The 53,929-nt window shown below is 31.6% G+C and overlaps 6 protein-coding genes across 16 annotated transcripts; 3 read left to right on the forward strand and 3 right to left on the reverse strand.

Annotated features, from left to right (window-relative positions):
* Positions 1-15,195: 15,195 nt before the first annotated feature.
* Positions 15,196-15,854, forward strand: LOC107175780 (protein GRIM REAPER). The gene has a single exon (XM_015527515.3). It carries the CDS (start codon positions 15,297-15,299, stop codon positions 15,762-15,764), a length of 468 nt encoding a protein of 155 aa, XP_015383001.2. The 5' UTR covers positions 15,196-15,296; the 3' UTR covers positions 15,765-15,854.
* Positions 15,855-18,343: 2,489 nt separating this feature from the next.
* LOC102629495 (uncharacterized) lies at positions 18,344-23,357 on the reverse strand. Of its 7 annotated transcripts, none has more exons than XM_025092296.2 (10): positions 23,089-23,357; positions 22,725-22,828; positions 22,489-22,620; positions 22,256-22,329; positions 22,048-22,153; positions 21,087-21,155; positions 19,874-19,938; positions 19,686-19,784; positions 18,915-19,014; positions 18,344-18,810 (listed from the first exon to the last, which is right to left on the reverse strand). In XM_025092296.2, the coding sequence occupies exons 1-10, from the start codon at positions 23,237-23,239 to the stop codon at positions 18,748-18,750; spliced, it is 963 nt and encodes a 320-aa protein (XP_024948064.2). In that variant the 5' UTR covers positions 23,240-23,357; the 3' UTR covers positions 18,344-18,747. The 7 variants fall into 7 exon arrangements, 5 of the variants coding, with proteins under 5 accessions (XP_024948064.2, XP_006464765.2, XP_015387062.2 ...); XM_006464702.4 differs by having other exon boundaries at positions 22,725-22,834; positions 23,089-23,354; XM_015531576.3 differs by having other exon boundaries at positions 22,725-22,834; positions 23,054-23,202.
* A 9,189-nt stretch (positions 23,358-32,546) lies between these two features.
* LOC102629204 (non-functional NADPH-dependent codeinone reductase 2-like) lies at positions 32,547-33,872 on the forward strand. Its single transcript, XM_006464701.4, has 3 exons — positions 32,547-32,921; positions 33,006-33,264; positions 33,353-33,872. The coding sequence occupies exons 1-3, from the start codon at positions 32,599-32,601 to the stop codon at positions 33,752-33,754; spliced, it is 984 nt and encodes a 327-aa protein (XP_006464764.2). The 5' UTR covers positions 32,547-32,598; the 3' UTR covers positions 33,755-33,872.
* Positions 33,873-34,145: 273 nt separating this feature from the next.
* Positions 34,146-39,823, reverse strand: LOC102628568 (proton pump-interactor 1). Of its 2 annotated transcripts, none has more exons than XM_052433355.1 (7): positions 39,659-39,823; positions 38,633-39,021; positions 37,862-38,047; positions 37,573-37,752; positions 37,255-37,449; positions 35,433-35,531; positions 34,146-35,339 (listed from the first exon to the last, which is right to left on the reverse strand). In XM_052433355.1, the coding sequence occupies exons 2-7, from the start codon at positions 38,990-38,992 to the stop codon at positions 34,797-34,799; spliced, it is 1,563 nt and encodes a 520-aa protein (XP_052289315.1). In that variant the 5' UTR covers positions 38,993-39,021; positions 39,659-39,823; the 3' UTR covers positions 34,146-34,796. The 2 variants fall into 2 exon arrangements, with proteins under 2 accessions (XP_052289315.1, XP_052289316.1); XM_052433356.1 differs by lacking the exon at positions 39,659-39,823 and adding an exon at positions 39,502-39,652.
* On the reverse strand, positions 34,446-34,781 carry LOC127899701 (proton pump-interactor 1-like; the record flags this gene model as incomplete). Its single annotated transcript, XM_052433357.1, has 1 exon — positions 34,446-34,781. A coding segment is annotated over one exon (336 nt), but the record flags the coding sequence as incomplete, so codon positions are not given.
* An 8,862-nt stretch (positions 39,824-48,685) lies between the features above and the next one.
* Positions 48,686-52,709, forward strand: LOC102627874 (beta-glucuronosyltransferase GlcAT14A). Of its 4 annotated transcripts, none has more exons than XR_008051810.1 (5): positions 48,686-50,359; positions 50,452-50,527; positions 50,612-50,727; positions 51,561-52,319; positions 52,487-52,709. XR_008051810.1 is itself a non-coding variant. In XM_006464697.4 (5 exons), exons 2-5 carry the CDS (start codon positions 49,810-49,812, stop codon positions 52,058-52,060), a joined length of 1,242 nt encoding a protein of 413 aa, XP_006464760.1. In that variant the 5' UTR covers positions 48,686-49,284; positions 49,625-49,809; the 3' UTR covers positions 52,061-52,456. The 4 variants fall into 4 exon arrangements, 2 of the variants coding, with proteins under 2 accessions (XP_006464760.1, XP_006464758.1); XR_003064109.2 differs by having other exon boundaries at positions 51,561-52,293; XM_006464697.4 differs by lacking the exon at positions 52,487-52,709 and having other exon boundaries at positions 48,686-49,284; positions 49,625-50,359; positions 51,561-52,456.
* Positions 52,710-53,929: the final 1,220 nt, after the last annotated feature.

The following is a 53,929-nucleotide window of genomic DNA, read 5'->3' on the forward strand; positions in this document are numbered from 1 at the left end:
ATGTGGGAGAGGAATTAAGATGATTAGGACATCTTCAAAAAGAATAAAGAATATGAAAAATGGAAACCGATTCATGTTATGGAAAATTTGGACAATTTAGGGTTTCAAGTCACATGCAAACGCACGGTGATGGATCATGGATACACAGTATTAGACTATTGAGTATTAGACTTTCTTGGCTTGCGCCCGCACGGGCTTGTTTGTTTCATTGGCGAAGCCAGCATATGACTTCAAAAAAGTTTGAAGAGTAATTTTATGTAGTGTTTATTTTCTGGAGTGAGAGTAAGAAGTGTAAATTCCTTTTACTCCACTATTTACTTATAATTTTTAAGGGGGAGTGAGAATCTCACTCTGTGGGTCCCACTTAATTTTGGAGTGGGGAGTGGATCTCTTTTTAGCCTTATATTTAAAATAAAATAATTAATATTTAATAAAATAAATAATATTATATTTATTTAAATAATATTATTTTATTATTTTATAAAATAAAACTATTAAATCTATTAAAAAATAATAATAATAAACATATTTATTTTATTAAAATTAATAAAATAAAATAAATAATATTATATTTATTTAAATATTATTATATAAATTAAATTTATTAAAATAATATTATTAAACATATTTAAATATAATATTATTATATTTAATTAAATATAATAATTTACATTGATTCTAAGTTGAAATTACTTAAAAATAATATTATTATACTCATAAAGAATTCATAATCTTACTATATTATATCTTTATTTGAAAATATAATATTATTATATTTATTTAAAAATAATAGTATCATATTTATTTAATTAATAATAATAAATATTTTATTCTAAGAAAATATTAATTTTGTACTATTTATCAATAATAATATTTCATTTGTGTTGCTATTATTAATAATTTTTTATTTACATAATTCACATTAAAATTAATAAAAAATTATGATTTACATAATTAAGAATATTAATAATTATTATTAATTTTGTAATTAAAAATTATAATTCTTTAAATAAGGGTAAAATTATAATTAAAACCATTTACTCATAATCTAAAACAATGTAAACACATAAATTGAATTTTGGTTTTAATTCCATTCTCCTATTCCAGTGTAAGTAACAACCTACTCACACTCCCACTCTTCACTCCTAATCTCAGGATTCCCACTCTTCAGGATTCTCACTCCAATTCAAAATGTAAATGCTACCTAAATCAGTCTATAATTACTTTGATTTATTGAAAATGCCCTAACTTAGTATTATAATTATTAAAAATTTCTAGATAATTTTGAAGAGTTTGAAATTTAACTCTCGTTAAAAAAAATTAAAAATTTATTAGTTATTTCAATTCTATAACCATGAATTAGCCATATCTAAATGAAGACAAAAAAAATTTTGAAAAAAGGGTAATAAATAATAAACATGAAACTATAAAAACATAAGTTTCTCTATTTTTTCCTCATTTTCTTCTTCTTCTCTTCTTAGTTGTATACATGAAACTGTTGTATGTTATCGTATTTAACAACGAAATCATAGCCACTCGGCATTTGGTCGAGTGGTCAGGGCTGATGCCCTCCAAGTTGGAGGGCAGCAGTTCGAACCCCCACAATGCATTGTGGGGTATTTCCTTCCTCAATTAAATTTGAGTGAAGGCAGTCTTCTTCCTTACCCAAGAGTGAGGAGTGGATATCTCTCGAATAGTCGAATATTTGAGAGGGTTAAAATCTGGGCAGCGCTCCATTAGCATTGATGTAAGTTGGTTTCAGTCATAGTCTGATTTGTAAATATTAGTTATATTCTCATGTAATATGAGTTGTAATCTGAGCAATAGTCTCATGTAATAAAAAAAAAACAACGAAATCATCATACATCGTTTCCAAAACACAAAACCTTATAGGGACAAAAGTAATCAATAAAAACCTATCAATAAATAATAATATAATATAGTTATAGTGTCATATATATTTTTTTTTTGAATATTTTGAAATTGTAACGTATCCTTTTATTTACAAAAGAAAAAAAAAATTTGTTAGGAATGAAAAACTTCACCCGCTAAACATAAATTCTTACTCTCTATTATATATTACTACTGTATATTATTCAGACTGTGCCTAACGTCTTCACGGTCAATTAAACTGAATTCGTGGATAAGCCCCGGTTGAATCAATTTTCCGACTACGTCCCGAGGCTTCTTGTTAGACTGCCAATTGCGTACACTCAAAATTGGGTGCACATGTTAGAATGCCGGTGAGGTAGGAGCTCTCCGGGCGGCGTCAACTGCTAATCTCATAATTTTCATATTATTTATAGAATTACACTCCAACATTTAACCAAAATGATAATCTCATGATACAAAATATTCGTATACATAATATATTGTTATTTTAAAACTCTTAGAATTAATATGTTGATTTTTACTATCAAAAGTTATTTGATGAACATCAATACATCGATAACATCTTCATTTTCAAAATCTTTTTGCTTGTTATGTTGTTACGTTCAAAGCATTGTTTTTTTTTTTTTTTCTAAAATTTAACTTGCATACTTTGACGTGAAAGTAATTGATTATCAAAGATGAGTAGTTTTCTGGTAAGGGATTTTAAAGTGCGGAAAAATATGGAAAAATTTTAAAACTGTATGACTTTAAAGACTTACAGTTTTAAACTTTTTAAAATCATGCAGTTTTAAAACTTTACTGCACTTTCTCGCATTTTAAAATTTCGGACCGAAACATTTCTATATCAAAGATACGTAAATTCATAATTATTCTAGGGACCTACTCAGGAGACGCAATATTAATTTTATTTTTTTTGGGTTTAAACAAACAATGAAAGACTTGTTCATTTTTTTCTCCGTACTTGCAGGAAGTTGAGGACTCGAGGCATTGTATGAACTAAGGTCATGTTTGGGAGTTAGGATTAAGCATGAGATTGGATTAACTTTGGGATTAAATATTTTATCCCATGTTTAGTACTTTGTTTGGATTGGATTAGGGAGGACTAAATTTAAATTTAGTCCTTAAATCATGGGATTAACAATCCCAATTTATAAGTGGGTTTAGATGGGATTAGGATAAGAGAAAAAGATTTATTCATATTTCTTTCATAAATAACACTATTTTTTACTTGTAACCTAAAATTTAATTAATTAAACCTAAATTTTAATTAATTAATTAATTATTTTATTCATGATTTACTTCAATTTATTTTTTATTTTATTTTTATAGTCTAATTAAATTGGTATTTTTACTCCAATAAAATTAACTATTTAATAATTCGTTATAATAATTGATTTTATTAAATTTAATAATCACTAATGTAATATTAAAAATAATCATGAAAATTAATAATACAAGTAAATAATTGATTTTATATATACATTATTTGCTAACTTTTTGATAAAATAAAATATATCTAAAATATCTAATAAAAATTAATTAAATAGTTTTATTAATTTATATTTGTTTATTATAATTATGACTACCCAATAACTAATTTACTACATATTTAATGCTCTCACTAATTACTTTTAAATTAATTTTAATTATTACTCTTAAATATTCATAAATATTTTTTGTATTTAACTATAATTTAACATTGTCTAATCCGATATTGTACCAAACATAATACATCACATAATATAATCCAGCTTAATCCAATCCAACTTAATATAGCTCAATCCTAATAATTAGTCTAATCCAATCCAGCGTACCAAACGCAACCTAAATGAAAATGCCATAAAGAAAACCTAGAATTACGAAAAATCCAAAAATTCAAAAAAAAATTAAAAGTACTCATATAATAATTAAGAAAGCGATTGTTGAGCCAACACGCGGAATCCCGGTTGGGGGTTGGTGAAAAATTAGTGGGCAATTTTTTTTTTTTTTTTTTTTTTTGAGATTAGTGGGCAATTGAAGCAATGCATGTGTGATAAATAATATCACAAATTAATTAATTATAACTCACAAAGTCAAGTCAAACAATATGCGGTCATCAATTCGTGCGTTCTCGATGTGTTTACTAAGCGATGTGACTCCCGTAGATGCCGAAAGGAGAGGGAGAGCGACAGAGCGTTTTAGAAGTAATTTGAATTTTTTGACCGATGAAAAGTTGAAGCCGGGAAATTATGGGGCGAGCTTTCCCGGTCTCAAAACAATGGACCACGCTTTATTCCGATAACTTCTAAATTAATTAATTAGCTTGCCTCTTTTTTTTAAAAAAAATTTCTTTATAATAATAATAATATAAAATTTTAATTTAATCTAGTATTATATAATATTAATTTTATTTTTAGTTTTTTACATTATAATTTATTAGTAAATTTATAATTTAATATAATTAATAATATTATTAATTTAAATAATGATATAAAATATTATTACATATACTATAGAACTCTTACTTGGATTATTTAGCACAATTCATTTTGTTAGTGAATATATTATAACATTTGTATCACTTTATTATTTTGTTATTATCTTGTGGTATACTGGTATGTATAAATTTTGATTCTATATCCTAAGATGACTTTTGAACTAATGTTGTAGGTTTTAACTATTTATTTATGTTGTTATATTATTAGAGGTTATTTGATTAAATTATTTGCTTCGATCTTTATTTCACGGGTCATATATTTAGAAAATACTAGGGGTGTTAACTGTTCAGAATCCAATCCGATCTGCTCAATCCATCTGATCCGTAGAAATTCGATCCGTAAAAATCTTATACATGGATTGGTGGATTAGATTGAATTAAAAATTTGAAAATCTGCAGTCAGTAGATATGAATTTATTTCTGTAAATCTGTAAATACGCCAAAAAAATTTATTTAATAAAAAATTAAACTTGTAAATGACATTATTATTTACTAATAAATAAATAAGTTACAATATAGTTACATTAACATCATATTATATCTTATTCGACAATAATATAAAATAAAAATAATTAAATAAATAGATATAGCTTCCTAAGTAAGTAATTTTCATGTACTAATCTAAACAAATGATATTTTTTTCTTTTTGGTGTGTTATATTATGAAACTTTGAATGTAATTTTCTAGCTTTATTTAAACAATTAATTCATTTAAATCTTAATTAATCTTGAATTTAATTGGTACGAAAAAATTTTTTATATTAATTTTTTTATTTAGTTAATTCATGGATAGGACATAATTAAAAACTTTTAGTCTGCAAACCAATCCACAAAATGGTGGATTAGATATGGATTGGGTCAAATTCATATCTGATTTGTAAATGTATGAATTGAATTTCACCAATCCGTGGATTGGATTGGATTAAAAATTTATAATCCGTAAAATCGTGGATCAGGTATGGATTAATGTTTAATTTACAAAATTCGATCTGTGAACACCCCTAGAAAATAATGAAAAATAAATGTTATATTTTTGAAATTTTAAGGATATAAGTTTCGATCTTTATGAAGAATTATGATATTTTTTAATATTTGCACTAAAATGTTTTTGTTAAATTTCTAAAATTTAAGACTTATATATTTATTATTATTCTAAGTATGAATAAATATTATTTTCTAAATATATAATTTAAATTAATCACAAAAAAATTAATAAAATACTATGCAACATCAATTATAGTATAATTAAAAATTAATACAGTACAACATTGCACCAAACATTGTATAATACTATTATAATACAATGCTAATATAATATAGCATAAAATACAATACACCAAAATTAAAAGAATTAAATACAATATAATATAATATAATGTGTCAAACGCACCCTAAAATCACACAAGCTGTGAGATAAATAAGGTATACTTACGATATGACATAATTACAATTCTTTGAGCTTTTGATGGAGTAATGAGAAACTCCACATTCTTAGCAAAGATGTTGGAAAAAAAATTTCAAAAAAATTTTAAATTTTTAGACTTTCTCGCCTTGCTCCTGGCGTGGGCTTATTTCATCGGCGAAGACAGTACAGGACTAGCTGGGACACATGCCCAACTGACTTTGAAAAAAAATTTAAAAATAATTTTAAGTCGATTCATAATTACTTTGATTTTATGATAATGCCCTGGCTCTGTATTAAATTATTAAATTTCTTAGATAATTTTAAAGAATTCCAAATTTAACTATCGTTAAAGAAATAAATTCTCAAAATTTATTAGTTGTTTTGATTCTATAAACATGAATTAATCACACCTAAATGAAGATAAAAGAAATTTAACAAAATTAGGTAATAATTAAAAAACATGAAATTATAAAAATATAAGATTCTCAATTTTTTTTCCCTTGTTTTCTTCTTCTTCTTACCCACTAAACGTCAATCATTAGTTTCTATGATATTGATTAGTATTAAAAATTGTTTAATTACCAAGCGATAATAATGTTATTTTATACTTATGTTATATTTTAATATGTGTTTATGTAATATATTAGGAATTATTAATTATGTTTTAAATATATCTAATGTTGTGTATTTTTGCGTGTTTATTAGGTAAAATATTAATTTCACATAAATCGAGACTCCAAATAGATAAACAAAGGTCAAATTTGGATTTCGGAAGTCCGAAAACCTTAAGATGAGTCAAGATCGGCTTAAAATTAGACTTATGTAAAACGAGTTGACTTGGCCAGTTGACCGAGCACTGATTGGATGATAAAATAAGCTTACAATAGATATGAGTGCATGAGATAGTTGTTAATTTTGACTAAATCTCAACCGCTCATGATTCAATGTCCAGGATTGTGCCACGTGGCAATGGTTGGTGAAGCAGATAGTTGTCAATTTTGACTAAATCTCAACCGCTCATGATTCAATGTCCAGGATTGTGCCACGTGGCAATGGTTGGTGAAGCAAGTTGCAGGATCCGAATCTTTGTATTTGGGTCGACCCGATCCACCCATTAACTTGCCAAATCTCAACCATTCTTTGACCAAATCAGACGAGTCAAATTATGCCACGTGTGATGTTGACTTTTGAAGTTTGACCAGCTATTGGATCTTGATCTAATGGTTGTGAGGAGCACATGCATGAAGCTTATGATAGACCGTAAAACACTGGATTATGAATTTTTTTTCTATAAATAGAGCCTCAGTTTTATGTTTTTAATCATCTCTCTACATCTCTTTTCTTCTCAATTTATCTCCATCTCCATGTAATCTTGATTTTCAAGTGTGTTTTTAATATTTTGTATAATTATTTTTATAAATAAATTTAGTTTTATTTGCAATTTTAGTTGTTTTTATTACTTTTAATTATAAGTAATTTAATTTTAATAATTCTTTTTATTTCAATTATGCTTAACTAAATAATAATAGTTAGGGTAAGGTGAAATTCTTAGGAAATAAATATGATTTAATCAAATTCTATTTTTAATTTGATAAAATAAATTATTTTCTATTTAATTTTATACATATTTTATATTTTGAAATTTTGATTTATTGTAGACAAACAAGGGAGTTTGACACAATAAATTCTTAATATCTAAATATAAGGTATGATAAAATGGTATTTTGACTTATTGTAGACAAATCAAATTTTGACACAATAAATACTTAATCCATCATAAAATTAAAGGGAAAATAATAATAATTTATATAATTAATCTTTTGGGCAATAAATCTAAAAACAATGGCAAAAACAATTTATTAAATTTTATTTACTACTAAGAGTAGATCCACAACCCTAACTAGTTCAATTTTATAGTTTTATTTAAATTAAACTGCTTATATTCAAGTTTTATTTTTATTTTTAGATAAAATAAAATAAGCAAATTAAATCTTTTTCTGAGGATCGACCTCGGACTCACTGAGTTATAATATAACAAGACACTCTTATATTTGAGAGTTAAAAATTACTTTTAATTTGTGTCAAATTTTTTACGGCGTTGCTAGGGAAAAGTTTTTATTTTGCTTTATTTTTCCGATTTTGATTTTTCTTGTTTGTGTAAAGTTTCCTTTATAAGCCTTTTCCTTTTCTCAAATTTTGTTTGGGCCCTAAAACAGTGCAGAATCTTCACTTTCATCCCACATGGCTCAATTCTAAACTTCTAAAAATTACGGTGTGGCCATGCACTTATAAATAATGTTCAATAAGATCCCTAGACGAAATTTCTCAAAATAATCGGGCTTGGACTTACATCTTGGGCTTTTTTTTTTAAGATACTTACATCTTCGACCTATTTAGATTTATTTGGGCTTAATTTCCGACCAAACAAACTAACTACTAACTTTTATTTTTTATTTCAGTTATTTATTTTTCAGTATTTATTTAATTTCGTATTTATTTATTTTTCTTTATTTTATTTTGTTAATTTATTTGGTGGGTTTAACCACCAAAATTGTTATTTAATTTTCAGTTATTTTATTATTTCTCATTTTATTTATTTATTTTATTTTTTTGCTTTATTTTATATTATTCATTTATTTGGTGGGTTCAACCACCAAAATTGTTATTTAATTTCAATTTTTTTATTTTACATTTATTTTATGCTTTATTTTATATTTTTAATTTATATGGTGGGTTCAACTACCAAAATTGTTATTTAATTTTAATTTTAATTTTTGTACACTTTTATTGTTTGCATATTTAATTTTCATTTTTTGGGTGTAATTTTCATTTAGTTTTTGTGTTGCTAATTTGTTTGAATATTATCTTTGTGACATAACCATTGCATGAGACGTTGGTCTCAAACTTCAAGTGACAGGTTAATTCATAGATCTCAATCTCCACCACCAATCATGGACAAGAACCAAGATGAAAACTTTTTGGGCGAACCTAATTGTCAGATTGATCAGGAACACAATCATTCTCAACATGGACGTGATCAAAATCAACCAAGAACCTTGAGGGACTACATGAATCCAACCAGAACCGGAGCACCATCGTGTATAGTATTTCCTCCAGAAGCATCTCGATTCAACTTCAAACCAGGTATTATCCAGCTTTTACCAACATTTCATGGTTTAAAATCTGAGATCCATACTTGCATCTAAGAGATTTTGATGAAGTTTGTAATACATACATAGACCAAAATTGTCGTATGGGCATAAGAACTTGGAATAACATGTAAGAACAGATTATGAAAAAATTCTTTCCACCTCATAGAACCAATTCTTTTAAAAGATAAATCACTTCTTTCACTCAAAAAAATGGAGAAACATTATGTTCATACTATAATTTTGGTCTGTGTATGTATTACAAACTTCTTCAAAATCTCTTAGATGCAAGTATGGATTCTCATATTCTAAACCATGAAATGTTGGTAAAAGTTAGATAATACTTGGTTTAAAGTTTAATCGAGATGCTTATGGAGGAAATATTATACACGACGGTGCTCCGGTTCTAGTTGGATTTATGTAGTCCCTAAAGGTTCTTGGTTGATTTTGATCATGTCCATGTTGAGAATGATTGTCTTCCTGATCAATCTGACGATTAGGTTCGCCCAAAAAGTTTCCATCTTGGTTCTTGTTCATGATTGGTGGTGGAGATTGAAATCTACGAATTAACCTACCACTTGAAGTTTGAGACCAACGTCTCATGCAATGGTTATGTCACAAAGATAATATTCAAACAAATTAGCAACACAAAAACTAAATGAAAATTACACCCAAAAAATGAAAATTAAATATGCAAATAATAAAAGTGTACAAAAATTAAAAAATTAAAATTAAATAACAATTTTGGTGGTTGAACCCACCATATAAATTAAAAATATAAAATAAAGCATAAAATAAATGCAAAATAAAAAAAACTGAAATTCAATAACAATTTTGGTGGTTGAACCCACCAAATAAATGAACAATATAAAATAAAGCCACAAAAATGAAATAAATAAATGCAAAATAATAAAATAATTGAAAATTAAATAACAATTTTGGTGGTTGAACCCACCAAATAAATTAACAAAATAAAATAAAGCAAAAAAAATAAACATTGAAAATTAAATAATTGAAATTAAAAAAAAAAGTTAATAGTTAGGTTGCTTGGTCCAAATTAAGTCCAAATAAGTCTAAGATGTAAGTCCAAGCTTGATTATTGTGAGAAATTTCGTCTAGGAACCTTATTACAAATTATTTATAATTTTATTGCCACACCGCAATTTATAGAAGTTTAGAATTGAGCCATGTGGGATGAAAATGAAGATTCGGAAAGGTTTTGGGGCCAGCAAAAATTTTAGGAAAAGGAAAAGGAAAAGGGGTATAAAGGAAACTTTTCAGAAACAAGAAAAATAGAAAACGGAAAAATAAAGCAAAATAAAAACTTTTCCCAAGTAATGACGCCAAAAATTTGACACAACTTAAAAGTAATTTTTAAATCCTAATTGTAAGAGTGTCTTGTTATATTATAACTCGGTGAGTTCAAGATCTATTCTCAGAGAAAAGATTTAATTTGTTTCTTTTATTTTATCTAAAAATAAAAATAAAACTAAAACTTGAATATAAACAACTTAATTTAAATAAAATTATGAAATTGAACTAATTAGGATTGTGGATCCACTCTTAGTAGTAAATAAAATTTAATAAATTCTTTTTGCCATTTTTTAGATTTATTGCCCAAAGATTAATTATATAAATTATTATTATTTTTTCTTTAATTTTATGATGGATTAACTATTTATTGTGCCAAAATTTAATTTGTCTACAATAAGTTAAAATACCATTTTACCTTACCTTATATTAAGATATTAACAATTTATTGTGCCAAACTCCCTTGTTTGTCTACAATAAATCAAAATTTCAAAATATAAAATATGTATAAAATTAAATAGAAAATAATTTGATTTATAAAATTAAAAATAGAATTTAAGTAAATCATATTTATTTCCTAAGAGTTTCACCTTGCCCTAACTATTATTATTTAGTTAAGCATAATTGAAATAAAAAGAATTATTAAAATTAAATTGCTTATAATTAAAAGTAATAAAAACAATTAAAATTAAAAATAAAACTAAATTTATTTATAAAAATAATTATACAAATATTAAAAACACACTTTAAAATCAAGATTACAGGAAGATGGAGAGAAATTGAGAAGAAGAGAAATGTAGAGAGATGATTAAAAATATAAAAATGAGGCTCTATTTATAGAAAATAAATTCATAATCCAATGTTTTGGGGTCCATCATAAGCTTCATGCATGCGCTCCTCACAACCATTAGATCAAGATCCAACAGCTGGTCAAACTTCAAAAGTCAACATCACATGTAGCATAATTGGACTCGTCTGATTTGGTCAAAGAACGGTTGAGATTTGACAAGTTAATGGGTGGATCGGGTTGACCCATATACAAAGATTCGGATCATGCAACTTGCTTCACCAACCATTGTCACGTGGCACAATCATGGCCATTGAATCATGAAAGGTTGAGATTTAGTCAAAATTACCAGCTATTCCACGCACTCATATCTATTGTAAGCTCATTTTATCATCCAATCAATGTTTGATCAACAGAAAAAAGTCAATTCTTTATACACGATCCTAATTTTAAGGCAATTTCGACTCATCTTAAGGTTTTTGGATCTCCAAAATCCAAATTTGACATCCTTTTATCTATTTGGAGCCTCAAATTACATGAAATTAATAGTTTACCTAATAAACACACAAAAATACACAAAATTAGATTTATTTAAAACATAATTAATAATTAATAATTTATTACATAAATACAAATATAAAATATAACATAAACATCAGATAACATTATTATCGCTTGATAATTAAATAATTTTTAATATCAATCACATCCTCCAACTAGCTTATTGCTAGCCTTTTAGCAATTAAAGCGTTATGTTAAATTAACATTTACAAAATTCACATGCAAGTTAATAGTTGTTCATCTATCCTCTAAACTACCAAATAAATAAACTCTCCTATATTTCTTTACCTCTTTGGTGTTCACTCATTATCTATAATATTATCAAACATTCTTTTGTGCTCAAGTAATTAACACAATACTTATGGAGCTTTATTAAAAGAAAAACAATATTTTTGTTCCAAAATTTATTAGAAATTCTATCTTTAGGGAGAAGATTATTCACACATATAAATTAATAATATTAAATTTTTAACCCATGTAGCGAGCTTTAAGCCAATGACTCCCAGACCAGTTGGCCTTAGGGTACTAGATGTTGAAACACCCCTACGGACTTAATTACTCAGGTTTCTTATAAGCAAACAATATATCTATTACCCATATAGCGAGCTTTAGGCCAGTGACTCCCAGATCAATTGACCTTAGGGCACTAGGTGTTGAAACACCCCTATACACTTAATTGCTCGAGTTCTAGATATAGTAAAATTAAAAACATTCGTTTTTTTGTTTTTACAATATGCAATTTCTACTACCTTAGATATTATCCCTAATAAATCAAAAGAACTAACTATGCCAAAATTTTAACTTACAACCCACTAGTATGTGTCATAGTGTGTGTGAAGAATGATTTAACAATACATGTTAAATGAGTAAATAATTAAATGACTTAATAACCAATTGGAGAGTTCACAAATTTGAGTAATTCAAATAAAAGGGAACAAAAACAAATTACTATGAATTTCAAAATCAATATAATATAATAGGACTATTAGGATGCGTCTCAAAAGTCGTGACTCTTTACACAGTCATCCTAGACAAAAAAAAATTTGGATTTTTTAAAAGAAAAAAAAAGAAAAAAACGAATACACATATTTAAAAACACATGTCAACTATCCCCACCCCCAACCTAATCTAAACATTATCATTTTATAATTTTACCGATATGCACAAAAAATAATAAAAGAGAAAAATAATAATGATAAAAGAAGAAGAGAAGAAGATCTCACCTGAAATCGATGCAGAAGCTTAAAAACATATCACAAAGAACAAGAAAAAGTTATTTTTTTTAAAAAAAATAAAACTCTAAGATTAAGAATATGCATTTCTAAAGGTATTACACTCTTCATATCCAGCCATCTAGGACTCAAATTTAGTCCAAAGTTAGTCTTCACATAATTTTTTTTTGTAAAAACATCATCAGGACTAAGACATTCCACAATTATCAATTGTCCCCCCCCCCCCCCTCCCCAATTTTAAAGAGACTTTGTACTCGATGTTTTAAAATGAAAGAGGAAAAGTTTAGAAGACATCACATGAACATTGCAGGGAGATGGAGAGAAATTGAAAAGAAAAGAGATGTAGAGACTAGAGAGATTGAAGGTAAAAAATTCTTTTTGCCAGTTTTTTGAAGTCATAACTAAATTGTACTAAAACAATTTACATATGAGTGTCTTAGACTTGATTTAATTAGAAAATAAATTAATTTTCTTATTATGTGATGAAAATAATGAAAAAATAATGAGGAGTGCATGCATGAAGATTATGATGGACCTCAAAATACTGGATTATGAATTTATTTTTCTATTATTACTGTTCGAATGATTATTACTATTCGACTCAAATACAAAGATCGACCCCCAACCTGAAACAATTTTGATTCTCATTATTTTTGTCACCAAGATCATTATAGTTTTTATGATATATTATGTGAACTCTGCAAATCGCTTTCACAGTTAGTTAAACGGCATTATGGTCTCTATTATAAGTTGAAACAATTTTCTGGCCACGTCCTTCGGCTTTGTCATTTGTCAATTGCTAATCTGCTTTCCTCTGTTTTCTACAAATTACGGTGAGTCCGCTTTTTGTGGATTGGTGAAAATAAGAAAGCGATTGTTGAGTCAACACTCGTAATCTCGGTTGGGGATTGGTGAAAAATTAGTGGGCAATTGAAGCAATGCATGTGTGATAAATAAAATCACAAGTTAATTAATTAAAATGCACAAAGTAAAGTCAAACAATATGCGGTCATCAATTCGTGCGTTCTTGATGTGTTTATTAAGTAATAGAAAGGTAAAAACCTCGAATCATCCAATAGGATTGAGACGCGTGTCAATTCACGGCCGCCGGCCGGAATCCAGTGCGGGGACGTGTAAGTCCGCTTTTTGTGGCGGGAAAGAAGATCCCTCTCGCGTGTAGGCGATAGTCAAGCAAGCAAATGTGGGGCAAATGGGCATGGTTTTATATAATTAACATTGTTATTAATTAGTAAAAGGGCATCTCTAGGCATTTTAATCTTTAAGTTACAGTTAAGGATCGTGAGTGATGCTTAATCAACTTTGTCAATATATCAAGCTCTACTTGTCTTTTCTAATTTATCTCTTATATAACAAATTCTTATAAAAAAAATAATTTATCAATTATAAAAAAATAAGATAAAATATTTTAATGAATGTTGTTGATAATAAAAAGTGTTTAAATCGCAATTTTTGTGAATGTAGCACTTTCCGATAAAGTTATTTCTTAAAGATCACTCTCAGTATAACACTTTTTTTTATGTTGCTTTAATTAATAACCTTGAAGAGTCACTCAAACAGACGATCAACCAAATGCTCTAGACATTCATTAATTATTTTTCCTTGATTAAAACAACTATCAAGTGTGTTTGTGGAAACATTAGTAAATAATTTAAAAAGCTTGCAAAATCAGTACTTATGAATTAACCTACCTCGATTCTTTAGCCAAAAAATTAATCTACGTGACAATCGGCAATAATAATCAACATGAACCATATAAATGAAATGAAATTAATCATATATTACTAGGATGAACCATTAACTAATATTAATTGATCCGAGCTTTAACAATATCAAATATAAGTTGGTAATTAGTTATTAATAAAACAAAAAAAATAAACTTTGAATAAATCTCGTTGATATATGTACACGTACTTGTAAGTGGATATTCAAAATTTAAGTTTAGGTAAGCTCGGATTAAGAGAGGGTCATAATTTTACTTTTATGCCATTCTTCGACTATAGATACCATGATAATAATGTATACTAATTTAGTTATTAATCAAATTAATCATATTCTAGAGCTCTAAAATGCATTCATTTATGATATTTTACTATAGATACCTTAAAAATAATGCGTGCCAATTTTGTTGTTCTTTTTTTTTTTTTTTTTTTTTTGGTGACAGTATTACTTTAGCTATTCAAAGGCAATATGTCTAGTAAATTCGTCAAACTTCAATTTAATGAGCTTATTCAAAGGAATCTAGATAAAAAAAATTATTAAAAATAATAAGTACTTAAAAATAAGCACTTGCGTAGTTGCGTTGTTATAAAAGGTGGTGACACCATATCAGTTTCCTACCCCTTATATCATGGAATAATTTATCAAAACTTAGGAGTTTAAATTAGCCCTTTTCATTCTCATTCATTCTCCCTTAGCTTGCTCTCTTGAAGCCAAACCACTTTCCGTAGCTTGAGACAGAATTAATGGCTACTTCTTCTCGCAAACTCAAAGCCATTTTCTCCTCTCTGGCCGTAACTCTACTGTTCATGATTTCACACTCTCAAGTAGCCTTCTCTTTTGATTTTGAGGATGTTGATGAAGAAGAAGTCTATGTTCTCGACCGCCCGGTTCCTGATCATAGCCCGAGGAGCAGGCTCTTGCTCAGTTCGATAAGAAAAGGTGCACAGTGCAGTGCCGATCATAAAAACATTTGTAATGGTGTTTCGGCAAACAATGGCACAAGCTTGTTGCATTGTTGCAAGATGCATTGCCGCAACATTCTTGGTGACAAGAACAACTGTGGCAAATGTGGCAGCAAGTGTAAGTTTGGACAGCTTTGTTGCAATGGGACTTGCACCAATGTGTTTGACAATGAAGCTCATTGTGGCAAGTGCAACAAGAAATGCCCTCGTGGGGTTCGATGTGAGTTTGGAAATTGTGGCTATGCTTAAAGAATTTTGAAGGATTTGTTTGGTATTGAAATGTTATGATTTGAAAGTGATATTTAATGTAAAAGAAAAGTTTTATTTTTAAATAAAAGAATTAAAAATGTGTGGAAAATATAAATTTTAAATAATAATTTTTAATAAAAATAATAAAATTATTATAAATTTTTTATCATATAAATGTAAGATCAATTCAATCTTAATTTACAAACAATAATTATAAGCGTATACTAAATATTTTAGTAGCAAAATCATAATTGTTCAATCATCTAACCAAACAGATGTTAGATTCATCAACATTAACTTTAAAAAGATGATGGAAGCCATGATGAGTTTCATTGTTAAGCAATAGGAAAAATAAAAAACTCTCACACTCTAAATGCATGCATTGCTATGGAACATGTGTAATATCTTCTTGATTTTTGTTCTTTTTTTTTTTTCTTTTTTTTTTGAACTTACCATGAGTCTCCTTAAAAGTTAGAATTAAACGTTTTCACGGGTTCTACAAAAAAATTAAAAAGAAAAAGAAAAAGAAAAAACGCAGCAACAAGTGCAATTTTGGACAGCTTGCATGCAATGGAACTAGATTTCACAAATTAATGTAATCTAACAATCAATGGCAATCCTCTGAGAAAAGTGCAACAATTTAAATATATAACACATCCAGCAATTTTTTAAAATCTAATCCATTACTTTCTAAAATTTTAAATATATATAAAACACATCCGGTAATTTTTATAAATTTAATCCATTATTTTCCAACAATTTTAATAAAAAAAGTTCTAACAATTTAAATATATAAAACTCGTCCAGAAAGTAATTATATTTGAATGTAATGTGAAAGGGAAAATTACCAATTGTATGCTACAATATCATCAACGTTATTGGCATGGTCTTTGACACCAAATTTTGATCTCCGAATGCAGATCGCCGAGATAATGGCCGCTGGTTTTATTTCATTTTTTTTTCCTATTAATGCAAATGCAAATCTGAGTTCGTGTTTGGGGGATAATGGCACTTTTTATCTTTTATCATTACTTTCTTATTTTAATGTTTCCTTCTCAATTCTCATTACTTTTATGTTATCGTTTCATTATTTTAATATTTTCTTTTCATTAATTTAATTTTTTAAATGAAAAAAGAAATAAAAGTAAGACCCACAGAATTAGTAGCTCCGTTACCGTTTCTGTCGTCCTTCCTTCGTTCCTTTGTTTGTTTAGCACTATTGATAAACAAATGATGTTATCATATAAATTACCATGACGTAGATGACAAAATCAATCATGAAATGGAGTAAATATAATTAATTAAGTTCATGCCTTATATGAAAATTGAGCTTCAACTAATAGGTATACCTGAAGAAACAAAGAAATGTGCAACTGTTAAAGGCTTAACAAAGGCTTGTCATGTGACACCAGCATAAATGCAAATTTCACGCCTCTATAATCTTATCTGTAATTTGCATGCATCGAGTACTTATAATATTGTCGCACTTTGTTGGTTTATGTGATCGACCTATCACCCACATAACCTGTAGCTAACACATACAATTTTTGCCAATTTGTCTCAAACATGTGTCTTCATCCAATACTTCTTTCAGTTTTACACATTATTCGCGTCGCTGGTTTGTGTGTTTGCATTTTTTATGATCAAATTGTTATATTTTGCTCTCCTGTTAGTTTAGAGACAACCTTAATTATTAGTGGGTAAAAACAAAAGTTTTCATGAAATATTGAAGGAAACTAAATAAATTTCATCGAGCAGCAACTTATAAAAAATACTCGAGAAATAATAAAAGCCCATTTAGCTCAAAAATGAATAAGAATGTTGATAACCTCTACCACATGAATCTGCTTACACCGGAATTGACAATGGATGGGAGCTTCATCTTCAGATAGTTTCATCATGAAGATGACAAAAATCATTATCTCGAGTGAGGAAGTGGGTAGTACAATATTAGCCTGTATAATACAAAAGCTTATAGTCACAAAGATGGGAAGACAAAGGAAAAGTCAGTAAGTCTTAAAGAGGAGAAAGCTGTGTTACTTTTTTTAAGGAGGAAAGCAAAGTAATAAACTGTAATAAAACATGAGATTGATATAGATTCACGTTTAAGCAATCTAACATGCAAATTTAATTGAAAAATGGTGATTTCTAAATGAATTTTAAATTTTTAAAAATAAATATTGAATATATTGCTATATTCATTAAAAAAAAAATGTTCTCTAAATGAATCAAACTCTTAACACGATAATAATGAAAATACAGAAAAGATGGAATCATTTCTGACAAGAAAGCAATTATATTTAATCTTTGAACCAAAGGTTGATTAAATGGAGAAACGTAAAGAAAATTAACTTTAAATCCAAACCAATGTCAACCTAAAGCAAGCAAAATATATAACAAGAGGATTGAGCACTGTAGCAAGGGCAAACAATGATCAAATCTTGCCACGGAATTCAAATAGCCACCACATATATGCAATAACCTCATAAATTTAATCATGATGCTCTATCATTTTATTGTGCTTCGAAGTTATACACAAAAACAAAACAAAGTTTCACAAATTAAAATAAAAATTAGAATAAAATAAAAAAGAACACCAATATATTTCTTTCAAGAATGTCTACGAAGTTCACACTGTTGAACAAATTACTATAAGATTTAACATATAAATCAACAAATTGAAAATTGCATAAAGAGAAAAAGATATAGGCAAGAAGGGAAGTGTTATTATCAATTTGATAACAACATTATAATGGCCACAGTTTGTTTTTCCTTTCCTTCTCTCTCAAATCTCATGTCTGATAGTGGAGCTTGCGAACAACTGTCTCACCATAATGCAACTGTAATCTCAATTTTCATAAGAATTTCCACGTCTTCTGGCAAAGAAAAATCTATCTTTAGGTGTAAAAGGACCTACCATCTTTAATGGCAAACCCCTTAGCTCAATGGTCTTGAAATAATACCAAGTTGAGGCTTCTCACAGTCATAGATATTGAATCAGCTCAACTGCAAACTTTCCTTTCCTTGTAGAGTTTATTTCTCCTATCTGAAATTAAAGGATATTTGATCATCTTAAATGCTTAGCTAAATACTGTTTTAAGGGTAATTTTTGTTATATCAGGGCAGTGGTTCGTTGAAATCTAAACTTACCTTTATTCTTCCTTTGCCACTTACCGAGACGATATCACCAGTCCTAAGAGTAGTACCATTTTTTGTAACAGTAGTCCAGTTAACACGCACATCACCATTACTATCAACAAAATAGAACTTAAGGTCATGCATATGTTTAACTAACTACAGGTCACATGTCAAATTAATATTAATATGACCATATTTATAATGATTTTCTTACAATCAAATTGCCATTCCTGAAAGGGATGCACAATATGACTAAAGAAATGCATAGTCAGAAAAGATCTTTCAATAAAGCTAAAATAAGTCATTTTATAAAGGAAGAATGGTGCGATATGGAATGAAGATCCATTGTACTTAACTGCAGAAAGATGCGGACAAAGACATACGTTTGGGAGATCTGAGAGAATCGCCAAACATGGATTCAATTGGAAACTTCGGTAATTTGAATAAGACCATGTGAGTAGCTGTAGATCTCAGGTCAAAAGGCCATTAGGAGGACCTAATGGCAGATGCTTTAGCAGAGATTTGAACCAGTGAAGCTAACGAGGAGTATCTACAATGTACCCAAGTGGCCAGCCTCTATTATTGATTTATAGAGCATGCATATTTAGTGTATCAGTTTTTGACTTCATTCATGCATATTTAGTGTATTACTGGAGATTGTTTCTATGACAGATTGCCTCCATCCTAACCAGGAAATCTAGAAACATGCAGTAACTGATGAATACCCGGAATCTACTACCATAAAATCAAAAATAAATATTATGAAAGAAGAGTAGGCTGTACCTGATCAAATTAACTAATTTTGACCGTGATAACTTAAATCCTGCACTAGCTAATGCATCGACCCTTAGTGATGCTTCTATGGTTTTGAATGACTTAGTCCTGAAAAAGATCAAAGATGTCGTACGGTCATTGACAAATACCAGATGAAGATTATCACAGAAATGAATCATTAATATGATGGTTCCTACCTTGGTGGTTCGTATTCAAGAGCAAGCAATGGTATCCTTGTACAAGAGACTGAAACATTACCAACCTTCAAGAAAAAAAATGCATTAAAATGGTGCGGGCAATGCAGCACTACATTACAAATACTGATTATTTTGCATTTTCTCATCCCCCTAGGAGCCTTTCACTTTTTGCGCAAAATACTGAGCCAGGTGACACTGTATTAAAAATTACTTGTTAATGCAGTGGAACAAAGCAGAATTTAAGCTAATTACGGCAGTTCTGTTAATTACAATGACATACAAGTGGGAAAGAAAAATATTTTCTGCTTTTATGTGTAACACAAAAGATGTAGTTATTTTCAGAAGGGATATTATCATTTTCCCACCAAAGATATTCTGACATATCATGTCAGTACCACGGTTTGGTAAAACCATCAATTTACCACTAAACGTTTAAACTATTATCATTTTCCCACCATTCCGTTAAAACTCAGTTAATATGTAACGGAAAATTCATAAAAGGTCAATTTTACCCCTGGAGCGTAAAAGACTATGTAATTAACCTTTTGTGAATTTTGTAATTAAATCATCATTTACTGTTCTTCCTTCTTAAAGGGCAAAAATTGCCCTTTATGAATTTTATAAAATTGACCGTGTGGTGCTAGGCACTTTATAAATTGATTTAATTTATTTAATTTTTAAAGGACAAATTTATTTATTTAATTTTTTGTGTAAAATTATTATCATCATATCAAAGATTAAATTGCTTCTTTTGCACATTTTTTTTCCCTTTCATAAATTGATTTTTAGTAGTAGAATAAATTGTCTTTAGCTCGTCAATTTAATAAATAAATTTGCCCTTTAAAATTAAATAAATTAAATCAATTTATGAAGTACCTAACACCACACGATTAATTTTACAAAATTCATAAAGGGTAATTTTTGCCCTTTAGCAAGGAAGAATAACAAATGATGATTTAATTACAAAATTCATAAAAGGTTAATCACATGGTCTTTTACGCTCCAGGGGTAAAATTGACCTTTTATGAATTTTCTGTTACATATTAACTGAGTTTTAACTGAATGGTGGGAAAATACTAACAGTTTAAACGTTTGGTGGTAAATTGATGGTTTTACCAAACCGTGGTACTGACATGATGTGTCAGAATACCTTTGGTGGGAAAATGATAATATCCCTTTTCAAAAAAACAGTATATCAGAAAGTAAATACAACCTTTTCAAGTGATGTTATAAGATAGTCAGCAAGTTCAGGAACAACTAGGAATTGAGCCCCCTTTTCTCCCTGGACAGACATCAAAATAGGAAAAGATATTAGCTCAATCCAACTAAGTTCTCCCACTTTCTGAGCTGGCTGGAACTAAACACCGCATGATATATTATGCTTTAAAGAAGAAGCAGAAAGAATACTCTGAAAATTTTTATCTCCAACTTATGAATTCGGTTAATGCATAACCAACATAATTACATCATGCAGAGAGCTCTTAGAAGTAAAATAAAGTGCAGGCCCTGACAGTGCAATGACTTGTTGGCTCCTAAACAGGAATTCAGGGGTTCCATTCCCTTTTGTTGGACACACAAGGAGCTCTCTCCCAGTTTAGAACCATGACGTATCAAATGATTAATCCGACATTGCTGTCATGATAAGTGGTTCCATGATCTGTGACACCAAATACTAGGTAACATAACAAAGAATAGTCAATTGATGGACACAGAATAGTTTCATGTTAGCTTAGAAGGTTTCTGAAATGATATTACGGATTCTTTGGGAAACAAGAACATTAATGCAGAATTGTTATCATATTGTCATTCACAAGGATGTCATGATAGTGTAATGACATCCTTACAAACTTATTTATGTCTGAAGAAAGGTAATCCATCTTCTAATGTTTGGCCAAGTTCCAGATAAGGGTACACAGCAAGTTGGATGACTCCAAATGAACATGATAGAAGCAAGCGGCTCACACCTCACAAAGTGTATTGCAAGCATCCGGAACAGAGAAAGCCTTTATTCTAATGAATATACATGTCATTTGAACCACGTCAGTAAAGATATTGTTTTTCAGGAACGAAAACTGTCTTTTCAAGGAGAAGCTGATTTCCACTACCATACAAGCCACATTTGTCAAATACTATAGAAAACTGAAATGAATCCTCGAAATAAAATTAGATAATACCTGTAAGATAATATCTCCAATCTTTTCCCTAGCAATTCCAGTGCCAAGAATTGAGCCAAGGAAGTCACCATGAGAACACGGTTGAAATCCAAAGTTTCCTGTGATACTGGATGAAAAGGCAACCAATTATGACAACATAATTGAACGATTCAAGTAATTGATGCCCTGAGTAGAGTTTCAAAATAGTCGAGTGATAAAATGACTTTGCCTCAATGCTGCAACTATATCTGGATCACTTGTCAATAATTCAGGATGTCCAACAGAAAGCCGACATCGCTCAGCCTGGACAATCGGGAAGATATGTCATTGCATTTTCATTCATGCCAAGCACATCACGTCGGAAAAAATTCTCATGATTAATCCAAATAGAGCACATTTGTTTGGAACTAGCCATGCATTCTTTCATATGAAAATTGCTTTGAGATCAAAATTTAACTTAACCTGCGGGTATCCTCCCTGTGCAACTGCTTTGACATCAGCTAGTTTTTCTAGTGCCATCATTGATTCCTTCAACACAGGTGGGGTAAGAAAATCAGAGTGTAGAACTTCTCTTCTTGATGATGCCCGTCTAGCCTACAACAAGCAAGAATCATGCACAAATTACATACAGAAAGCACAATTCCAGTAACTCAAAAATGAATTAAGGTTCAGTTTCAATTCAATGGATGATAAATTACCATTTCAAGGATATGCTTGACTTCCTCAATAGCATTTTTGTCTCCCACACCTTTAAGTAAATCATCAAAATTCCCCTTTACAGCTTGTATCAGGTGACGTATCCCTGAAGCTTCAATGCAAAACAAATCAAAACCCTTATAAAGTAACAAACTTTAAATCAAGATTCAATAAAGAAACCTTTTTTTAATTCTTATCCATCGTTTTCTTAGCTCTTGCATATGTTTCAGCTAACACACACAATATCACATGTTCAAAAAAAAAAAAGAGCTTAATGGGTATATCAAATTACACAAAGACAAAGCAGACAAAAGAAAAAACGTAAGCATACGCATTGAAAAGGGAATGAAATTGAAAGACAGTCACCAGTGTGTCTGAGAGAAGTGGGGAAGGTAAAAGGCCTATGAGTTCCATGAAAACAAGAACCGGGGTTTAAGTGAAGCAGAGGTTGAGGGAGTGAAAATGTTCGAACTGCTCTTCTTAGAATCCAGGGTGCAGCCAAGCTGATAGCAGCCATGTCCGTGCGTACTGGAGGCTGCCCAAGACCCAAGTAGTCTTGGGAGTTGGGCCCCCTTCGGCTAATCTTTTACTTGTAAAATTTGAAGTAAGATATTATGGGGAAAAAAAGAAAAAAGGGTCATTCTACAATGCTCTTCTAAAATTACAACATTGGGATAAATATATAACCGCTTATAAAATTAGAAATTAATTATGATAATATTTTAATTTTAATTATTAAAAATTTAATTAATCATATGTCAAACCAGTTAAACTTATTTTTATTAAAATTAAATAATAAAAACCATTATATGGTCTCTTTAAACTGTATTTTTCTTTCAAAAGAATATTTAAATTTTTTCGAACAAAAATTATTATAAATCATATCAACAAAGACTGAATAGATTATATTTTAAGTAAAGTGGAAGAGAAATTTTCTGTTCTTATAAAAGAAAGAAAAAAAATTAGAACGACCTGAAAGTTTACTGTCAAATCCTTGACAATAAATGAAAATACTTAATCTGCAAGTTGTAAGCGAAAAACATAAACTATTTCACCAAAATCAATGTCATTTAATAAGTTCTCCTTATGAATATGATAGCAAGTTGCATGCTTGGGCCAAGCTTTTTTAAGCTTAAGCTGAAACTCTTTCTAAGAAAAGTGTAAGCGTCTAGATGAACTTTCACATATTTTTTTAAACTATTTTTTAAATTATTGTAAGTTTATAATGAATTAATAAGTTGTTATAATAAATAATGAATAAAGAAAATAAATATTTTAAAATAAAATAATAATAAAAAATTATATATTTAATTTTTTAGTACTGAACTCTCTAATTTAAGTATCTTATTAATTAATTAAGACCAAGGGAGAGTTTAATGTTATAATCGTAAATTTTTTGAATCATTAGTGATTCATGAATAGAGATTTATGTTTTCTTTTTTTTTCTTTTTCAATTAATTTTTGTTATTTTAATTTATATTAGTGAAAGAGAGGTTCGGCCTGACTTGGCCTTTCTTTTTCCTTAAGTTTTTTTTTTGCAAGCCCTCATGTGAAGGATCGAGTCTATGTCCGTAGGACACGTGCTTTTTTGCCAAGCTTACTTATTACCAGTCGAAACCTTCACAACAATAATCAAAAAAAAAAAAAAAACAAGTAGACAATAAAACAAAAACAAATCGCAAATGAAAATAAAACAAAAAAACAAAAAAAGGGAGAAACACAAGTCACCCACCCTTAAAAAACTTATCCTTGGGGAAGCTACACAAAGACCAAGCTATAAGGCAATTGAAACCTCTATGCACCACCAATAGTGCTGATGCAGTAACCTTTAATAAATGCGTATTCTCCCATTTTAAACATTAGAAAAATTTTGTCAAAGGAGTAGAAGAAAAAATTAAAAAAGAAACTTAAAAATTGCAATGAGAATGAAAAGATGCTAACTAGATAGGGGAACTCTCCCCCTGGCCAGAGATGGTGGTTTGATCTTAGTGGTGCCGCACCAAGAGGACGAAAAAGATAGCGATTTTACTGGTTGAAGCAGCTAGTCTATTTTAGTGCAGAAAGAATGAGGAATTAGATGATGAGAGAATGTGCGTGAGTATGCACGCAACACACATCAAAATGACTCAATCTTAATTTTTAATATATTATCATTTATGTTTGAGGGATCAAAAAGGAGTACGACTAGACGCTGCCTAGTCAATCATGAGACTTAGTCAAAGGTGTGTGAGTGCGCAATCGTGTTCTCTTCAGCTAAGGCATGAATGAATTTAATCGAGGATAATCTTTCTCATTCTCGTGAGCAAAAGATCAATTATGTGTGGCCGGTTGGGTGATGCACGGAGAAACCTGCCCAAATCAATCACGAGACTAGTGAAAGGTCAACCTACAATTTTTCTCCTAGATAGTCGGGCATGGAGCTAATCCACTAATGGTCATGTGGCTCATCCACTAACGATCGCGCATTAATTTTAGGGCAGTGGTTTTGGCTACTTATAAAAGCCCCAACCAGGAAAGTAAAAGGGCATTGTTAAACTATCTTACTCTTTTTTTTATTTCAGTAATGTCTCTCTTTTATCTCTTTTCTTCTTTTCCTAGATTAATTAGAAAGCTTTTTCACTCAAAGCAATTATAAAAAGCCACAAGATTTGTGGCATGAGTTTTTCTAAAATGCTCAGAAACTGACTAGAATGTTAAAGGGGTTACGTTGGGAAAACATCTAGTGCCCCTTCAACTGTTCTTTATGGACGCAAGTGAACCCAACTGAAAGTCACTGTAGTCATTGGAATTTACTCCAAGCAAGAATAAAGAAACAAATACTGTCTCCTATCAAAATAAATTTAAGTGTTAGCTTGGACGCTGGATGCTACAGCCATGACCAGAATTCTGCATCAATATTTTAGTACCAAAAGCAAACTTACATTTGGAAAAGAGCAAACAAACATGAATGTTGGAGACAACATCATTCAAAGATTAGGATCCAAAATAAATGATTCTGTTATCTTGCGGGAGATAGCAAATGAAGCAAGGGATAGGGCGATGCATGAGCGAATGGAGCAAACGGAAAGGCAGATGGAAACTCTCACATCGATTCTGCATGAATTGAGGAATGAGTAAAAGAGGCTTGGTGAGAAAACCCCAGGGAAAATCAAGATATCACTGTACTTGGTAACAAAACAGCTTGTGGCGAGCAAAAAATGAGGTTGAAATCCAATTCCATAGCAAGCAAAACCTTTAAACAAGAAACTATTTTTTTGGAAATTAGAATCTAGAAAACAGTAAAAATGAAGTGAATGGTGAGGAAATAGAGCTTAGACAGCACTTACAGGACATAGAATAGGAACGCGAGCACATTAATACATGAAATTCTGGTCGCGCTATGGAGCTATAAGGGGAGGTGCGAAGATTGGCTCAAATAATTGAAGAGATGCAAGGTTAGGGTATAACACCAAGCTGAAGATTATATTGGATAACGATTCCTTTTTTTCAGCAGCAATTATGAGCACTATAATCCCAAGGGTTTTTCGTTTTTCCGATCTCAAGTACACTAGGAAGAGCGACCCTTTAGTGCATATCGAGTGTTTCAATAACATGATAAAGACGCAAAGTTTTAGACAAGCCTAGAGATTCAGAGCGTTTCCATTGACTTTGGAAAGACAAGCACGAGAATGGTATCGAAAGCTACCTCGCAAAAGTATTAGAAGTTTCGAGCAAATATGTATGGAATTCGCGGAATAGTTTTATGGAGCAGTGGCCTTAGAAAATGATATAATGATGTTGATAAGGATCAAACATGGAGAAGATGAGCCACTCAGATAATTTGTAAAAAGGTATCACCGTGCAGTCCTCAATCTTGGAGCCTTTAATCATCCCTAAACTTTAAAGGAATTAAAAGAATGAGTAAATATATGGTGACTATGGTATAATATTAGAAGTCCGACCAAACATTCGTACTCTATGGCCTACGAGCAGGCAAAGAAAGATATCAAGATTAAGGAAGCAAATGTCATAAGGATCAAGAGCAAGCAATTAAAAGAGCTTAAGCGTCGGGAGAAGAATGCCTACAAAAGGCAATAGGCTAGTTAAGCGAAATGAGAGACCATCATCGAGTAAAGGAACAAATGACCAAGCAGCTCCTTATCAACGCTGCCAGAAACCAACACCATTTTATCAAAGTGGAGACCCGCTCTTTCATTACCCAAGTGGGGATCTTTAGAGGGAACATCACCACAATGCCCCAATAATGAACCCCACACATAATTTTAGACTTGACCAATCAAACCCACACCACTTGCAAAAGCTCACATAATTTCCTTAAAGATAGAACTATGCAGGTGATTGATCAAAGCCCAGATTATGGGAGGAATATACCATTGAAAGTCTTGATCGAGGAGCTGTTCCATGCAATAAAAGTTCAGGGGTCTAATGTTTCCTCCAGCACCATTTGCAAAAAGGGCTAGCAAGCGAGATCAGAGTAGATTATTTGAATTTCATGATATGCACAGACACACCACACTCCAGTGTCGTGACTTGAAAAACCAAGCAGAGGATCTCGTAAGGAATCGTTATTTTAATGAATTCATAGATGGTTCTTTTCCTATACAAATCAGCAAAACATGGTAGGGGAAAATTCTAGTAAGATCACTCACGAGCAACCTATAGTTCGAGTCATTACAGGAGGCCCAACATTAGATTGGGAATCGAACAGAGCTCTCAAAAACTGTTCAAGGTATGCGATGACCAACCGCGATGTACTCTTCAATATGTTGGCACCAAAGTGAGCAAAAAGAGTAAGTGCTGATTATGTGGACAGAGAATGATGAGGATGGAGTGTTGTACCTGCATGAGGATGCCTTGGCAATAACAGGAAACGTTGAGAGCAAATGATTAAATATGCTACTGTTGGATTCTGGAAGTTCGATTGATATTCTCTTTAAATCCACACTAAATGAGATTGGGATCACAGATTTAGGGCTGGAGCACATCAATATCTTTTTGAAAGGATTTAAAGGAGGAAGGTTAACACCTCTGAGAGTAATGAAGCTACCAATGACAATAGACTCTAAGCACTTTGAGAAAAAATTGATGTTGGACTTTGTGGTCGTCAATGAGGATAGTCCATATCAAATAATTTTAGGTAGGCCATTCATTCATAAGGATTAGTAAAACAGCAATGTCGAATCATTACCTAACTCTTAAATATTGGGTAAACAACATTATAGAAGTCGTGAAAGGTGATCAAAAAATTGCTAGAAGTTGTTACGCAATAGCAGTTAGGGAAACATATAGATAACTTCATTGGATACAGGAGAAGACTATGAGAAATGAAGGTGGGAACCAGTTGAAGAGACTGAAACCAAAAGCATGAAACAAGGTGACCTATAGAAGACAGTGAAAATTGGATTAAGGTTAAGAGAAAAATTAAAAACTTGGTGGAGTGCTTGAGAGCTCATGTTGATGTATTCACTTAGTCCCATGATGACATGCCAGGAATACACCTCAAGCTAGCTTGTCACAAGCTTACGATAAATGAAAATGCCAAACCAATAAAACAAGAGAAGAGGTGCTTCAATCAAAAGAGATATGATGCCATAAATGTCGAGGTGGAAAAACTTCTGCGAACAGGTTTTATTAGGGAAGTTAACTACTCCGTGTTGATTTCTAACGTGGTCGTGGTGAAAAAAACTAATGAAAAATGGAAAATTAGTGTGGGTTTTATATACTTCAACAAGACGTGCCCAAAAGACAGCTTCCATCTACCAAAAATTAACCAACTCATTGATTCAATTGTTGGTCACGGCCTGCTCAGTCTCATGGATGCATTTTCAGGTTACAACTAAGTACCCATGTTTGAGCATGATGAAGAGCATACAATTTGCATTACTAACTAGGGTTTATTCTATTACAGGGTGATGCCTTTTGCTTTAAAAATCTAGGTGCAACATATGAAAGGCTAGTGAATAAAATCTTCAAGCTCCTCATTAGTTGCACTATTCGGGTGTATGTTAACGATATTATTACTAAGTTTAAAATCTCTGTTGACCATACAAGACACTTAAAAGAGACTTTCGAGCTGTTAAGAAAGTACAAGATAAAACTAAATCCCGGGAAGTGCGTATTTGAAGTAAGTTCGTGAAAGTTCTTAGGGTTTATGGCAAGTTATAGAGGAATCAAGGTGAATTCAGAGAAGATTTAGGCAATTATTGAGATTAAATCTCCTCGCACACTAAAAGAGATAGAAAACCTTATGAGAAAACTGGCAAGTGCAATACCTTTTTTTAAGTCATGAGAAAATAAAAGAAAACTGAGTGTACGTAAGAGTGTAAAGAAACGCTTCAAAAATTGAAAAAGTATTTGCTCGAAGCATTGTTGTTGTTGACACTACGGGAAGGTGATACATTGTATTTATACTTGGTAGTGCCTGAATGTAAGAGTTTAGTGCTGATATAGGAGGAGGAAAGAATTCAACATTGTATACTATATTAGTAAAGCTCTACTCAATGCAGAAACCAAGTACTCAAAGATAAAGAAGTGGACACTAGCCCTGATTATAATTGCTCGCAAACTAAGGCCATATTTTCATGTCTATCCAATTATTGTGATGATAGATCAACCACCTTAGCAGACACTGCATAAACCAGAGGCTTCTGAGTGCTTAGTGAAATGGTCTGTGGAGTTGAGTGAGTTTGACATAAGTTACAAATCCCGAGCAACGATCAAAGCACAAGCGCTAGCAAATTTTATAGTAGAACTCACGAAGCCATATATGAAGGCTAGTGATGACCAAGTAGTTGCAAGGTTAGTACAGACAGAATATTGTTGATAATTATGGATGGCTCATCCAACGATCAAAGAGCAAAGGCTGCATATTCTGTTTTTAGGACAGACATGATCATTTATAGTTGAATGCCAGCCCAGAGTTATATTCATAATCAGCTTGAATCTCAACCAAACTTTGAAAGTTGGATATTTGTGACCACAAGAACTCAAGTTGTTTCTCATACGGGCAAGCTTATTTTTATGCTTTTAAGTTCATATTTCACTCTAAACAGCTCATGTTCCAACTAAATAACCATGGACTTGGCAAGAGCAAACTTCTCCTTGAGTGACAAAAATTCTCTATGGAGCTTACCAGATTGCTCTTCAGCAAGCTCTGCCATCTTTTTTAAGGCTTGGGCCTCCACTTACATCTTTCTTTCTTATTGATCAATCATAGCCTTATAATATGTAGCATTGTAGCAAGCTGTAAGGCACCAAGTTGAAAAATGTTCATCAGCTTGCCAACAGTGTGGTCTTCGAGATCCTCAATTAACTTCTTTTGCACTAGTATTGAGTATTCATTTTGGTAAGAGACCAAGAAATAAGCTCGCTCGTGTTATTGTTGTAGGAATTTTGAAATGTCTACTAGGCGAGATAAGGTCACGAGGCTCTTTCTAGTAGATTTGCCACTTGGGCTTCCATATTTTTTATAAGGAAAAGAAAGAAGGGTTTGCAAAAGCGAGAAATCTTGAGTGACCAAAAATTTTTTGGGAGAAATGAGCCAGTTGCTCAAGCTATCACCACTACAACGACACTTTCTTTCGATGGCATCAAGAATTTTTTTATCTATATTTGTTGTTGATGGTACTAAACGAGACTCAACCAAGCTGGTAAGTGAAAGAAGATTTTTGCACGAGCATGAGTTGGCAAAAGCGGTTTTAACTCCCAAAAGCAGGCTCTCTTTCATGTTGTATGTCATGCTCTAAGAAACTGAAACGTCAAAGAAATAGAATAAAACTAAGGTATAAAGTTCAATTATGAGTTTCTATGGCCAGTATATGACATAAAGTGCAAATACATAAGGAACGAGAATATTTTCATTAGGAGTAGAAGCCACTTGGCCCTAGTTTCCCCCAACAAGAAAAATTTACTTTTCCAATTGCCACCCGAAGTTAGGATATCTATTATGAGCTTTCTCTTCTTTAAGCTCGTCATAAAGTAGTACTAGGTTGCATCATTTAGATTATTCTTCAATTGGTACATATTTTTTATCTCGTCAACAAAAGGCTTATTTTGCCTGCATTTTTTCCACAAAACGTACAGGCCAGAAAGCACTCTATACGTGTTTAGGTTAAGCTGGCCAAGGGCTATGTTTATTCTACCCCTCACCTGAACAAAATAGAGTTAAATGGATAACCTAACACCCAATTTGAAGCATTCTAAGTATAAAGTTACACACCCTTTAGGGGAACGACTAAGAGTATACTTAGGATTAAGTATCCTAATATCAACATCACCAGGAATGTTATAGACCTCCCTAAGCCTATCTAGATCTTTTATTGTGGTACTACACTTCATCTCGTGGGTAAGACTCAGCATTCCCTCTGTGGCTAATTTTTACCTTTTTGGCTAGTCGGATCTCCTCAGAGGGTTCCTCTTCGCTATTACCTTTGTCATTAGTGTTTCATGCTCTACTTATACTAAGAGTTTTATTAGAACTTGATTCTCTCTCATCACTCCCTCTATTAGATTTGTTCTTTATAGACGAGGAAAAAACCTCAAGTGACATCTTTCTAGGATTATCTTTGGTTGTTTTGACCTATGTTTTCTAGAGGGATTTGGAGGTTAGAAACAGGTTCCCTGAGCATGATAGCCAAGAAGTCTAACTCATCATCGCTATCAACCTCAACCTCAATTAACTATTTTTTTGCCCTTAGACATGGTTCCAAAACAAAAACACTCAAGATCCAACAAACAACAACTAGAGAGGAGTTCAAGAAGTAATACTTGGGTTGAATCGAAATCGTCTGAGCGATGGCTACGAAAAAAATAGTGTGCACATAGATTTTTTGCTTTTTAATAGTGAAGTTGATGGAAAGTTTTAGGAAAGAGAAATGACATTAGGGATTTAAATAGTAGGACATGTGAGAGGTTGTGTCTGCAGTGGTAAAAGGTCATCCCGCCAAAGTCAATTATGAGATTTTGTCAATTGTTAAAGGTCAACCCACTATTTTTCTCTTAGATATCCGAGCACGAAGCTAATCCACTGACGATCATGTGGTTCATCCACTAACGGTCGTGCATCAATTTTGGGCCGGTGGTTTTGGCTACCTATAAAAGTCCTAACTAGGTAAGTAAAGGGGCATTGGTAAACTCTCTTACTCTCTTTATTTTAGTAGTTTCTCTTGTTTATCCTTTTCTTCTTTTTCCAAATTAATTAGAAAACCTATTTGCTCGAATCAATTATAGAAATCCATGAGATTTATAGCACAAGTCTTTTCCCGAAGGCCTAGAAATTGACTTAAGTATTAGAGAAGTCACGACAGAAAAACAATCAGCAACCCCCTAACCGTTCTTTGTGAACACATGTGAACCCAACTGAAAGTGATTGTGGTCATTGGAATCTTCTCGAAGCAAGAATGAATGAGCAAGTATTGTCTCTCATCAAAAATAAATTTAAATGTTGGCGTGGACGCCTAGTCGTTATAGCCATGACCAGAATTCTGCATCAATAATTTCTTCACTAAAAATTCTCTTAATAATTTAAGAAATTAAGATTTTATGCTTCATAGAAATGCGATTGATTAATTATGTAAACAAATAAAACCTTTTTAAAGTTTCAAAACACCAGGGAGCATTTGGAAACAAAGCGAAAATCTTAGACAAAAAATGAGGACAGAAATAAAGTAAACCGGGTCGGTTTTGTTTATCATAATTTTTGAATTATCAAGATAAATCGATTCGGTCTCGTTCTATCAAAATACGTGGCATCCGTTGAGTACTGACAAAAAAATATCATCACTTGTGGGTGTGACGTGGTGGTATTAAAGTAAAGCCTATGGACACCAATTAATAAAAGTTGGCTGCGACGTTGCAGCATCATCCTCATCAGACAGAATGGATAACTCTATACAGCCGACGTCAGCACTGAGCTCCTCTTCTGGCCACCGGAATATGCCCGTGATAGGCCTGGGCTGTGCGGTTGGCAAATCGAACTTGAACGCCTTGAAGCTGGCGGTGCTGGAGGCCATCAAGCTGGGTTACAGACATTTTGACACGGCTGCAATTTACGGAACCGAGAAGGCTCTGGGAGAAGCAATAGCCGAAGCACTCAGGCTTGGCCTCGTCACTTCCCGTGAACAACTCTTCATCACTTCCAAGCTCTGGTGCCACAACGCTCATCACGACCGCGTTATCCCGGCAATAAAGAAGTCTCTCAGGTAACAAAATTTAATAACAAAACAAGCTATCTAGCTCTCTGTCAGGGTGTCAGTAATAGATTACTTTCTGTGTCTGATGTGCAGTGCGCTTCAAATGGAATATTTAGACCTCTACCTCATTCACTGGCCCATCAGTGCTAAGCCAACATCAGAGGAGGAAGAGGTTGGAATGTCTCTGCCTAATAAAGAGGACCTTTCACCTTTGGACTACAAGGGCGTGTGGGAAGCCATGGAAGAATCTCAAAGGCTCGGCCTCACTAAGTCCATTGGTCTCAGCAACTTCTCTTGCAAGAAGATTGACACTATACTCACCTTCGCTACCATCCCTCCTTCCATCAATCAGGTGAGCTTGCCACAAACTATGTTTGTACGAACTCATATGACATAATATGATTGGTTGAATGAAAGCAACACGTATTTCTTTTTTGAAGGTGGAGATGCACCCTGTCTGGCAACAAAGGAAGCTTAGAGAATTTTGCAAGGTCAAGGGCATGAATGTCACGGCGTACTCACCTTTGGGAGCCGTAGGGACAAGATGGGGAAGCAATCAAGTCATGGAGAATGAAGCACTAAAGCAGATTGCAGAGGCTCATGGCAAGACTGTCGCTCAGGTTTCTCTTAGATGGATAGTTGAGCAAGGAGTGACAGTTGTTGTCAGGAGCCTCAATCCAGAGAGATTGAAGCAGAACCTGGGGATCTTCGATTGGGAATTAACTGATGACGACTATGACAAGATTAATCAAATCGCACAGCGTAGATTGATACCAAGTGATTTCCTTATTTCCCCTCATGGACCATTCAAGACCCCTGAGGAGCTGTGGAATGATGGCTAGTTTCAGACTTTCGAAATACAAATATTCCAAAAATTATATGAAATGTAATAATTAATTTCAAATGTAAGGTTCTATAATTTGAATTTTAATAATGATGGAAATGCAAACACTTTTGTAATTGAAAAGTGTATGCACTGCTTGCATGTTTCTTCACCAATTTTGATACCAGTTTTTATCCAGGGCACCGGCACGCACCTCTAATATGTAATCATGAATATTCTGATAAAAAATAGAGAAAATATGGACCAGTGAAGAGGGACTCAACATGCAATCATCCGAAGACTACATATATCAACTGGTTAAGCGAAAAATGAATCAACAATTCATCATCCAATAGTTTCCGCTGACACCCATCAACTAAAAATGTCTACAACTAATAGAGCATCATCAGTAACAGAAATTCAGCTTGACTATTTATAACAAGAATTTCTTTAGAGCAAAGCTTGCATATAACATCCATTAACTTGCTTTTCAAGTCAAAATTGGAAAATACATAAACCCAAATGTATTATAAGATTCACTTGGTGAATGTTTCAGATTCTGATTGAGCTACCAACAAGGTTATGAGTTTTGAGTCCATCCCTTGAACAGGATGACAAAGAACAAAATTAACTTTTTTTGAGTTTTGCTTCTTCTACAAACCTAATTTAACTCCCTCTCGTTCATGAAGCAGAAAATTGTCAACATCTCTTCACTGAAGATAGTAGTATACGAGGACCAGGATCAACAGGACTACCGCAGCTGCAGGTGCAGCCCATACCCAGTAGTTAGTAGACTTCTTCCGCTTCAGGATGGCCTTTGGAAGTGATTCTGGACCCCTTGCTCGAGACCTGTACTTGACAGTATTCTCCTTCCGGACCCTAGGTTTTGCTGGAGTTGGAGCCTCAACTGGTGCTTCAACATTTACATCAGCATTTTCTGCTTCCTCTACCTCTGCAACAGCAGATTCCTCAGTGGTAGCAGTTCCAGAGGCTCCAGGCTTATTATTATTCTTTGACCTTCCTTTCTTTTCTTCAAGCGCCTGAAATCAATCAAGAAACAATCATATTAGTTCCAAATTAATTGCCAGTAAAACAGTAATGGTAAAAAAATAAGTTCCATAAATAATTTCCTTGCGCTGCTTTTCAGCTCTTAAAGCCGCCTTTGCTACTTTCGCCTCTTCCTTCTTCCTCTTTCTTTCCATGCCTTCCCTAGCTTTTGCTCTATCCTCTTCTTTTTTCATTTCCCTCAACTTAGCTTCATCCACTTTCTTTTCTGAAGCAGGCTTTTCTACTACAGGGATCTCAAAATCTGCTGTGTCTTCAGTCTCTTTCTTAGCGGCTTCTTTCTGAACCTTCTGGGTTGGCAGGGTATCTTTCTGTGAAGCAGACTTGGAATCTCCCTTTGATTGTTTTACATTAGGCTTTGCCACAATCTCTGGTTCAGAGGGTACTGAAGTCTCTGCCACCACCAATGGCTTCTCATCAGGGTTCCTTATACGTCCATCCCTGCTCAACTGCCGCATGTCCAACGATTGCAAAAGTCTCTTTTCGTAATCATCCCTGAAAGCCTTGTTATTATTCCAGAGGGTCATATATTTCTCAACCTGATAAACAAAGAAGATTTAAGTAACGGATGAGGAGACAAAATATTTAACTTGTGCAACACAAAGTAAAAGATGAGTACAAGTCTAACAAACCTCTGAGTTTGATAATTCCTTGAGACCTTGGACATCTTTCTTGACAGACATGGCTTTGGCTTCGTTCAAGAGTGCGCGGTATTGAAAAAAGTAGGCATTCTGAAAAATAGGTTAAGATTCAGTGAGGCTAATTGTTCAATATCACACACACACACATATACCTTGGCAGACAATCAAGATGATAAAAGTTTTATATTGTCAACAACCAAAAAAGAGATTGAGCATATTTACTGACAAACTTATTCATGTAATTGCATTTTTATTTACAAAACTTAAACATATTCATTAAAAAATGCATCGTAAGGCAAGCTTCAAGAAACATTTATCAATTAAATACTTTTGTAGAAGCAAAAGAGAAGCAGATGACGAGAATTCAATGATCCTGGAAGAACAGATCTCATCACGAGTAACATGATACATGCAATATGATGTTTCATTGTTTTACATGCTCAAAAGACATCTAGAAGCCAGCAAATTTACACCATTTGCAGGAGCACGCACATACAAGCTCCTGGACGGATGCACAAGCACGCTCAGTCTATCTTCTAGATGGTGGATAAAGAGTTGATTAATGCAAACACTAAAGAAGAAGCCTCCAGAAAATGCTCATACCAAAATATATGAACATTGGCAATGCTGATATCAAATGTCATGAAATCAAACCATAAACCACAGTCCTACTGGAACCTGCTCACATTGTATAGGTATGAACCTTGGCTTTCATGGATCCAAAGCCACAAATCTACACACTCTTGTGTTATGTCAAATATATGTATATACGATAAGAAGTACGGTAATTGACATTTGAAACTTTTATATCTAGAAAAACTTGAAAAATATTTTAGTGGAAGGAAAATATGCAATCACTAAAACTATTTTAATCCATAAAAAAAAATACTCCTATATGGGTTGTAAAGTCAATAAACAAGTTCAATACTTGGAAACATAATCAAATAGACAAAGCAGCAGGAGAGGATACAAAACTGAGGGCTATAGGATTTTATAACAAGATTAGAAGTTCTGATGATTGGAATAACTAATTACAAGTTCTGATGATTGGAATAACTAATAAGAACAACCCCTGACCCAAAACATAGAGAGAGAGAGAGAGAGAATTAATACTTGATCCTAGAAGAAACCCAGAAAAGAGATAATTCAGTGGATTCTCATGCACAATTCCTATTCACATTTCTCAAAACAAGTAGCTCTTTGTAAAAGCTAAAGGAATGAACCAACAGTCTTCAATTTTTTCTGAACAGATAAATGATAAAACATGATCCTAACTAATCAGAAACCAAAAAAATGTACCTAACATGAAGCCATGCAACCACTGGATCAAGATGATACTGATACAGAAGCAGCATGACTCTCCAAGCAAAGCAACAATAAGATTATTGCAGGGCAACCATGCAAAATCTCAGTGCTAGAGTAACGTACTTAAAATAGAAGCTCCAACTTGTCAATCCTGACACATATTATCTCTCTAAATTATTACATAATATCTGGCCCAAGTATACGCGCTTATCAGAAATCTAACCTGCCTAGTCTTAATAACAGTGAAAGAACCAAAACATATAAGAACGAAAATTCCTAAAAGACTTCCCACAAGAGTAGATTAAGGCTGCATGAGCTGAGAAACCGTATAGATAGATAGGTAAAGCCTTCTCCAACAGTATACTCAAGGTGTTTCAATAGTAAGCAAGCACAAACTAAAATAATCAGTGGTCTAGACAGCATAAGAACCTGTCCGCAGCGAGAGGGGGAGAGGGAGAGAGCAATATACTCAAAATAGAATTAAAATATGGAAGGAAAACAAATTTACCCCTTCATCACGCTGTTTCCTCAGTTCCTTAATGTTTGCAAACGCTTTATCTCGTTTTTCAGCCACATCGTTCACCTCTTGCTGTAAAGCTTCAATCTCTTCATCTAACGCCTTCACTTTTCCCTCAAGGTGAGAAATTTTGGCCCAAACTGCTTGGCTCTCCTTCTTCACTCCATCTAAATCACTACCCATGAGCTACAGTGAAAAAATAACATAAACATTAGTCCCTGTTTGATAATAACAAAAACATGATTTTACTAAGGCCAAAATCAGTGAAACAATAGGCTTCGAAAGCAAAACAAAACTAAAATATCTTACTTTAACCTGGTCTTGAATATCCTCTTTTTTACCCATTGACTCCTGAATCTTTGCTCTCATAGCAGCATTAGCCATAACTTTTTCTCTTGTCCCCTCCAGTTGCTTGATTTCTCTAAGGATTTGCTTCTCCTCAGATAAAGGAATGATCTCATGTTGAATGCGGTATTGCAAACTACGGATCTGCATTCACTAATCTTAGTCAGAGATGAAGAGACAAAAGCAAGTAGTCACTGAAGCACAAATTATATTATACAAGCAAAAATTAATCAATAATTGCTATTAATCATACAAGATCATCAAGCTCTTCCTCGGATGAACATATACCACCAGAACGAGCATTGTTTGTGGTGCGCAGCTTGCCAAGAGCCTGATGCAGGGGTTCCATTTCCTTTCTTTTATCATCCATTACTGACTTATACTGCCTACCCTCAGTTTTCAGAGACCTCAGCTGAGCAGCTAAATCCCCTCTAACTCCCTGCATGAGAGAAGAAAGAAAAACTCAATAACAAAATTAATCTTTAACAGGTCCACAAACAGAGATTATTTTTTCTATATTGGGCAGAGTTTTGGAGTTTTTGCTAATAACACTGGAGCAATGAAATGTAATTAAGCAGAAAAATTATTCAACATAATAATTGGAAGAAGTTGTCCATCAGCTTCGCAATTTGAGGAAACTCTTCACTACAATTCATATTTTCACACAAAAAGAAAACCAAATCTTATCTCTTGTAATAAAAACCAAATATAAACGATCTAAAAATTACCTTAACGAAAAAATAGAGTGGCATATTCATTTATCTTTAGATTAATAAGCAATCAGATTCAAAGATCACATTTCTTATACACATGCATTTTGGTAGCTATAACTTTCAAGCTGATGCATGACTCTCATTAAATATTAATTTGGTAGCTACAACTTTCAAGCTGATGTATGACACTCATTAATATTATGGGTTCTTGAATCATTTAAATACTGATTACTTATTACAAAATCCTAAAAACAATGATATGTTGATATGATGCAATGATGGTGCATTTGATAATACATAACTCCACTCACCCTCTTTGCTCTTAGTTCGTCCATAAGTTGCATCCGAGCCTGATTCCTCCTTTGAATCTCTCTGTCAGTCAGATCAATTTTCGCTCTTATTTTTGGATCATCATACTGGCGGTGCCTGATGAAATAAAAGTTATGGATCACCCTAGGCTCAGGCCACTCCTCACCCACATCCTTTGGTAAGTTGGCATTGGATACATTGCTTTCTTTTCCATTAACAAGCTCTCCTACTCCACCATGTGAACCAAATATAATCGATTCATCCTTCACCGGACCCTTGTCAAGTTTCCCATTCTCTTGTGCCAGAGAATTATGCACTTCAGCCACACTCTCCACAGGTGATTGCGCCATTTCAGCAACCATTATTCAACAAAGAACAGGCCTCAGGTAATCTACAAATAAAACGAAACAATTACATACACATCATAAGATCATATTGCCAAAACAAAACACAAAAAATATATATGAGAACAAAGATTAGATCAAAACCTATTGATTTTGTAAGGTTACCTAATAATCAGATTAAAAGCATCAATAAGCATACAGTTCGATTAAAAATATTAAACACAAATCAAAGATCTAGACTTTTCTACACAGATCATCTAGTCTGGAATCCCATCTGCAAAATCATATTAAAAATATGGTAGCAATATTTATTTTATCACATCAAAGCCAAAAGATCAGGCCTTTACGCATCCAACATGCAAACACAAATCCAAGAACAACAAAGTCAACGTGTAACTAAGATGCAAATCACAATCTGAATTCAACCCAATTGAGAAACATCAAAAACAGATAGAAACGAATCAAACCCAGATGAGATCCATCAACAAAACCAAAATTAAAAGCACATAAAAGGCGGAATTTTTTACCAGAAGAAGAAGAAGAAGAAGAAGAAACAAGAAAGCGAAAGCGAAAGAGAAAACGAAAAGAAGACCCTTTTGACAAAGGGCCCTCGAGTGCTCAAATTGATTGCTAATGAAAAAAAAAATTGAAAATAAAAGAATGGAAAATGGGGCGAGATGAGACCTCTTCTCTGGTGGTGTGACAGGCAAAGACAAATGATAAAACTCGACAATGCCGAGGGAAGAGCAGAGAGACAATTTCGGTAATTTTATTATTTATTTGTACAAGCAGTAAAAGCCGCAAGAGCAGTTACAATTTATGGTTCTGCTTTTCTTCCATTCACTTCATTTTCCTTCAAATTTATCTCCTAGTGGCTGCCATTCTATAGATTTTTCTTTTTAAGTAATTATTATTTGTAATTTTTTTTTTTTGGTTGAGGTGAAAATTGATTTATTAATATTTATATTTGTTTTCGTTTTTTTTTTTTCAAAGAAGAGATATGACAGGAGATAGGCACTATTTAGAGTAAAATTTCTTTTAATTTCGGAGTCATGGGACTTAAAAGATAAGTTTTGAAAAGCTTTTAATTATATTATCAATTGAATTGTGATGTAATATTTGAAAAAACTTGTAGAAAAATATGGTTTATTCTCAAAAATTTAATTTTTAACGAATAAAGTTTAAAGCAATGGGCGAACAATGAGAATTAAAAATTAAGACAATTTAAAATCGAATATTTTATTATTTTACAAATAAATGGCAATGAAAATTTTTTTAAAAATATATTGCCACATTTTTTGTGTAAGAGTACTATTTGCTTTCAAACTTGAGATATAATAATAAAACGGATTTTAGATAAAATCAAAAGTTCTTACTTGAACTATATACGGAATAGTTACATTCAAGGATTAGTATCTATTTGATATGACTTATTTAATAGTCATAAGTAATTATTCAATCTTATAAGATTTTATCAAAATTTTTTTTAATAGAACTTTTAAAAATTAAATAAATTATTTTACCTCTACTGAAAAAACTCAAATTTTGAGTTTTGAGAGTAGATGTTAAATTTTTTTTTAAATGTTAAAATATATAAAGTATCATTTATTTATTTAATAATGTTATTTCATTCCTTTTATAACGTAACTTAAAAAACTTGTCTATTAAAGTAATTTTATAATTTTGAATAAAAACTCTCATTTACAGCTAAATAACTAAAATTTTTAAAGTAAAAACTTTATTTATAAAAACCCTACATAATTAAGTTTTATTTAAAAAATTATACCAAACAAAGTCTTAGAATCTTTATGTGATATGAGCTCTTCTAATTTTACTCATGACTAAAGCCCATTATAAGATGATCCTAATCCTACTTCCGGTATGTCCCCTCTTAATAAAATTATATCTCAATCATCACTTAATACATCAAATTTTATATGAAATTATCGGGGGGAATCAATTATTCAAATAATATATTAATTAAATATATTTTTTAAGAAACAAAAATAAAAGATAAATATTGATAAGTAATTTGTCCCTTTCGTTGTCCTTGTCCGTAGTTTGTCACTTTTGCATTTGGCAAAATCCATTTCTGTTCACAAAAGAACACGTGTCGCACGTTAAGCGGCTGTTTGCCGACACGTTTCGTTCTGTCGATGATTACGAGATCAGACACTTTTTTTAAGACTTTTAAGAAAATAGATGAAAGATGGAGAAGTAGTTGCAGCAGTTACATGGAGAAGACACCGCCGCTGCTCTGTTTTTAGCAAATTAATGTTGCATATCAGTCCATCTCAAAATGTTGCCGAAGGCGAATCTTAAAAGATTTTGTTTCCCATCCTAATACGGCTTTTCGATATTTTGCTTTTAAAATTTGATCAGCCCCATTTTGGTAATTTCCTTTTTCTTTTTTCTTTTTTTTTTTAAATTAAAGTAATAATATAACTATAAACTCTTATATAAATTTTGTTTGTATAAACTGATATGACATAATTTAATTGGTTAAATTAAATATTTCTTGATCTATATAATTTATTTTTATTCAACCAATGAGTTAATGTTAAATAAGTTTGTACAAAATAAATTTACACAAGAATTTATAATTATATCATTATTTTTCAAATTAATGGTACTGTTAGGGAAAAAAATCCAAATTAGATTACTTACATTATCTCCTTATCAATAATAAATAATAAAATTATGTAGAATCATGATAATTTATATATTGGGCAAGCTGATCAAGAGTAAATGAAAATAAGAAAAATAAAAAAAGGAAAAACTTTTGGTTTGAAGCCCAATTAAACCCATAAAATTAGTTTTATAGACTCGTGAATAAATAAATAACACTTTATAAAGACCACGAATAGGTGATTATTTAAGAATTTACTCTCATATTATATCCAATATGTTGGGGGGAAAAAGTCAACTCAAATAAACTATTTGATAAATGATAATTCGACTACTCAAACATTTTTTTAGATTAGATTCTCAAATAAATTTCCAAATACGCTCTAAAACCTCAACTGAATAGAAAATTACATTTAAAAATACAGAGCACACTTCCTAATTAATTAACTTTGGGATTCACAAGAATTTTGGTTGTCACAGTAGCATAATCCAAAACCCATTTTGCCAAAAGAGCCTCACCGGCTTCACTAGTGCGCAAAATGAATATTTTGCGAACTTGGGCCCCTGGCCCAATAGGAAAATGCAGAACCTGTTCTTTGGAGAATATTTCAAACTATATCAATAGTTTACAAAATATGTCAACTCGGTCCTCATGGTAACAGTGTTTCATTTTTTGACACTTGCGTCTTTGACCATGGTTGACTCTCCTAAGTCTCCTTTGGCAGCACATGAGAATCACCGTTGTCTTTTGGGCCTGGCCCGTTCCTTTACTCTTGCTTTTTTAAAAAAAAATTACTTTTCTTTGTAAGTTATTAAAAATGTTCCTCATTTTTAATCAGCTTCAAAAATTCTGATGAATGAAAAATTCTATGATGCCGTGATTTCAATATCGTAATTATTATGGGTCATTAGATTAGATCAACGATTCATAATTATTATAATATAAAAAAAAATTTTAATTAAATTATATTCAATCGGTTATAAGCCGGTTAAATACTGTTTTAAAAAATAAAAATTTTACGGGTATAAATTTAAAGAAAAAAAGGATTTACACGTTTTCTTCATCCTACAAAACAATTCCCTAAACACGTATGAAATTACTTTAAAAAATAAGAAATGATATAAAATTGGTAAATTGATGGAAAAATGGATAAATTAATGTTGGAGTTGTAATTTGCAAGATGAACTTATAAACAAAACAAAAACTTAGAAAAATGACATAGAATTTGTAAATTGACATTAAGAGTGAAATGAAACAAAAAATGTGTAAACCACACATAATACTAGTAAATTGATGGGAAAATGGGTAAATTAATGATGAAGTTGTAAATTAGAAGAAAAAAGTGTAAAAAAAATAAAAACTTAGAAAAATGACATAAAACTTGTAAATTGACATTAAGTGTGAAATGAAACAAAAAATGTGTAAATCACACATAAAACTAGTAAATTAATGGAAAAAGAAGTAAATTAATGATGAAATTGTAAATTAGAAGAAAAAACTATAAACAAAATAAAAACTTAGAAAAATGATATAAAACTTGTAAATTGACATTAATTGTGAAATGAAACAAAAGATTTGTAAACTACACATAAAACTAGTAAATTGATGGAAAAATCGGTAAATTAATGTTGGAGTTGTAAACTGTAAGAAGAACTTGTAAACACAACAAATAAAAACTTGTAATTGTTGCATAAAACTTATAAATCAACATTAACTTGTGAATGTTGTATAAAACTTGTAAATCACACATAAAATTAGTAAATGTAACTTGAAATTTGAACAAAAAAGAGTAATTACATGCTACTTAGGTAACATATTACCTATTTATTTAGAATTAGTGGTAGATATTTTTTATTCAAATCTAACGGTCCATGTCCATTACGGCATCAATGTTGTAAATTTAGTTACGGCATTATAGAATGACCCGTAAACAATATATCAACCAAATAATCTAAGGTAACACCACGTACTAATACATCTTTAGGGAAAAAATTAAAAAAATAAAATAGCCAATCGCGATAACGGCCAAAATGAAAGAAAAAGTTCAAAATATGTCTAGTAAGTACAATTCATTGTTATCTCTATCACTAACTAGATGGTGAATATGTGTGGATTTTTTTATTATTTTATTTAATGAAAATTCAATACTCTTTCTGTCTATATGAACGAAATTCAAACTCTACGCCTCTTATTTTAATACAATAAATTTTATCATTTCAATTAGATGGCACTACAAATATGTGTGCAGGATTATTATTTATTTATGATTTTGCATAAATGTAGATGAGATGTGAGGTATAAAAATTGCATCTAGAAGTGTAAGAAAATTAAGCACACTCACTCACGTTGACAAAATAAATTTGGGATTCTTTTTCCTTTTTTTTATATATACTTTTTGGGACCATAATTTAAAATCGGAATAGGGTCAAGGTCCATGAACTTCATCCTTTTTTTTTTGGCTTGTTTATAATAGGCAAATGCAACAAAATAAATATAAATGAATAAAAAGTCAACGACAGGTTTAGAATATCAAATTTCAAATGTGAAACGGTTCGCATTAAAATTGACGGTGGTTCGGCAGTTCATCTTCATCTTACAACCCAAGAGACACATTTATTTTCAGGGAACCCACAAAATTGAATATGAAGCCGACACGTCACGTTACTTTGAATTCTTTTATCTTCATTGCATATTCTTTTCCCATTTTCCTTGGTTATATAGATTTTTTATTTTTTTTAAAAAAAAGTCCCCTTAGAATTTTTGTTTAATTAGTATCGTTATTATGATGAAAAACAAACCTTGACTAAGAATAATAGCATTTTTAACGATGGCAAGTTAATAGATTGTTATTTTCATAAAGTTCAAGTTTCATATAGTGTTTATCTAATATGTAACTAATCATTTACCGTTATATATATGTATAATATTAATTGATGTTATTATCAATTATTATTTTATTATTATTACAGCCTATTTAATTGATGACACAAAAAATACCGCATCATTGAATATTTTAGTTGAGTATTTAAAATACATAAGTATAATCTTACCGATTTAAAAATTTTTTAGAAAGTACTAACAACAACAAGTGGCGAGGATAGGAAAAAAAAAACAATTCATCATCTTTTTACAACGATTTATCTCAAAATTATGAATCAACAGATTAACCATATTTAAGTATCATAGAATGTGTTGATAATTTTTTATTCTATTAGACTAGAATCAAATCTCCCAAATTTAAAAATAAGTTAATTATGTTTTGAATTTATACTATAAATTTATTTATTTTTAAAAAAAAATTTCCTTCAGTAATGTTTTGAACCAGTAGATTTGTCTTTTGAATTATATGCATCCGCAGGATCAATTTGTAAAAACCGAGGGAATATACAGGAACAAACTACAGAATATTACCCCATTCATAATAATAATACGAATGTGACTTCAAAACAATAACCAGTGATCAGATCAACGGTTTAAATACACCTGATGGTAGCGTAATGATTGGGTAATTGATAACGTCATTATTCAGACCTCGGCTCAATACAAAATGTTCTATGAGGGAATTATTACATCTATAACACTCGGATTAAAAGTTATGTCTGCATAGATTTAAAAATGCCGCCTGTCAAAATGATGAAGGTTAGACATTTTGGTAAATGAAGGGGAAAAAAAAAACTCTTGTGAATAATGATTTAATTTAAAGAGTGGTGATTAGGGATGGCCAACGGGCCGTGCCGTGCCGGCCCAGGCCGATCAACGGAAGCCCACGCGTACTCGTGCTCGTGTCGTGCCGTGCCCACTATTTATTTCGTGCCGTGTCCACATGTGATCGTGTTCATGCCCACTCGTGCCGTTTCGTGCCTAGGAAAAATAGCCCACTAAGTTTTTTTTCTTTTTTCTTTTTTTAAGAGCGCATGTCAAGTTGTCATATTTTTTTCAATCTTATGTATTTTTTTTTTTAATCCATATGCCTTTATTTAAATTTAATAGAATAAAAAATTTAAATTCAAGTCCATATTCAATAATAATAAATTAATAATAATAAGATAATGTAATATTAGTTGCTAAGTTTGACTCTATGGTATTCGAATTCTTTTTTAGTACTTAACAACAACAATAATAATATTTTTTTTAAGAGTTAACTTAATTGTTAACTTGGAATTACGTAAAGTCATATATCATAGTTTATAATAATATTAATACATATTTATAAAATCATGATATTTATAATTTTATTTATTAAAATCATGATATCAATTATTTATTTAATAAATTATAAACATAAATCAATTATAATTTTTTTGAAACTAAGAATTAAATAAATTTAAAAAACTTGAGCCAATAAAATATATTAAAAGATTCAATTTCAAGTTATTTATAAAATCATAAAATTTTAAGTTTACTTTCATTAAAAAATGAAACATGCTTATTGCGTACTTTTTCGCGTACCGTGCTTTGTTCCATCTCTAATCATGCCGTGTTTTTAAGGCCCACGTGCCTAAAATCTAAGTCCGGCATGACCCACGTGCATGTCGTGCCGTGCCACGTTCTTTACCGAAATGTGCTCGTGCTGTACGAACACGTGCCGTACCCGTGCTGTACGAACACGTGCCGTGCCCGTGCCGTGCCTCGTGCCGTCCGGCCCATTAGTCACCTCTAGTGGTGATGATGCACGACTGCATGCACTAAATTGTTGATCTTTATTTTAAATATATAAATATGTGAAAGAAAAATTTTAGATGATTTGATGATTATTTTATTTTTCATGTTAAAAACTACATAATTAATTATTATATGGAACAAGATTTCCTGATTATACTAATAAAATGTGAGGGAAAAAAAAGGCTGATTATTCACACAATTCACGGAATTGTTTACTGAATTTCAACAAGACACATTCAAGAGACTATTCACGTTAAATAATTAATAAATCATTTTTATGAAATTGAAAACGTTTTTATCTTTTCAAGACTTTTCTAAGTAATTATTTACTAATTCACTATTAAAAAAAATATGTTACACTAACAAATTATTATTTTTAATTTATTAACTTCGCATAAATCTTCTCGGCATTCCTATGATCCTATCTATCTAACTTTTAAATTGGTAAGAAATTATCTTCAAATTGACAATGGCATCAGGCTAATTGAAAAGGACAATATAACCCATAAAGTTAAAAACCTCATTTGAGTCTCTCATTTTTCATGGATTGTCCAATATTAGAGGCTGATAAATCTACCAAATATGATTATATATTTTATCAATTGTAGACAAACAAATTTGATCAAAATTAGATGAAATTTGGATAAACTTGGTAGGTTTACAGTCCTTCAATCACAAAAATAATGTCCAAAACGACAATCACCCACCACACCTCCCAATTCGCAACCATAATTTAATCACCCACCACCTCCCAATATTTATTTAATAAAGCATTTTATTGAAGGCTAGATTCATGCTAAAATTAATAACAATGCTGGATATATTTAATTTGATAGAGACATATATATTACTTATTTCTCTTGGATGGTCCACCAAAGCAACTCTCTGTCTGCAACTAATAATAACATAAATACTGCTGTCAAAATAATAATAGTAATAATATAAATACTAATATTTTTTTTTTGAAAAAATATAAATACTAACATTAATTTAACTTGTCACATCCTTTCAACATTCCAAGACAAAGATCTCCCTAGGTTACTTAAAATTAGTTTTATTTGTGGCACTTAAAAAAATAGGGTGTTCACATTAGAGAAGAATTATTTTTGGATTATCTTTCTTATGAATTAATTATTTTTAAATTATCTTTATTTTTGAAAATCTTAATTTACCCCTTTATTTTTGTTAAGAAAGACAAAAAAAAAAAAATCATCGACCCACTGCGTTTTCTTTTTACTTTTTGAACAAAAATGGGAGAAACTTTATGGTTTTCAAAAGTAAAAATAGTAACTTGAAAATGGGTAAATACTAATTTATTCTTTATATTTTATATTAAGTACACGCTTAATTCTTATATTTTAAAAAATACCTCAAAATATTATTACTGATGAATATGATATATTTTCTTTATTTTATAATAATACCCTTACTACAATTTTAAAGCAATGCTTGATAAATTTGTAATAATCTTGTTAATAATAATTTATAAAAAATTAATTTACCAAATTAATTATAAAAGTAAAATAATAACAAATAATTTTACATTTATTTTTATTTTACTTTTGGGGTTAATTTTTTATTAACTTTTTTACAGAAAATTAATTAATATCCTAAAAAACATTGTTGCAAGGGTATAATTATAAAAGTGAATTAAAAAGAAAAAAAAGGGACATGAGTTTCACATATTTAACAGAGTATCGTAAGGCCTTTTTTAAAATATAAAAAATAAATGAACACTACTCAAAATATAAATGTTAAACAGACATTTACCATTTAAAAATAGTCAATTCATACGCAACATAATTTAAAATTTACCAATACTTTAATTATCACAATTATCTAGATACTTTGTTATCATCGACTCTCGGAGGATCTTGTAACACTCATTTTATTATTGCTCGAATACATCCAAATTATCTTAGCTATATGTGACACATTTATTTGTTTTACTTAAAGACTCTTACAATAACAATAGAGATTTAAGTAGGATCGACACATAAGGTTAATAAAAAGAAATCATAATGTAATGTCTAATATAAATATTATTCTTCAAGGAGTAATATTAATATTCAGACGAGAGTGCCGGCTTGTGTCACCCTTGTGTTGCATTTGCCCTGGATATCATTATCAGCCTTGAAATGAAAGGTAAGATAACCCTGGGATCATGCAAGAATCCTGGACCCTCAACCACACAAACGACACCCAAAGAAAAAAAAAAAAAAAATCACCCACCACTACCTTACAAATCAACTAAATCACAACCGTTGGACCACCCAAAAGTCAAAAACCCTCGCAAACCAACGACTATAAACCGGCATCACGCTAATCACATACCATAATAATACGATGAAACAAAAATAGGCTAAAGAGGTAAAAAAATTAAGGAGACCCAACAGTTACAAATATAGAAAATAAGGAATCTATTCTTCTGTTGCAAAATCTAAATAACAGTTAGACAAAATTTTAGACAAAGTTGCTGCCGTGTCTGATCATTCCTAAACTGGAGGCTCGTCACAAATTAAACCCATTTACCCACCCGGTGTTTTGTCGCTTTTTTTTTTTTTTTCTTAATCAATTTTTTGCTGTATCTTTTAGTTTATTCCACAAAGCTAATAATACCTCCAGTTTAACAGGATTTATTTTATTTATAACGCGCATACTGACACACGCAAATCTTATTTCTTTAAAGTGTCAATTCATAATCTTTTTCCTTCTTGAACGGGCACAAAGATTGCTACTTATCAAGAAAAGGTCTGATTCTTTTTCATGTAAAGTTTTGATCTTTGGTTGGTTTGAGAGATTATCAAATGGGTTTATTTGGTTTATGATCTGAGCTTGATTCTGGGATCTGGGTTTTTTTTTTTTGTTTTGTTGCCTACTGGTAGCTGGTTTATGCTCATTTAAGGGTTTGTGATCTATATGATTAAGAATGAGTAATCGGATTCATTCCAAGATTTGGGATTTTGTCTAAACAAATGGAATTTTAAAGGCCGACACATGTGACTTGCTGGCTAATTTGGTAATAAAATAATGAAAAATAATAATTTTATATTCTTTCCTTGGTCCCTTGTTTGATTTTCCAAATGCATCATTTTTCGTTTTCTTGTATGGTATGTTTAAAATATTTAATAACCCTCTTCCTTTCCTTACAAGTCCACACATCTTTAAATGTATTTAAATATGCATATAACATTATACTTTAATGTGTATTTAATTCATTATCGCCGGTTTTGATGCTTCTTGCTCAGATCAACAAAGCCAGATGTTTTGCCAAGCTTCAGTTTCTTTGTGTTTTGGCAATTAACATGATTGGCCCTGGTTTTGTATACTGATTTTCTTGTTGAATGCTGATCTGACAGATATATTTTGAAGTGTAATTTGGAATTCTGAGGGAGGAGGTATTGATCTGCCTATAAACTGTATTGTTTGTTTTTCGATACCTGCATATTAGGTTTGTGTTTGAGTTTTGGGATTGAGCAAAGTCGGGATATGAGTTTCGTTAGCCGGAACCAGTGATAAAAGTTTTGTTTTTGGATCCTTGAATATGGAGAAGAAGTGGGTGTTTCCTTTAGTTATTAGCTCTCTAATATGCGTGTTCCTTCTTGCGACATCCTTCAACATGGGTCTTATCTCTTCATTACACACTATCAATGCAATCTTCTCGATTTTCCCTTCATCAAATCATACAGCCCCAAATTATGCCGAAATGAAGGTTAAACAATCCGAACCCGCTCCTTCTGGTCCCAAAATTCCTCGATTTGCTTATTTGGTTTCTGGGTCAAAAGGTGATTTGGAGAAACTTTGGAGGACTCTTCAAGCGCTGTATCATCCGAGGAACCGATATGTTCTTCATTTGGACCTTGAAGCGCCCACAGAGGAAAGATTGGAGCTTGCGTCACGGGTGGAGAAAGATCCCATGTTCTCCAAGGTTGGAAATGTTTACATGAGCACCAAGGCTAATATGGTTACTTATAGAGGACCCACCATGGTTGCTAATACCCTTCATGCTTGTGCTATTCTTCTTAAGAATAGCAAGGATTGGGATTGGTTTATTAACCTTAGTGCTTCAGATTATCCTCTTGTGACTCAAGATGGTAAGACTGCTTTGTTCTACTTGTATATTTCTTTATCATTTTATTTCCTTTTTTATTATATTTAGTTAATTAATTGCCGTTTTAATTTGCAGATCTTCTTTACACATTTTCGGGCCTAAGCCGGAAACTTAATTTCATTGAGCATACAAGCCATCTTGGTTGGAAGGAGTAGGTTCTTTCCTTTCTCTTTGAACATATCCTTTCAGGATTTCTATATTTTAAGTGATGCTAATCTGATTATTTGTTCTGCAGGGAAAAACGAGCAATGCCTTTGATGGTTGATCCTGGACTCTATATGTTGACTAAGTCAGATATATTCTGGGTCACACCGCGGAGAACTTTGCCAACGGCATTTAAACTATTTACTGGTTAGTTTTTCTCCATTACCTATTTTTTTTGGTCATTCACGCTGTCAGAAGTTAGGATTGCGAAGAACATGTTTACGTTTTGTAGAAATTATTAAATTTGCAATGATGGAAAACAGAAGAAATGATGAAATTTTGTATTCTTTAATGAAAAAAGATGGAAAATGTAAAGAAGCCCGTATCCTTCCATCAAATATGTTGGGGTCTGACTAATCTGGGAATTGGTAAATGTTTCGAGTTGTCTTTGTGGAAGCTGTTTCCATTTGCTCAGTTAAATAACCTTTACTGGCTTCCAGAATTTGCAGGTCCTTATTTAGAAATAGAATTTGCTTAGTTAAATGTAACTTGCTCTGCACACTAATTTGCAAGTTTGATAATTTTGTTTCAAATGATTTAAGCAGTTAGCTTTGCTCTTAGTATTTCACTAACATATGTGTATAGGTATTATGAACCCGGGTGTTTAATTTTTGGTCCTTTTACCCAAATCCAAAATGTATGTTTGAGTGGATGTGTGGTACTTATAAAGGGAGTTCTATTGCAGCTGTTGTGCTGCCAAATAAGCAAGTTCCTAAGTTTTGATTTGGCTAGATTTGAATCACGCATAACTTAAATATGAGAGATCTAAGGTACAAAAGTCAAAAGATTTAGTCTCTTTCCAGCATTGAATTAAAAGCTTAAACTTTAGAGCAGTACTTACCATCTGCTGTTCTGAACTTGTTTTGTCATTATACAACCACTATTACGAGAAAGAAATTCCCTGTATGTGCATTGCCAAATGGGAGGGTATGTTGTGAATTTCATGTTGTATCATTCAATAACATCAAGTTCTTTTGCAGGCTCAGCATGGATGGTGCTCTCTCGTTCATTCGTTGAGTACTGCATTTGGGGTTGGGATAATCTACCAAGAACGCTGCTTATGTACTATACAAACTTTGTCTCCTCGCCTGAATCTTACTTTCAGACTGTCATATGTAATGTGCCAGAGTTTGTTCCAACTGTTGTCAATCATGACCTGCACTACATCTCTTGGGACAATCCCCCCGGACAGCACCCACACATTCTTTCACTTAATGATACAAGTGAGATGATTTCAAGCAGTGCTGCTTTTGCTCGTAAATTCAGACAAAATGCCCTTGTTTTGGACAAGATTGATAAGGAGTTACTTGGTCGGAAAAATGGGAGTTTCACCCCTGGTGCTTGGTGCTCAGGTGATCCACATTGTTCCAAGGTTGGGGATCCGAACAAGATCAAGCCGGGTCCTGGAGCTGAAAGGCTTCGCCGCTTAGTAGCTAGGCTGACTATGGAAGCTAAACGTGGGCTGAACCAGTGTACATAGTTTGCGTTATATTTTCTTGCTGTGGGGGAATTGATTTCAAAACAAAAGATAGTAAAAGAAACGAAAAACAAACGTTCTACCCAGAAGTTGGCCCCAATCTTAGAAAAGTGCATCGAGGGGAGATTCTTTGATGGTAGAGCTGGATTTACGGCCTCAGTTTTGTTAGACTTGAAGCATGTTAGAATCATTAGAAGCAAAGCATATTGCGACATTCATGGTTGGGATCTAAGAAGGTGCTTGATCATCCTTCTTTCTGTAGGTATTTCACAGAGACCTTCACACTTAATGTAGCTCAGAAGCATTCTGCAGTATTTTATATTTTTCCCACCTATCCTTGTTGCTGAATATTCCATTTTTCAGCTTTATAATAATTTGAGGTGCATTACATTTCTATTAGCTCATGAATTTTCAATTTGTAAATTTCAGGTAGCGGCTGGTTAGATGTTTCGCTTGCAAAAATGCACAAAAAGAATCTGTTCTGTCTTATGCCTCATAGGCTCATAGCAATTTATATATACATGGACGTTATATATCATCAATGCACAATAATTGTTTATCTATCTTTCAAAGTAAAAAAGGTTTGGTAGGTGTGAAAGGACTGATACTATTTGTTTGTTTAATAGAAAGAAAGATTATTTTGGTTTGAAAATGTTTTCTTTCCATTGTTGGCTTGGCCATAAACTCTCTTTTTGCATCCTCTTCTTCTTTTCTTCTTTTTAATATTAATTTTTATTCTTCCTCTTAACTCTGGATTCGCTCATTTTTGGCTGAGAGCTAGAGTTGTCTACAATTGAGTATTGGCATGATCGAACACTCAAATAATATTAGACTAAACACTAATGGTCATATGACCATAACTTGAAAAGTCTCTTCCACTATTGCTGAATTCACAATTAAATACTTGGTTGATGTTTGAAAATTGTCCATTGTTTGAATATCCTCCCAATTTTCAACATTTCGCAAGGAATAAAAAATGTTGAAAAGGAAAAGAGGCAGCTTCACTGCAGACGACAAGCAGGGTTGTATGATGTCACCTAATTGTAGAATATATAACCAACAAATCAAAACTTGCCAAGAGATAGTCAATTGGTCATCTTCCTTTTTGTTTAATCATTTTTGTTTTTTTTTTCCCATTAGCATTGTGCTACTGACAAGACTACAGTACAAATTGTTATTTTTTACTCACCGCTATTGATCGCTATAGTTATATTTTGTATGAATATTATCATTTTACTAACAAAATTATTATGACATATTTTATGTCAATATTTTATTTATTAAAAAGTATATTTTACTACTAACTTTTGTGTCGTTATCAATTCACTACTATTCTATTAACAAAACATTAATGTTCAACATAAATTGAGTTAAAAATCGATTTTATGCCAAGAATATAAAATACAATTTTATCCTTTGTAATTCAAGTATTAATCACAACTAAAAACAATAACAATTTAATTAAGGAAAAAAATTAATGAACAATAAGCTAATAAAAAAAAAGTCAACAACTCACAGTAGAGAGAGCAAACGGTAGTGGAGATAGTGGTGAGTCAATAGCGAGGGAGAGGGAAGGATCAGAGATGGAGGTTTCACAATGAGAGAGAGGGATCGATTTTAGGATTTAATTTCCTAATTCTTTAATCTTTAATTATTTCCCTAAAACACAGCATTTAGGTTTCAACCCGAAATGTCTTTGATGCCCTTATAATTGAAAATGTCTTTGATAACCTTATAACTGAAAATGTCTTTGATGCCCTTATGACATCAGCAATATAACTGCAAATTTTTATTGTCATTAATGGAATGGTAGTGAATTAATAACAACGCAAACATTTAGTAGTAAAATATATTTTTCGGCAAATTATAATA

This window comes from Citrus sinensis, chromosome 9 (genome assembly GCF_022201045.2).
Source record: "Citrus sinensis cultivar Valencia sweet orange chromosome 9, DVS_A1.0, whole genome shotgun sequence".
In the NCBI taxonomy this organism is placed as follows: domain Eukaryota; kingdom Viridiplantae; phylum Streptophyta; class Magnoliopsida; order Sapindales; family Rutaceae; genus Citrus; species Citrus sinensis.

Coding starts and splice junctions, on each gene's coding strand:
- LOC107175780 (XM_015527515.3), top strand. CDS start 15,297: ATGGCTACTTCTTCTCGCAAACTCAAAGCCATTTTCTCCTCTCTGGCC.
- LOC102629495 (XM_006464702.4), bottom strand. CDS start 23,239: ATGGCTGCTATCAGCTTGGCTGCACCCTGGATTCTAAGAAGAGCAGTT. Junction 22,835..23,088: donor CACTTCTCTCAGACACACTG/GTGACTGTCTTT, acceptor TTTGCATTGAAG/CTTCAGGGATACGTCACCTG. Junction 19,785..19,873: donor CTTGAATACGAACCACCAAG/GTAGGAACCATC, acceptor GATCTTTTTCAG/GACTAAGTCATTCAAAACCA.
- LOC102629204 (XM_006464701.4), top strand. CDS start 32,599: ATGGATAACTCTATACAGCCGACGTCAGCACTGAGCTCCTCTTCTGGC. Junction 32,922..33,005: donor GCAATAAAGAAGTCTCTCAG/GTAACAAAATTT, acceptor TCTGATGTGCAG/TGCGCTTCAAATGGAATATT. Junction 33,265..33,352: donor TCCCTCCTTCCATCAATCAG/GTGAGCTTGCCA, acceptor TCTTTTTTGAAG/GTGGAGATGCACCCTGTCTG.
- LOC102628568 (XM_052433355.1), bottom strand. CDS start 38,992: ATGGTTGCTGAAATGGCGCAATCACCTGTGGAGAGTGTGGCTGAAGTG. Junction 37,753..37,861: donor AGGAAGAGCTTGATGATCTT/GTATGATTAATA, acceptor TAGTGAATGCAG/ATCCGTAGTTTGCAATACCG. Junction 35,340..35,432: donor AGGAATTATCAAACTCAGAG/GTTTGTTAGACT, acceptor TTTGTTTATCAG/GTTGAGAAATATATGACCCT.
- LOC102627874 (XM_006464697.4), top strand. CDS start 49,810: ATGGAGAAGAAGTGGGTGTTTCCTTTAGTTATTAGCTCTCTAATATGC. Junction 50,528..50,611: donor AGCCATCTTGGTTGGAAGGA/GTAGGTTCTTTC, acceptor TTTGTTCTGCAG/GGAAAAACGAGCAATGCCTT. Junction 50,728..51,560: donor GGCATTTAAACTATTTACTG/GTTAGTTTTTCT, acceptor GTTCTTTTGCAG/GCTCAGCATGGATGGTGCTC.